Source organism: Cibotium barometz, chromosome 39 (genome assembly GCF_041138505.1).
Source record: "Cibotium barometz isolate CiBa-2024 chromosome 39, ASM4113850v1, whole genome shotgun sequence".
Lineage (NCBI taxonomy): Eukaryota > Viridiplantae > Streptophyta > Polypodiopsida > Cyatheales > Cibotiaceae > Cibotium > Cibotium barometz.
This window is the reverse complement of record NC_141084.1, coordinates 41,435,982-41,508,070: the sequence shown is the minus strand read 5'-3', so window position 1 is coordinate 41,508,070 and position 72,089 is coordinate 41,435,982. Positions and strand designations below refer to the sequence as shown.

Here is a 72,089-nt window from a genome sequence, read left to right as displayed (position 1 = left end):
GAATGCTTATATATGCTTAGAGGTATAGGTCGATTAGCTATCGTAAAGATTAAAACCTTTTTAAAAACTAAAAAGAGAAGAGCTTTTATTATTAAAAAGATGCTTTTTGGACTCACAAATGCTCTGGCTGCCTTCAACCGGATTGGATCTTTAGACCACATCGGAAGTATGCAGGCACTTTCTTTGATGACATCATTGTGTTCTCCAAGACCGAAGAGGAACACAGAAAGCATTTAGCTGAGGTATTTCAAGAGTTGCAGGAGCACAAGTTATTCATCAATGGAAAGAAGAGTGAGCTTTTCTTATTAGAAATGCATTATTTTGGACATATAGTGTCTAAGGAAGGAGTGTGGTTGGATTCAACAAAGCTTGAGGCCATCAAGAATTGGCCAGAATTGAAACCCATACATGAGGTGCACAGTGTCTTGGGGTTATGCTCCTATTATAGGAGGTTCATTAGAAACTTTGCCACCATTGCATGATCTAACCAAGAAAGTAGTATTGAGATGTGGTGAGCGTTAGAGACATGCCTTCAACTTATTGAAAGAGAAGCTTACTACTAGATGGGTACTGGTCATTCTAGACCTAGTGAAACCTTTTGTGGTGGAATGTGTTGCAAGTGGGGATTGTATAGGGGCAGTTTCGCAACAAGAAGGGCATGTGGTTGCCTTTGAGAGCCGAAGATTGCAACATGCCGAGAAACACTTGCAGGTTTATGAGAGAACTTCTAGCCGTGATTCATGCTCTTACTTCATAGAGGCATTATTTGCTTGGGGCTAATTTCATGGTGAAGACGGATCATAAATGTTTGAGATATTTTCTGACCCAGACTAAGCTTTCCGAGAAGCATATGAGGTGGACGAACTTTTTGTTCATGTTTTATTTCTAGATTATTCATACATCTAGAAAGAAGAACGTGGTTGCAAATGCTCTATCTAGGAGACCAAAAGTACATTTAGTGACCATTGCCTATCATAGAGAGTTGGATTCCATGAGAGATCACTATGTGCATGATGAAGACTTTGGTGGGATTATGCAAAAGCTAGAGGATGTACAGACACTTAATCACTATTCCTTGAAAGAAGGATGTTTGATGATGGAAACACGGTTATGCGTAACCAAGGATTTGAGACAAAAAGTGATTGAAGAGTCACATGCACCACCTTATGCAAGGCATAGATGTATTTCTTCTACTATGCAGGCATTGGAACGGTACTTCTATTGGCCTAGCATGAGAAAGAATATTGACAAGTATGTATCCGAGTGTTTTGACTTGTCAAAGGTTAAGTATAACCATCAAAAGATTCCAGGACTGCTTATGCCTCTACCCGTGTTCGAGAGACCATGGGAAAGTATAGTGGACTTGATTTGCGGAAATCAAAGTTTGGGAATGATGGTATTTGGACCATTGTGGACAGGTTCAATAAGCAAACTCATTTCATTCTAGTAAACTTCTTTGTGGAGTATCCACAGGTTTTACAGGCATATCAGGAAACTTTTCAATTGACGACAATTAATTAGAAGCCGAGGGGATGTCACCGGCCTTTGTATTTTGACATCCAATGAACCAAGAACAAAGGAGAATGCTCAAGGTTTATATTCCACTGCAGGGAATTGAGTATTCTAGAACTCGAGGATTGTTGTTCAAGTTATTTCAAAATGAGTAACTTTTGGATTGAACAACACTAAATCTTTCATGCAAGAGTCATGGGACTAGCCGTCTCATGGAGGCATTGTTTATCAGTGAAGGAAATCAGAATTGAGTACATGGATATGAATACTGTTAATCTACCATAGTCAGACACTGACATGGGTAGTTGGACTACAGTAGGAACTGGTGTAAAAACCAAGAAATTGGTATCAAAACCAAGGAATTGTTTGTGCATTCATTTGTTTTTTTGATTTATGCTTGTGAACATATTTGTGTATGTGTGCCAAGGGTTGGGGATGCCCGGCTAAACCCAAGGATGAGCATGTGTGCACGTGTTTGTGTGGGTGCGTGTTGATCTTGACAGGAAGAGAATCATGGTGGGAAACTCCTGCTTAATAAGGGGGGGATGTCACCGAAGCATCAAAATACAGGTTGCTGATATGAAAAACACAACGCACGTTCCCTCCCAAAAAAAAGAGTTTAAAAAATATTATTTTTTAATAAAAAAAGAGGTAGTGTGGCGGCGATAGTGATGTGGTACTGACACGTGGCATGAAAGCATCGCAAGGGCACCTTATAGGCTTGGAATGATGCGACTAGCTTTTGGAAATTAAAAGATTAAAAACTTTTTGAAAACTAAAAAGAGAAGAGCTTTTATTATCAAAAAGATGCTTTTTGGACTATAAGTTAGTTTTAAAGCGCTTTTCTCAAGTGCTTTTGGGCAAGAACTATAAATTCAGCTATTCTCTCATTTTTGAGACATGTAAAAAGACAAGAGAGCTCTCTAGCTCTAAGAACATGTACTCAAGACTCCTCCAAGGAGTTTTATCTAATATAACTCGAAAAGTGGGAGGGGGGGGGGGGTTCGGCCCAAGGCTATTGCGACTCCTAGTGTGGTGTATTTTCTTTCTACTCTCTCTGTTTTGTTTATTTTCAGATTTTCTCAAGGTTTTATGCGTGAAATTGTTTTCTTGAAGATGGGCTAAGTACCCGTCCCATAGCCCTTACGAGGGTCTGTTTCTGGTTCTTTTCCTTCCTCGGGTTCATCGCATATCATGGTCCAGGATTCCCCAAAGGCCTAAGTGTGCTCCATAGTAGACCTTGTTCTGGATCTCAAGAGACCGTCAAAGTAATGCAGAGAACCATGCGCCAGATTTTGTAGGGGTTGTTGAAGTTTCTAGCGAGGCATATGAGGACCACTTTTCATAGACATTAAAGAAGTTGAGTGAAGTAACTCCAGGATTAGTGGTAGTTTTTCCAGTTTTTGTGCCATTATGAGAGGACATGTTAGTGAATGTGTCTTCATCTCAGGAGGGCATGTAAATGGATGTCTTCACCACGTGAGATTAGATACTCGCTAGAATTTTTAGCTTCGGTGTATCACAAGATGTATTTCTTGGAGTCTGTTTCACATAGAAAGGTGTTGGTAGGGAAGACCGAGCATTCAAGATGGTGAATGTTTGTCTGAACATAAAAGGGCAATGCGGTACATGTGCATACATGAGTGCATTGGATCTGGTCTGATCACACAAAGGCAAGGCCGTACATGTGCATACATGAGTGCGTTTGATCTGGTTTAAAAGGGTTTGGTGATCCATGTGAGCAGATGCAGCACTGGTGGATGGAGTTTCTGTGACTCTTGGAAGGGAGCTTGTTAAAGGTGTGCACCACCAAAAGGCTAGAGCTTATACAAGAGAATGCTCAGGAGTGGCTAGTACGACTCCAGGAGGAGATTGGTGAGTGGCATTATCAAGGGTTTTGTTTGTGCTTGTTAGTGCTGACCAGACTAGGACAGGCCCTGCTTTTTTTTTTTCCAGCCAGTTCCTTGGGGGCGATTGGATTAGCTTTTTGTGCGTCACACTCTTTGGACATTGTACAGCTGAGGACACCTGTTTTTTTTTTTTTTTTTTTTGGGGGGGGGGGGGGGGGGAGGAGAGGAATGTGACCCATATTCAAGTACAAGTCGGATATAGCCAAGGCTGAGTGGGAAGTAGCATGGGGAGCCCAAAGGGTCAGACTACAAGGTGCCAAGGGTTGGGCACTTTTTTAGCCCAATGTGAATACGTTTAATGAGATTTATGGCACTTCTGTAGGTTTTGTAACAGGCCGGCCGACCAGACATAATTTGTCTATAACTAGGCACCCCATTCTCCACTTCAATCATCAAATATTCTGCATCTGAGGGAGCTCCTTAGCGCACTTGCACTCATGCATTTGGAGAGCAAGGAGATGATCTGGGCTCGGCAGCAGCTTGGACTGTGATGAGCAGGGGATTGATCACCTTTTGTACTTTGAACATTTAATTCATTGTACATAATACAAGGATTGCCAGCATTCGCTTGAAGATGTGGGATTGGTAGCAACTTGGGCTGAGATCAGCAGAGGATTGATCACCTTTTATACTCTGAACATTCAGTTGTATTTCCATTTATCCTACATAATAGAATGATTAGCGTTGGGATTATTAGTGTGTTTGTGTTTTCGTCTTTTGCTCTATCTCTGTTAAAGCAATCATAACACTAGTAGTCTTACACCTGTGCATGATGCACTGTTGTTGTCTACAGGCTCCTGGCGTTGTGCTAGAATGCATATAATCCCTCCTCGGTTAGAAGCCCACTCATCAAAGTAGAAATTATAAGTTTGACAAGGTTAGGGGAGGGATGCTGGAGAATTAGAGGTGTCGAGGGGCTCGACGAAGTTTGAGGTGCAAGGCATCATGCCTGCAAATGACGAAGAGAAGCTCCTCTCAAGGTCCGTTCTCACCTTGTGAGATAGAAATTTCATTGTCACCACCTAGTGTATGCTCGCATGACTCTTACCATGTTGCTGCCACATGCACTAGGGATCAGCTTGATGTACACATGTATTCAAAAGGAATCCGGTCCTTGATTGAGTTCACAACATAGATGGTGAGGAGACCGTGTGTCACGAGGATGTGCCATAACTCTCAGGAGATGTCACAAGGCAGTGACATAACTCCCACATTTATCTTCAGTTGTGTAAACTCCTATGCCTAAGTTGGAGCAGGAGAGGCCTGTTCCTAAGTAGGGACAAGAGAGGCTTGTTCCTGAGTTGGAACAAGAGAATTCCCAAGAGAATTCCCAAGTGCATCCAGCATGGAAAGAATATATAAAGCTCTACAAGGTATGATATTTCTATGATGCTCCCTTTACATGATTTATGTTGTGTTATGCATGCTTTGTGGGATGTGACTTGTTTTTGGACATGACATAGCATGGTTAATTAGATGTTTGTGGGTTTCATGGATGACGGAAATCCCAGAAATGTGAGTGGCTAATAGTATGTTGGCTGGGTTTAGGAGGCACTGCACGTGGTAGTTGAAGAAAAGGTAATGGCATGCTCTTGGATCCTGAGTAGGGTTAGCAGGGAGTTGCACCCGGGGTCTCGTGTAGTTGCTCGTGAGTTGGGGTCACGATATCGTTCACGAGAGCTTTGTGGAACGTGGCATCGTCATTGAGCTGTTGTGCACAAGTTGTTTTCACATTGTTTATCCGGAAATCTGGGACACTGGATGACAGGCTCATGGAGTGCCCATAGAGCTTTGTAGAGGAATTTCCCCTCTGGAATAAAGAAACTACAAAACGAGAAGAAGGGGGGGCGGGGGGCATCTTTAGCCCCTAGTGTGGAGTACAGAGCATGCACACCTCGCACATACAGAGAATCTGCATCTTTACACAACCGAAATGCGAAGGACTGCATGCTTCAGCCTCGCTATGTTTGGTTCTTTTATGATGCTTGACATGAACATTATCCAAGCTTAAATCTCCTTACTTAGGGTTCTTTTACGATGCTTGACATGAAAATTGTCCTACAAAATCTCGATGACTTTGGCAAGGCTGGCTCAGAGAGTTGTTGGGTTGAGGGTTTCTCCATTACTATAATAACAGAAGGGTCAAGCTGTACCTCTTTTGAGATGGTCACCTTGAATGAAAGAACAAAGTCGATATACTTTTGTAAGTAGTTGGTTGTCAAGGATTTTAGGAGTTGCTCAATCGTTTTGGGTTTTCGGTAATCAGATTTGTTCTGGATGGCCAGGTATTCGATGTGTTTGATGTTAAAAGAGATGGTGTGCTAGAATTTGGGGAATTCGTCAGGGGCCTGAGTGTTTTCCATCCGAATGCTTCTGAAGAGGAAAAAATCGATTGTAAGGTCTCTGTGGCATCTCACATATTCAAGTTGATAGTTGATAGTATTTTCTCATCAATGATGTATTCCCGTGATTTTTAATGAAAGTTTTTGTTGTGCTGGAAGCAGTTGCATTTAAGCTTTATGACTTGAGACACACTGGGCACATTGGAAGGGAAGAGGTGATCGTTGGCATGAAAGCGTAACCTATTCCTTACTCGTTTTCTCTTCTTGTGTGCCAGAGGATGTCTGGGTAATAATGATTTGTGTGGTGACAGGTGAAGCTTATGTTGGTTGCACTATTGGCGGAGTCCGATATGAAGCTGGCGGATGAAGTGATTGACAACATTCTAGATAAGGTATCCTTGATTGGTGTCTAAGTAAGACCTTGTACAAACAGGATTCTCTATTACAAACAGGATTCTCTATAACTAGCATGCCTTTGCTGGAGAGAGAGAGAGAGAGAGAGAGAGAGAGAGAGAGAGAGAGAGAGAGAGAGAGAGAGAGAAAGAAAGTCATATTAACGTCCACGGAATGCCTTGAAGGCATATGGGACCAAAAACCGGTACCTCACAGTCATTACAATCCACTTCAGGGTGCACCTAGGCACAAGCAAAAGATTAATGAAAACCCTAGGATGATAAACAACTATCTGTGATACAAAAAATGCCGATGGCACATTAGAATGCTAGTCAATTGGGTTTAGGCTTACGGAAGTCCTCGATTACTGCCCTTCCGTCATGGTAGACTGCCCACTTTCCAGCTTGGCGGGCTGCTTGGACTTTGGTGAGTTCTGCACTTTTGTTTTTAAGCTGTAGGGGAGTGAGTTCATCAGCTAACCAGAGCCTGGTGCCCTGTAATGATTTGGACTGTCAGAGAACTTGGATCTTGTCCTGTTTATTGTTATATTTCGCAATGGCATGCTTCCCTTTCTTGACAATGGTGACATGGTCCATGGGTTGCCTATATCAATGAGGGGGAGGGCCTTACTGAGTCGCCTCCTCATAATCTCCGTGTCTGAGATGCATTCATCTTCATCAATTTCCGTTTGCTCTCTGACTTCTTGCTCGTCCCAACCCTCCGGGAGTCCACCTACTCGGAGATGCTCAGCAATGCTTTCTCGGAGTTCTTCTTCCTTGATGGTTGACATGATTTCTGCGGTAAGATGCTGCTCCATACCTTCTGTAGCTTCAATGAACTCTGCTTTGGCTGCATGAATCTGCTCCTGAACTGCCTGAACTGGGTCGGGCTTGCCCTCAAGGGAGGCCAGCCGGGGTTTCAATTTCAGTGAGCTGATCCTTCAGCTTGCCATTCTCCTCTTGCAGCTTATCGATTTTTGTTAGGAGGAACACCTCCCATGAGCTCGAGCTTTGACTGGTTAGGGTTTTGGTCGGTGTTGCCAGGGCACGAGCGTACGACTTCTTTGGCATCGTGGATCGCTGGTAGGGCTAGGTCGTCTGTACCGCCTGCATCTTGCATCTGTATCATCAGCTATGACAAGGCGGGCCGCCTATTTGAGGTAACCGCCATGGCCTAGCGGTGCCCTGCACCAGGCCTGGCGTGAATGAGCAGAGGCGAGAGGCAAGGGCGAGGAGGGTGGGCGAGAGGCGAGGAGCGAGGAGGTGAGGCGAGAAGCGAGAGGGGGAGAGAGAGAGAGAGAGAGAGAGAGAGTGACGAGGAGGGTAGGCGAGAGGCGAGGGCCAGGAGGGTAGGCGAGAGGCGAGAGGCGAGAAGCGAGAGAGAGGGAGGGAGATCTATTAACGTCTACAAAAGACCTGAAGGGCCGATGAGACCATGAATAGTACGAGAGAAAGAAAGAAAGAAAGAAATATTAAGCGTCCACTAAAGACCCAATGGGCCTATGAGACCAAAGTGATACAATAATGTCCATGGCATATCTCATCATGGAATGGAAAATAAAACAGAAAGAAAACATAAACATAGCTATCTCACTGGGGTGATTCAAAACTGTCCATGGAAACTCATCATGGAATACTAAGAACATAGAAACATGAGAGCAACATCAGCTCCGAGTAGATGGTATACCACTCTCCAAAATATCAAGCATGGGGCTAATGAGTATGGTCGAGAGGTCTCCCTCAGCTATGTCACATGGAAAGGTAGCTCAATGGCGGTGGAGCATGTCCTGGATCTAGAGCTGATGAGGTGATCGTGGCCGACGGGGGGGCCGAGGGCGTCGGCACGCTGGAGTGTAGAGGCTCAGTCGGAGGTAGTGAGGTAGGTCCAGAGCAGCTCGTGGAGAGAGAGAGAGAGAGAGAGAGAGAGAGAGAGATCTATTAAGGTCAAGACCGAAAGGGGCGATGAGACAATGAATAGTACAATGATACCATGGGTATACAGTGCCATGAAAAGGATGTGAAAACTGAAAACTGATACATGACTCTATAAGCCTTCCTGATGGCAGATGTGGCTACGGTGAGGGCATGTCATGTGGTTGGAGAATCTTATCGATCTATCTCTCTGTGTTCAGTGCTCTGGGTTGGGGGCACTTGGCACATAGGATGGAGTAGGCCTCCCAACTTAGGACTCCTCTGGGATGTGAATATGCCCTCGGTGTATGGCTGGTATGAGCGAATGTCGATGCGATGGTGTTGGCATGGGTGGCTGATGTGGATGCTCGTGCTGTGAAGAAATCAGTGATGGGTCTCTCAGCAAGGTGAGAAAGAAAGAAAGAAAGAGAGCTGTATTAATGTCTAGTAGAGGCCGAGAGAGAGAGAGAGAGAGAGAGAGAGAGAGAGAGAATGGAAATCGCAGGGTTGGCCTCTACGTGTTAGACTGAAGGTGGCCCAGGACATTATGATTAGTATGGTTTCTTATTTCTTTCCATTGTTACCGTGGGGCTTGCAAGCTCTCAGAGAGATAATGCAGCCGTCCAGTTCATGCTATGGAAGAAACAAAGGGATAAAAGAGGTCAGACATGGGTGTCTTGGGCCCACATCACTACTCCTAAATGTATTGGAGGCGCCGCGTTACTGGATGTGCGGTTGCATATGGTTGCACGTCGTTTTGCATTGCTACAGGAAATGTTTTTGATAGACCAGCCTTGGGTGAGGATGGCCAGGAGTTTCATTGAGGATGTCGGAATTTTGCACGGTAACACTCGAATCGTGGATACATGGTGGGATATAGTTAATGGATCTCAAAAGGTTAGAGTGGCAGCCTCAGATGGCCTCTTGGCAAGAGGTGCTCGCACAAACGAAATGGAAACCGCCTGTTGCTCGAGAAAGAGTGAATTCGTTTCAGGAAGAGATCTTGGTTCAATCTAGGCTCTTGGAGTGGCCAGGGAAAGATAATTATCGGCGGCATTTCAATAGGATGTCCAGACTAGGGATGACACGGGTGAAAAACATCATCCTCCCTCATCTAGGGAGGTTAATCTCTTTTCGAAAGGCACGTCAATACTTCCGTATTCCCCGTGGATATAGACTGCTCTGGAATAAGCTGGAATAAAGGATTGGACAAATGGGTGTTACACTGTTATGCCTTCCTTGGATGCACAGTCACCGTGGATGGATTGGGCGTTCCAAAAACCCAATGATTTGGTTGACCGCACTGCTAATGAAGTATATCATAAGATGGTACAGGATAAGAGATGGGTTACAGAAAAAGCCAATAAGATGTGGAAATTGTGTAGACATACCAAATGGTGGAAAGAAACTTTGATGACTGGGTGGAGGTCTAAGCTGCCATTTCAAGGAAAGGTATTTATATGGCGAGTTCTGGTGGGCGGTTTGCTGATTGGGGATCAACTGCGTGAGAGGAAGATTGCTAGGTGTAATTGTTTCTTTTGCACCACTTGTGAGGAGACAACTTTCCACTTGTTTATCTCGTGCCCTTTGGCCAGGAAAGAATGGGATTACATTGGCCGAGTATGGACAGCTATTACTAATACGAGATCACAAATTCGGGGTTGGGTTTTTGGAAGAACAACTCTTGGGATTACTCAACCGGAGATGGGTCTTTTATTCCACTTTTTTCGATCGATTGGACTCCGGCATATATGGCTGACTAGAAATGCTTTTGTTTTCGATGGGGCGATGGGTTTTTTTGCTCGCATAGCTAGGATGAGAGGACTGCTCTTATGGCAGCTATCCTCAACTGAGTCAGCTGGATTGTTTGAAAAGGATCAGATTTCTGCTCATCATGCTTCATAAACTGAGGGAGGATATATTGCTGTAATTTCAGAGTGGCCATCCGGGAAGTCACATGAAACCAGGTGGTCGACTGTATATTAACTTGAATAATGTAATAACTCTTACGGAAGAGAGAGAGAGAGAGAGAGACTGATAACCCCCTAAATCAAGCCTATGTTGTTGTACAATTTCTCTTTTTAGACCTTTGCAGATGCGGATATTAACAGAGATGGCAAGATCGATAGAGATGAATGGAGAAATTTTGTATGTCGCAATCCTGCTCTCATAAAGATGATGACATTACCCTATCTCAAGTACAGCCGCACCATCCTTTTTCTTTGCATGTACCTTTGATTCAAGCTCATGGTCTAGCTCCCCAGATAGGCGTAGTGCTTGTTTCATTGGATGTTGTGGTAATGGAGGGGAGCAAAGTGTTTGGATGAGACCAAATGGTTTGCCTTAAATCTTGTTCCTTTTGTTGCAGGGATATTACAACTACTTTCCCAAGCTTCATTTTCCATTCCGAAGTCGATGATTTATCTGCCTAGGATGCGTAAGGGTGCCAAATTTCTCTTGGCTACCTGCACAAGGGTGCCAGATTTCCCTCGGCTACCTGCCCACTCCCTTGGGTTTTTTGACTCAATTTGTCAACATGTAAGATGCCCCCTTCCTATCTGCATAATAATCTGGTCTGTGCTACAATAGTGGCATTGATGGTTTTCTTGCCACAAATTATTGTGGCTTTCCACCATGCAAGAGTCGGCATTCCCATGTTGTATGCAAAATTTCTCATACAGCTTCAACATTTATGTGTATGGGCTTCACCATTTTGTTTGAGAGCTTTTTTTTAAAGGGGAGGGTAGGAACGTAAGATGTTTTAAATACAGATAGGTTAATGACTATGGAAACCTTGGGGGAATAGCAAGATTCTCCCATGTACTTGAAACTCAGGCATCTTTAGGAATATCTACAGTCTTTCTTATGATGATAAATGGGTTGTTGACAAAGGAGAGCATACTGTTGTGGTTTTCTAGAACCTCCTCTAGTTTGACAGTGAGGGAGAGTGTCACGATTTGGCTCTAGCTTGAAATGCTACATTGGTGTGTTAATTAAAGGTTGATTATTCAAAGGTTTATGGTTTGCAAGGTAGATTCCAAATGATGTAAGCATCGATGCAAGTTGTGTAATGTCATTAGGCCACATGGGTCATAAGAGATTCATGGAGATGATTGAAAGAATCAAGGGTAAAGAAATCAGGAGAGCTGGAGTGAATCATGGAGTGATTAATGGATCTAGAGAAACTATAAACTGATGTATCTTGATTTCATTGATGTGTTAGGATTCTTGAATAGGTCATTATGATTTCGAGTTTATTATCTTGTTAATCTGTTTCTTAATTACGTGTGAATCAATCTCATTTTTCACTTGTGACTTTTGTCATTTGCTATCAGCCACCCTAGCCTACGTGAGTGTCATGGTCACCATGCCCTAGATGGTTCTTTGTTATGATTAAAAAAAAATCTACACTAAACATTGGAGCTTCTTCTTAGAAAGAGCACATGGAGATGCCAAAACATTAAAATCCACTTAACATATAGAAGGAGATAGCGAGATGCCTTAATTTGTTAAGTGAATCAGTGGGTGTTTGGAATGAATGGAATGAAGGCGTTATAGAGAAAAGCCTTTACTGAGGATGATCTCTCCTCCTCAAACTATGTCTCACCTATTATTGTTTGGTAGTTTCTTTTCATGCTTCATCATCTATGCTTTTGTACCGATGGTGGGTGTGACGGACAATTTTACCAACTCCTTTTACTCGATATGAGGAGTTGTTTGCATATGTGGTCGTGTCTCCTTGATGACTGCAAGGCACTAACCCAATACCATTCCCTCATTTATGTGCATGTGTAAGTTGTGCACCTTACAAGAGATCACACCAACGTGTGGTTCCTTTTAAACAAGAACACGGAATAATACATGGTCTTGACTCAGGGAGGTTTGTTCTCTCTCACTATATGTGACCCACAAAAGAGTGTGTGTGTGTTTTACCAAGGCAACCTAACAAACAAGGCCCAGACACGAGACAAATAAATAGTGCCAAAGTAATAGCCATCATCCTCTTGCCAAAGACTCATCACTCTACAAAATTAGAAGAAATCAGGCACTCAATTTTTTGTGGATAGTATCATAGACCACCTTCTAAACTATTTTCCCACTATCCACAAGCAATTTATGCCACTTATTACCCTAATCTTAAAGGTAAGTGGGCATTATAAACAAAAAAAAACACATGCATCCCTTGTCAAAACAATCATAAATATTAGTACTAGAGATAAGATGCAAAGCTTATCCATAGAGTTGACATTTCATGCAAAATATAAATGGTAGTTTCGAGTTTAATGGTTTTTAAAGTTCCAAACCAGAAATTTTCTCTAATTGGTAGTTGAACCTAAATAATTGCCTCAAAAGCATGCAAGAAAGTTTAGCATAATGACAATGAGGAAAAGAACTTCAAAGTAAATCCAAGTGTTGCAATGTTTTTGAGGTGCTTGTCTAATAGGTTTGGTTTTAAAGAATATGGTAGGAGTTGAGTATCAAGGAACTATAGTATGTTATTGTCAAGGGTTTTGTTTATAAGAGATTCCCATGTCAATATTAATATTAATGTTAAACCAATTATCAATCTTACTTTACACTTTAAGTAACATATACTTCATGCTTAAGTATATAATCTACACATAGTAGGAAGATTATCTGTAAACGACAAGCTGCTAGGTAGCTGTCCCAAAATCGCTATACCCAACACAACCCAGTATGAAACCATGGAGATCCGAAAAATGGCATGGTTAGGAGGTGGAAGAGGGTTCTAGGTGATAGACTGGCACTCTTGATCTTGATAGCTTGATTGTAATAGAAGCTTTGGGGTCTTACATCTAGAGAAAGAGGGGGGAGAGAGATACTATGAGGTTCTTATGTTAACGCCTTGTGGCATAGCTTTATTCTGGATAATGAAAAGTAATACAACTTTACGGCATGATGCTCAAGCTTTGGCACTGATTGCCTTATCAGTTAAAAGTCTATTATTCCACACATTTGCTCTTATAAAACATCTATGCTTACTTGGAACACTCTAAAAACTATGTATCAAGCTAAAAATGATGCATACATTGCTTTTCACAAAAACAACTTAATAATAAGAAAATGCAGGAGAAGGGGTCCATGAATGAAGACTTAACCAAGTTGTAGGACTTAAGAGTAACTTTTGAGATTATTCCTGACAACAAGGATATGGTTGACATGACCTTGCATGAATCTTATCAAGGTTTCAATACTTCTCTAGCTTTCCTTGAGAGTTAATGCAGCACTCTTACCTATCAGGAGCTTGTTAGCTTATTATTGCAGGAGGAACAGTCTAGAAAGAACACCTTTAAGAGTTCTAGCAGTGATTGGGCTCTAGCAGCCAAGAATAAGAGAAAGACATTTCAAAAGAAGACCAATTCAAAAAAAACTTTTGAGGCCAAGGGTAATAGAGTAATTCTGAAAAGCCAATGAAGGGGACTTGTTGGTATTGCAAAAAGCCTGACCATGTAATTAAAAATTGCTTCAAAATAAGAAAAAGAAGGAAAAGGAATCCAACAAAGATTTCAATAGTTCTATCTCTGACAATCTGAGATTAAAGAAAGAGGACTTTGCTAATGTCGTTGTCTATGAAGACTTCTCACTAATGCCTATTTGCCATTATAATCTTGAACATGATACATGTCTCATAGCAATTGTCTCTAATAGTTGGTTTCTTGATAGGTGGTTTTTCCAAGTACATAAACGTTTGGTCAAATATATGGAGACTGTGTAAGGTGGTCACACTGTTACATGTGGCAACAATACCTCTCACCCAATTAAAGGTATTGGTGAGATAGTTCTCACCACTAGTGGTGAGGATCTTTGCCTTCATAATGTACTTTTTATTGCAAGAATTCAAAAGAATGTGCTTTTTGTGTCTTCTACCCTAGCAAGGGGGGAGTCTTAATGTTGAATTTGCACATGATAAATGCATTGTCCCCATGATATGAACAAGACAAACAAATTGTACTTATTGTATCTTTAACCACAAGTGGTTTATATAAATTGGACATGTATTACAAGTGTGATGTGGCTTGTCTGGCAGACACTTCTAATGCAATGAGGAAAGGTGCTTTGTCGTGGCATGCTAGGCTTGGCCACACTTCTATTGGTGGCTTAATACTTTTTTAGAAACATGGGATGTTAGAGGATCTTCCTCAACTTGATTCATCACTAAGATATGTTTGTGAAGGGAAAATTTCTCGCCAACCTTTCCCAAAGAATGCAATAGATAGAGATCAATTATACACAGTGATGTGTGTGGTCCAATGAGGAGTACTTCTATGGGAGGAAACTTATACTTTATTAAATTCATTGATGACTACAGCAAGTACGACTAGTCTTACTTTTCAACACCTTGTTGCTATGGTTGAAAAGGAAATTGGCTTAAAAGTTCAAACTCTCCATTTAGATAGAGAGGGGGAATATATGTCTAATGCATTCAAAGATTTTTTGGCACAAAAAAACATTAAGCGTTAGTGTACAACTCCTTATACACCACAACAAAATGGTATTACATGAGAAGAGAAACAGAACTCTCATGGAGATGGTTAGATTCATGGTTAAAGGTTGGTAACTTCCACACAAGTTTTGGATGGAAGTAGTTCTTTGTGCTATCTATGTGTTGAACACGTGCCCAATTAAAGCTTTGAAGACCATTTCTCCTTATAGAACTTGGTTCAATAAAAAACCTAGGGTTGAACACGTGTGTTTTTGGTTATTTGGCATATGCACATATGCCAGCATAAAGTAGAACTAAGCTTGTGGAATGCATTTTTATTGGTTATAGTGCTGAAAGCAAAGGTTATCATCTCTACAATCCTCTCACAAAGGAGAACTAAGCTTGATAACAAAGTAGTGGAATAACGTATTTTTATTGGTTATAGCCTTGAAAGCAAAGGTTATCATCTCTACAATTCTCTCACAAAGTAGTGGAATAATGTATTTTTATTGGTTATAGCGCTGAAAGTAAAGGTTATCATCTCTACAATCCTCTCACAAAGAAGATTATTGTTAGTAGGGATGTTTTTGTAGAGGATCCTGTCTATTCTATCATGGAAATCAATAAGCATGTCTATGCCAATTCTCTGGATATATTTGATGGGTTATTACCTACGTTAGTATATGTTAATTCTCAACAACAGAATTTTTCTACTCATCCTTGTTTGTTGCAAGGGGAGAATGTTCAAGCACCAACTTTAAATCAGTTGTTGGAAGATGCAATAAATGCTCAAAGATTAGCAATCAATGAATTTAGGCTTATGCCTCAATGGGTTAGAAACAATTTGTATGATAACGAATTGTCTGCTCCTTAGCAGAGTAGAACTGATCCAATGCTAGAACCACTTCTTCAATAGAAATTACTGAGTTTACATTTCTTAGTTCTCTACATGATGATGTAGATGAACTTGAGTCCCTTGAAGAGGCTCAAGAAAATCTAAATTGGGTAAAAGCCTGCAGGATGAAATTCATGCCATTCAAAAAAATGGTACTTGGATCTACCATGGCAAGAAAGCTATTGGTACTAAGTGGGTTTTAAAAGGTAGATGGATCCGTTGGATATATTTAAGGCTAAACTTGTTTGCAAAAGGTTATGCCCAATAGAAAGGAATTGATTATGATGAAACATTTACTCCCACTTCTCGTATGACCACTATTCGATTTGTTATTGCTTTGGTAGCCCATCATGGATGGAAAATTCAACAATTAGACATTAAAACAACATTCTTGATGAATGGTGACTTCCAAGAAGAAGTTTATGTGAGTCAAAAGCAACTGGTTTTGCCCAACCAATTGGCAGCCCATCATGGATGTAAAGTGCACCAATTGGACATCAAAACAACGTTCTTGATGAATGGTGACTTCCAAGAAGAAGTTTATGTAAGTCAACCAGCTAGTTTTGCCTAACCTGGTCGAGAACACATAGTATGCATATGGTTTAAAACAAGCTTCTAGAGCTTTGCACCAGAAGATTCATGTCTGCTTAGCTGGACATGGATTTCAAAATAGTCCTACAAATAGAAAGAACTTTATATGTAAAAAAGGACAAGCAAGATTTGCTTGTTATCATTCTCTATGTAGATGACATGCTAGTGACAGTACCAATGAGGATTTGATTAGAGCTTTCAAGGTTGATCTTGCCTTAAATTTTGAGATGTCAGATCTTGGTCTTTTGCACTACTACTTATGTATGTAGTTTATATAGCAAGAAGATGGTATAATCATTAATAAGCAATCAAAGTACATCAAGGCACTGCTCAAGAGGTTCAATATGAAAAGTTGTAAACCAATCTCTACACTAATGGAACATGGTGTAAAGCTTAGTCTGCAAGATATGGCGGTTAACCATTTGACCTAACCGATTATGATCAAGCTATTGGATGCCTAATCTACTTGTACAACTCACGGCTAGACATCCAGTTTGGTGTGTTACAACTTTCAAAGTTCATACATTGCCCATGCACTAAGCATTGGTAGACAGTTAAGCGTATCTTTCGATACTTGCAAGGCACTCAAGATCTTAGATTGTTTTATGCCAAGGGCGGTGATTTAGAACTGCAAGCCTTCAGTGATTTAGAATTGCTGACCTTCAGTGATTCTAATTGGGTAGGCGATTATGATACACACATCTAGGAACTACTTCTTTCTTGTAATTCGTGCATATCTTGGCTAAGCAAGAAAAAACCAACTGTTGCAACATCGTCCTATGAAGCTGAATACAGAGCAGTACTGTGATAGTTGAATGTGTATGGTTGAGAAGATTGATGGAGGATCTTTGTGTCCCTCTAGACACCCCTACTCCTATTCTCATTGACAATCAGAGTACAATGGCAATTGCAAAGAACCTTATCTTTCATGCTAGGACCAAGCACATTGAATTGCATTACCACTATGTTAGAGAGAGGCTCTATGTAGAAGAGATTAGTCTAATCTATTGCAATACACATAACAATGTGGCAGATCTTTTCACTAAAGCCTTATTACGTGAAAAGTTTGAGGCCTTCCACTCGCAAAGCTTTGGGCCTCTTCCCTTTTAGAGACTCATGATCCTCATGATCCTCCCAATGTGTCAATGAACTTTGAAATCTCATCAACATATAGTTAGAATAGAGTGGAGAGAATGGACATCCTTATATAATTCTAATAGTGATAATGATGTAACCTGATATATGTATTGGTGCTCATACCCATCTAGCCACACAATCATATAGTACCATTAGCCACACATTGATATAGTACCATTAGCTCCATATCATCTCCTATGGTGGAACGAAGCTCTTACATGTGTTTCAAAAGGATCTCGGCTCAATCAAAAGCCTCAACAAAAATCCTCGAAACAAGTAAACTTGTTGCTTGTGTGCTCTCACCTACTTCGTGATAGTTTTGAGAATAAAGGTGTGATAAGTGTTGACTAGTTTCACAAAAACCCTACCTACCCTATGGCTCTTTTTTATGTTCATCTACTTCATGATAGTCTTGAAAATAAAGGTATGATAAGTGTTGAATAGTTTCACATAAACCCTACCTACCCTATGGCCCTTTTCCCTTGGCTCTTTGCTTCTACATACACCTTGGCCAAAGTACTAAATCAAAAGCCTTATAATAATCCTCAAAACAATGGTGAGCTTGTTGCCTGTGTGCTCTCGCCTCCTTAACACTATGGCCCTATTCCTTTTACTCTTAGTTTCCATCATTGTCTCATACATCTTGGCCAAAGTAAGAGAGAGAGAGAGAGAGAGAGAGAGAGAGAGAGAGAGTCTTACTTTTCTAGGAGTAAAGAAGAGAGTTTGAAGGAGTCCTTCATGCATGCCATGCAAAATCAATCAAAATCCCCAAAATCTAGCAATGGATCTACAAACTTCAATAGTGTCTTTTTTGAATTTAAATGAAAATTTAATTATCTAGCCTTTGATTACAATAAGCAAATGAGAACAAAATGAGAATCGGGAGGAGCATATAGCATGCCTTTTACAACAATCTTTGCAAAAAAACGTCCTTTACCATATGACAATAAAATTTTGGAATTTGGGTGGAAAACTTACTAATTTTTAAACTCAAATAAAACTAAAATGCATTGAAATTTGCAATTTTGAAATAAAAATAGTCAAGGAGGAAGCTAAGACACCCTCAAATTTAAATGAGGCTAAAATGCTGAAGAATGTTACTTGAATGATTTAAATGAAAGCTAAAATGCTGAAGAGAATGTTACTTGAATGAGCCATGGCTGCTTTGTATTTCCGTGGTGCGCCGTGCTGCTCAGAGATTTCAAGCTCGTGTTGTGGTGACTTGAGAGGGTTTTCGCAGAGCGTCTCTCTCACGCCCATTCCTCACACAGCCGCCCCTCGCCATCTCTTCGTCTCCGCCTTCTCCCGCCATCGCAGCCTCCCTCTCAAATGCCCCCGCAGCTTCTTTCAGGAAGGAAATGGTAAGTATTATATATTTATTTATTTCTTGTAATATATTCGATGGCTGGTTTCTGAACACAATATATATATATATATATATATATAAATTTCAGGCAAAACAGATGGCCCTTACGCAACTGATGATCCCAAAGCAGAGTTCAGAAGAAAGCTCTCTGAGAGCTCCCAAGCATCACATGGGCATCAAGGAGAGGCCATTTCGCTGCCTTCGGGAAGGCTTAATATTGAAGGTAGACATGGCGAAGACGAGAACAAAACTTCATTTTATCAGAGAAAAGAATTTGGTACAAAACACGATGATGGTGATGATGATCATGAGCTTGGGAAAGGCGACAATGACGATGGCCATGAGCTTGAGGATGGCTACAGGATGACTAGAGTATGTGACAGGCTTATTGAGGTCTTTCTCATAGAGAAGACCACACCAGAAGACTGGAGAAAGCTCCTGGCTTTCTCCAAAGAGTGGTGCAACATCCGAACTCACTTCTTCAAGCGATGCAAGGCCAGGGCAGGACAAGAACCTGATCCCAAAAGAAAGGGTGACCTTCTGAAGTTGTCGAGGAAACTGAAGGAGGTATGCCCATCCCCTACACTTTACCATCTTCTACACATAACACATCCAATAGAAGCATGACAGACTCACATACCCTATGGTTTTTGAATCCATGTTGTGTGTGTTCCGGTTTCAACTTGTGATTTGGAAAATACCTTTCAACATTCAAGAAAAAAATCCTTTTTCTAAAGTCTTATCAAGAGTCCTTTTCCAATGTGTGACACACCTCACCTGTAAAGTCCTTCCCAAAATCTTCCCTAAACACAGCTGAAAGCCAAGGTTAGTTCTAAACCAAATCATGAGGTAGCGAGCTAGCTCACCTCCCAACCGCAACCGGCATCAGATCTCTCCCGAGCCAAGGCTAGGGCTTCTTGCACAATCCCATAGGCCCGTCTCTAACTCCGACGCTCCACACCACTGAAGCCTGACATAGGCTTTCGACACGCCAACCTACGTACTCGTCATGTGCGTGGCATGGGCATGTCTGCTCTCTTGGAGATTTTTCTGCAAGAATCTCCATCCCCAGCTCCCCCTATCCAGACCAGAGGACCACACGCCCAACCTCTTGACAAACGCCCCAGCCACATTCAATCGCATGATGATGTGGGTGTTCTGGGAATTGATTGGAAAGTGTGTGCTCATATTTCTGGACGACATATTGGTATTTTTAGCTACTGTTGAGCAGCATGACATTGATATGGAGAAAGTTCTGAAGTTGTTGGAAAGCAATGAGCTCTACGTCAATGAGAAGAAGTCGGAATTTTATTTGTTTGAGGTTCATTACCTTGGATATATAATTAGTGCAGAAGGCATTCGACTTGATCCGGCCAAGGTGGTCCAGATTGTCAATTGGGAAGTACCATAGACTGCTTATGACATCATATCCTTTGTGGGTATATGCTAGGTATACTCCACCCACATAGACAAGTTTTCTGGTCTCTTAGTAGATCTCACCAATCTGCTAAAGGGTGTTGAGACAAGAAGGCAACGGATTCGAATGACTCCACGAGCATTGGAGGCATTCAAGAATCTCAAGGTGACTTTATCAGAAGCGCCTTGTTTACACTTGCCTCGTGGGACGAGTCATTTCAGGTGATCACCAATGCGAGTAACATCGCAATTGGAGGTGTATTATAACAGAATGGTTATCCAGTAGCTTACATGTCTTGTAAGTTACTGCCTGCAGAGAAGAATTACTCAGTCTACGATCGTGAACTCCTTGCAGTTATGCAGGTCTTGAAACATTGGAAACATTTTCTTAATGGCCGTGACTTTGAGGTTCGCACTGACCATCAGGCATTACGTTGGATTCAGGCAATGCCAAGTGCACAGTGGAGTGACCGACAACACTGCTGGAGCCAGATATTCCAGCAATTTGGTGTTATGATTGAGTGCCTTCCAATCCAGTGGTTGATGCTTTGAGCAGGAAGGGACAGGTAACTTTGATTCAGACCACTAGACTCGACCTTGTTGGTACGTGACTAAACGACATGAAGCACACGTACGTGGATTTCGAGGAATTCGGTACACAGTGGGAACAGGCATTGGATGCCACAGGACCATGCCACTCTTGATACGCGATGGTTGGCTTTTCTACAAAGGCTGACTATGTGTCATGAAGTCGTTCATGGCAGCTCTTCTCCATGACGCCCATGAGGCCATTACTGGTGGTCATAGGAGCATGAATTCGACTTTGGAGAAATTGGAACGGCAATATTATTGGCCAAAGATGAGGCGAGATGTGTTTTCATATGTACGACCTGTGATAGTTGTCAAAAGGTGAAAGCTCCTCGTGGGAAGAAAATAGGGATGTTACAACCTTTACCCGTTCCTGAGGGACTTTTTCAAGATGTATCGATGGACTGTCACGAATTTGCTTCCCAGTCCGGGTAAGCATAATACTCGGTGCTCGACTATAGTTGATAGATTTAGCAAATTTGTTATGCTTATTCCATGCAAGGCCAATGTGATCGTTGAAGATGTTGTCCCATTTGTTCATTCGGCATCGGTACTTGATTGGCGGGATCCCTAGGACCATAGTGTCAGACCAAGATGCCAAGTTTACCAGTCATTTTTTGAGAGCATTGTTTGATAACTTTGGTACTAAATTGAATTTTTCCAGTGTATTTCACCCACATACGGATGGCCAGACAGAAATCTACAATTAATTGGTCTTTGATGTGCTAAAGTGTTATGTCCACGATCAGCAAGGTAAGTGGGAATCATATTTGCCTTTAGATCAAGCTGTTTTGAATGATTCTTTTTCTTCAGCTATTGGCAGGACTCCATATGAGGCAGCGTTTGGAAGACCATTCTAGTCGCTATTGATTAGAACCTCGTCTTCAGTACTTGAAGCGAATAGATTGACGGAGTCTTATCAGGAGATTTTGGATTCAATAAAAGACAGGTTGGCTAAAGCGCAAGAGGCCTACACTCGACAGGCCAATAAAGACCGAAGGGATATGAAGTTTTCGGAAGGTAATTGGGTGTATCTTTGGATTATGAAGCAAAGGTTGAAATAGGTTATCAAGCGATGCCCAAAGTTGTCATTCAGGAGCTTCGAATCTTTTTCCATCCAAAGAAAGATTAATGAGGTTTTAATGAAGTTGAAACTTTTTCCGAGTTGGACTATGCACGATGTGTTTCACGTCAGTTGGTTAAAGCCACATGCAGGTCCGATCCCTTCAGAAGTTAAAGACGAGACGGAACCAGATATTATTGATGAAGCTGAAGTGATGGTTCCAAAATAGATCCTTTTGCATCGCTTCAAGCATGGCTCAAGCTGAAGACAAAGACCCGTCCTCACAAAGTTTCAGGACCGAGGGACCTACGAAGTAGTATGGCTTGACAAAGAGTTCTTCGACGACTATCCGGCTTTATTGATGGACTATTTGGAGGCTATGCATCTTCCATCGAGTTAAGCAGAAGGGGATGTCACGTGCATCCCGCACTTGGATGCCACGTGGACATATCTGAACAAGAAGGTGCAGGACCTGGAGTGGAAAACTTGTTCCATGTGAGCCCTGTCTGGGACGAGTTAGCCAGGGTTCTACTCCTGCACATGAAACAGTGCCAGTCCGCGTTGTGCATTGTCCTGCGCATGAAACAGTGCTAGTCCGCGCTATGAGTCTTCCTCTAAAATGGTGTTAGTTGCTCTGTGTGTTTGTTTTGCGACCAGATCTCAAATGACTGTGTGGATGTAGGTTTGCATTAAGTATGGGCATGGGGAAGGCTATGAGTCACCCCAAGGGGGCCACGAAGGCCCTAGGCCTTGCCCACCAGCCCTAGTATGGGCTGGGCAGGCTGTCAGCTAGCCCAAGGGGCCTAGCCAAGCAGTCGATAGGGCCTATGGGCCAGCCCAGCCAGGCGGCTAGGCTAAAGGGGCTGCCCAGCAGCCATTTGGCCAGTCCCTAGGGGCTGCCCAGCAGCCTGCGCAGGCCTGGACAACAGCCCACAAGGCGGCCAGGCTAGATCAGAAGGGCCAACCTTTTTAAGGTGTGAAAAGATAACTTTATTAGCATAAAATTGTAGCAAGCCGTGGAGAGAAAAAGCAACCAGCCGACCAGGTCTAGGAAGGGGTATATAAACCCAAGGCATAAATTCAGTCCATCTATCTCATAATTCACAAGGTACTGAAGCTACTCAAGGGCCAGGACAGCCAAGGGAGAAGCTAACGCAAGGGTGAAGGATTGAAGGTCAAGGGCAGAGATCATTGCCATTGCATGATCCATATAAGATTAAGCTTTCTTGGTCTTCAAACGATCATGTACCAATGGATCCTCGCGGCGGTAGAGCTTCAATTCTTCTTGTTGTGCATAAAGAAGAGGCTGCATACGAGTAAGTTCAGTCTTGAAGACTATGGACTCTTCTTCTTGCATTTTCTCTCTGCCCACGGGACGGCTGTCCCACATATTCTTGTTCCCTAATGTGCACCACATGAGTTTGCTCATCCTGTAAAGCATTGCAAGCATGCATGTCATTGTCCCCGCCTCTTGTGTTAGCATCACCAACATTCACCGTATGGCTGTCCATAGTGTTCTAAGTGTAGAGATAGCTAGTGTTCGCGGTGATTGTCTTTCACGATAGAAGTGAAAGACAACCGTATGCTCTGATACCAATGTGACTTGGTTGAACACAATGCTAATCAAAACACTTAAATACACCAAGATTTAATGGACAACATGCTCAATACAAGAAGTAATTTGCTAAATTGACAAGAGACGCACAATTAATCGGAACGGTTGGCCCCTCCCTCAAATAAAGTATATTGATCTTGGGAGAATCAAGTCTATAGTGTCATGGGCATTTTTGACCAGATTTCCATACCAATGCATATGAATACAGTATTGCAAACAATGTGGTTGTCAATGTAGACTTGCAACTCACACTACCCTCTCAAGTGCCCATGTTCTCTACCATCTGCCCTCTATTGTTCCACCAACACATGGTAGCAACAATCTGCAAGAGTGCACGTAGGACAAGAGAACACTACACAGGGTATGTGACCATGGAGTCCGGTTCCTCCCTCCTGCTACTTGCTTCCATATTTAACCATCAAAGCTTACCAATTGTAAGTAAAGAGCGGAAGTCTTTGTGATGGAAGCGTTTGGAGTGTTGAAATCTTCGATTGTCGCGATCCTTTGCGACAAAAGTCTTCAAGAGGATGAAGGATCCCTGGGAAAGCTTCCCCTATGGTTCAACTTGAGAAAGGAAGGCTGAAATTAGGGTTTTCAGCAAAAAGACCAGAAATTACAACAAAAATAGGAGCTGTTTTGTTGAATTTCAGTCATCAGGAGTGTGTGGGAGAGTGTGCACCACTTGGAAACACTCTTGGAAGCTTGGAAAACACACTAGCAAGCTTGGATATGGAGTTGGGAAGGAGAAAGTGCAGAAAATACAACCAAAGAGGCCTCATGAAGGGGGCGCCTACTTCTAGAGAGAGAGAGAAGAGAGATGGTGAGTTGTCCACTCTAGGTGTCAAGTAGAGAGGACAAGTGCCTTGTGGTGCAATCTAGAACGAACAAGTGCCTTGTGGTGCAATCTAGAGGACAAGTGCCTTGTGGTGCTGGAGGGAAGACCCAAAACAAAGTGATGTTTCACGTGGTGGTAAGAAGAACCTGATTTGCCACCACCACTCTACCAGCGAGAGAGAGCCTCGTAGAGCTCCAGTACAAAAGCTTCTTCCGAATACTCAGAATAAGTGGGGCAAGTTGCTCCTTTGGAGAGATGTGAATGCCCACCTGGCATCTAAGATAGCGAACTGAAGTGCCTCTTGGGATCCACTGGAAAGCCTCAACTTGGCGCCAAGTCGGGGCGGGTGTAGAGCCTACCCAAAAACCACATGACTTGTGCCAGTTGATCTGTGCTCTTGATGTGCGACAAAAGATCTCGAACACCTCCGCGAATCTTTGGAGATTCTCCACATCTCTTGAAAGGTAAGTTGTGCCATTTGCAAACTCTGAGTCTAGCAGCTCCTCCTGAGTACGGAGGGGGAGACGCAATCCCCGAAGCCCAGTCTCTTGGGCCGAGAGTCTAGCAGACCCTCTTGAGTATGGAGGGAAAGCGCAATCCTTGAAGCCTGGTCTCCTGGGTTGAGAGAAAACTACTCATGGCCTCAGCGACGAATAGGAAAATCCTGAAGATAAGGTGCCAGAGGACAGCCTGCCGTACCGAGCGAGAAAGGGGGAATCTGTCGCCTCGGGCTTCCTAAATGAGATCATGGGTGTGAGAGGCCGAGTGAAGTCCTGAAACCCCATGAATCCTCTCCATGGGGAACTCCATTCGGCTCATCATGCCCTCCAAAAAGCTCCAATCCACCCTATCATAAGCTTTCTCAAAGTCTAGGAGTAGCACTTTGAGGTCCTGCCGCCGCATCTTGGCCGAAGTAGTTGCCTCCCAAAAGGTGAAGATGTTGTCCAGAATGCTCCGATCTTGAACAATATTTGTCTGAGTGTCATGGATCAAGTGAGGGAGGAAAGGCTGAAGTCTTCGGCTGATGGCCTTGGCCAAGATTTTGTAGGTGGTCCCCAGAAGGGTGATGGGTCTCCACTGTCAGATCTCTAATCTATCACCACCCTCCTTAGGAATCAAGTGTATCAAACCCTTTGAAAGCCTCTCTGGCATGGCTCCTCTGATCATAATTTCAGTGAAGGCTACTCGAAGGCTGCCTTCCATGAGATCCCAATGTTGAAGGAAGAAAGAAACTGGGAGCGTGTCCGCCCGTAGGTATTTGCCCCTAGGAAGAGTAGTCAATGTCTCTGCTGCTGGGGTAAAGGCGTTATGCCCACCCTTATAGTGTGTACAAGCCCATAAGTTATAGTACATAGTACACTTAGTACTTTTAATGTACTAAGTGCACTATGTGTACTAGTGCAATATACATGTGTGATAGGGGAGTCACACACTCATCTTGGTGAGTTGACTTATCCCCACAACTCTCTCTCTCTCTCTCTCTCCCTTGTTTCTCTGTGTATGTCTCCCACATGAACTCTAACCCTGATTAACTCTCCCATTCAACTGGTATCAGAGCCTTAAGCTTAACTCAGCAGTGGAGCAGTCGTACTGTTATGCTGAATTCTGATCTGTGCTGAATTTTGATCTGAGGGTCGCCTTGCCTTTTCTTTTGGTCGCCTTTCTCTGCCCAGCCAACAGGCGTGGGCTTCTCAACTGCTGCCCAGCAGCTGGGCGTAGGCAGCCCAGCCAGTGTGGGCTGCCCATTCAACCCCAGCCAGTAGCGTAACAAAGGGCACCGGCTCAGAACAGGCAGCGCAGCATGTAGCGTTGGTGGCCACAAGGCGTTGGTCGACCGCTGGCCACTAGGCGAAGGCTTTCATGCGTTGGGCGTTCAACTGGCCACTAGGCGAAGGCTTTCAAGCGTTGGGCGTTCAACTGGCTACTAGGCGGATAGGCGAAGGCAGCAAGCAGGCGTGAGCGAGGGAGCTCACCTTCAGTCAGCCAAAGAGAGCAGCCCGTGACTGGGCAGCTGGGAGCGATGGTGCGGTGAGCGTGGATCGAACACGCGTCCTTCAGAAGCTGGGAGCGTAAGCACTGTAGTAACCTGCAGAAGCTGGGAGCGATGGCGCGGAAGCTGGAGGAGTGCAGCGGCGTACCTATTCGCACGTAGCAAGGCGTGTTATCGTTGAGCGCTAGACGGCAGCTTTGCCCGTTGTTTTTCGTGCGCCTACCTCCAAGCGCTTGCATCTTAGGCGCCTACAGCAGCAGCCACGCTGCCCAACCAGGCAGCGCAGAGGGCTGCCCAGCCATCCGTACATCTGCAGCTACAACAGCATCATCGTGCAGCACCAAATTCATCAACCCTTTTTTTTCTGCAACAAAAAATCAGAAATTACAAGGTATTTTGCTTCAATTTTTCTTGGGATTTGCAATTGAGCAGGTACAGGTGCCAATTGCTCAATTTTTGAGCAAAATTGGCAAAATTGGGTGACATTGGTCACAATCAGGATCAATTTGTAGGAAATTGGATTTCAAAATTTGGGGCTTTTGATGTAATTGTGCAATTAAGCAGTCATACATGCTGTATGATGTGAGAAATCACACATTCGGGCAAAATTGCAGCAAATTGCAGTGCAAATCAAGGGGCTTTTGTGCCGATTGGATTGATTTGCATGCAGGCACTCGCATTTGATGCTTTGGGCAACGTGTTGATGCCTGACAAGCACTCAATGTGCCTGTAAATCAAGGGGCTTTCATGTATTGGATGTATATGTGGCCAGGGGGAAGCACCGTGAAGACTTTGGATGCCTTCATGTGCGTCAATGTACCATGTATGATCAGAAATTGATCTTAAATCAAGGGGCTTTTCAAGACTTTATGCTTGTTGAGCTTGGCAAAGCAGCAGGCAAGACTTTTATGCCTTGAATCCTCAGAAATCAGCTTGCAGTCAAGGGTCTTTTGCCCAATTTCTGTTCGGAACTGCTGTATGCAGTGTTCGGGACTGTAAAAGTCTGATTTTCACTCATTTGGACAGCCAGGAGAGCATTTATTGCTACTGTACCTACTGGTACAGATTTGGCACAGCTTTGTGCAAGTTTTGGCATGGCTGTACACTGATTTGAGTGAGGAAAAGGTTCGATTTCAGCTGCTGTACTTGCCGGTACAGGTTTGGTACATCATTGGTGAGCACTTAGTACTGATGTACAGTACTTTGGAAGGCAACAGAGCACATTTAAGGTGCTGTCCTAAATCTGCAGCAACCAGATTTTGGTGATTTCATCACATACAATGGGAGAAAAGTTGCATTCTTGCTTCCACAGTGGGAGATAAAACTTTGGGAGAACAACTGTGAGCACTTTGTGTGCTTTTGGTGCAGTGTTTGCACACTTGCAGGGAGTCAGGCATTGACAGGTTGCATATTGCTATGGCAACCACAGGTGAGAGCTCTTCATTGCTTCACATCAAGAAGCTTGAAGGCTCACATAACTATGATATTTGGCAAACCCAGTGCTATAATGTGTTGCTCCAGAAGAAGCAGCACAAGCCTATCAAAGAAAGGGGTGTAAAGCCCGCTTCTCTTATTGCTGAAGAGTGGGAAGATATGGATGAGCTGGCAAGATCTACTATCATGTTGTCTGTGTCAGACTCTTTACTTTTCAGCATTCGTGAAGAGAAGACAGCTTGGGGAATGTGGCAGAGATTGCAGGACTTGTATGCCCAACAAAGTGCCTTAAGCAAAGTGTATTGGTTGAAAAAACTCATAGGTCTTCAGATGAAGGAAGGGGCGTCTATGACAGCCCATCTAAATGAGTTTAATGGTATTGTCAGCCAAGTTATAAATCAAAAGTTGGCAATGGACGATGAGTTCAAAGCCACTTTTCTCTTATGCACTTTGCCAGAGAGTTGGGACACATTCAGGACAGCCACTAGCAATTCGAATGCTATGCTGTCATATGCAGATGTTGAGGGTGCTCTTCTTCAAGAAGAGATGAACAGGAAAAACAACTCTGTTGGAAAGTCCACTGCAATGAATGCACGTGGGAGATCCCAGCAAAGGGGTAAAAGCCAAGAATGGGGAAGGAGCAAGTCTCGCTCCAAAAAGGACTTGGAATGCCATTATTGTGGCAAGAAGGGACACATCAAAAAGCAATGCTACAAATGGAAAAATGATCAAAAGGAAAAGGGAAAAGGCAAAGACAAAGACAAAGATGAAGCCAAAGATGTAAAGCCAAAGGGCAAAAGTGAAGTCAAGATTGAAGAAATCAATGTGTCACATGCAGGTGACAGTGAGGATGAGGTCCTATTCACGTCTTCACTTGATGCCTGTTCACTTCTTGTAGGAGATGGTCATGGTATGCACTCATGGATCATTGATTCAGGTGCCTCTTTTCATGTCACAGGTTGCAGAGACTTGTTTGTCAGGTATACTGCTGGCAATGAAGGAGTAGTTTATTTGGGTGACAACCATGCATGCAAGATTCTTGGCAGAGGTGATGTGAGGCTTGTGTTTTCAGATGGCTCACAGCTTATGCTCCATGATGTCAGGCATGTGCCTGAGATCAAGAAGAATCTGCTTTCTACTGGACAGCTTGATGATGTTGATTATGTTACCACATTTGGTCGTGGAAAGTGGAAAATTAGTAAGGGCTCAGTAAGGGCTCACTGGTTGTTGCCAGAGGCTCTAAGGTGGACACTCTTTACTTCATGCATGCAGGTGTATGTCACCATGCTAATGTAAATGCAACCGAGCTGCCGGAAATTTCTATGTGGCATAGCCGGTTGGGACACATGAGTGTCAAGGGAATGGAGCAATTGTCTCGTTTGGGTTACTTGCCTTCTCTAAAGTTTTCAAGTTTTTAGTTTTGTGAGCATTGTATATATGGTAGGCAACTACAGTGCCCCCACAAGACAGCTCTTGGACAGAAAGATGCTCAGTTAGAGCTTGTGCATACAGATGTATGTGAGATGCCTCAGCTTTCTTTGGGAGGGGCAAAATATTTTGTGTCTTTTATTGATGATGCCACACGTAAGGTGTGGGTCTATCCTCTTCGTTTGAAGAGTGATACATTCTCAGTGTTTCAGAAGTTTGTTGCTCTTGTTGAGAATCAAACTGGCAAAACACTGAAGGCTTTGCGTTCCGACAATGGTGGAGAGTATATGTCCAAACAGTTTCAGGACTTTTGTGATGCTAAAGGCATCAAGAGGGAGCTCTCTACTCCTTATGATCCTCCACAAAACGGGACAGCAGAGAGGATGAACAGGACCATTCAGGAGAAGGTCCGTTCTATGTTGTCACATGCTGCGTTACCTCATGGTTTTTGGGCTGACGCTGTTATGACAGCCGTTCATCTTATAAACAGGTCACCTAATACGAGGCTTGGTGGGAAAGTGCCAGAAGAAGTATGGACAGGGAAGCCTCCGTCATACAAGCACTTGAGAGTGTTTGGTTGCGTTGCGTACGTGCACATACGCAGGGAAATGCGCACCAAACTTGATCCTAAGTCTCACAAATGCATATTCCTAGGATATGGTGACAGAGGTGAAATGGGGTATAGACTTTGGGATCCCGTGAATAGAAAGATTATACGTAGCAATGATGTCATTTTTTATGAAACATGCATGTATAAGGAGCCTGCAAGGCAACAGGAGCTTGGCAGAGTCATCTTTGATGATGATGGACATCATGGACAACAACCAAGGGCTGTAAATCAGCCATTACAGCAGCAAAACCAGCCCTTAAATGGTGCTGAAAATGGTCCAAATGGACAGCCAGAGATGGCAGAAGATATCCCTATGGATATACCACAGTTAGAGGAGATACCGGGCATGATCTTTCAACCATATGGCATGGAACAGGAGCCACCAATAGGTGATATGCAGGCTGGACAGCAACCTGCAAATGATGGTCATTGGGTACGGAGGTCCACAAGACCCTCCAGAGCCCCTGACAGGTTTGTTCCAGGGGTTGACTACTTGATGCTCACTGACTGTGGGGAGCCCTCATGTTATAAGGAGGCTTTACAGAGGGCAGACAAGGCTCTTTGGGAGCGTGCCATGAAGTCAGAGATGGATTCTCTGCACAAAAATGGAACATGGAAGTTGGTGCATTTGTCTGCAAGCAAGAAGGTTTTGCCATGCAAGTGGGTTTACAGGCTCAAAGTTGCACCTGATGCAAAGCCAAGATACAAAGCCAGGCTAGTGGCTAAGGGCTTCAAGCAGGAATATGGTGTGGACTTTGATGAGATCTTCTCTCCAGTGGTCAAAATGACCACACTTAGAGCTGTGTTGGCTTTGGTTGCACATGATGATCTGGACTTGATTCAGATGAATCTGAAGACTGCTTTTCTTCACGGTGATCTCCATGAGGAGATATATATGCAACAACCAGAGGGTTATGCAGTGAGTGGAAAGGAGAAGCTTGTATGCAAAGTTGAAAAAGAGTCTTTATGGGCTCAAACAGGCACCAAGAGAATGGTATCATAAATTTGATACATTCATGAAATCCCAGAAATTCAGGAGGAGTGACATAGATCACTGCTTATACACCAAGAAAGCTTTGGATGGCAGTCTATTGATCCTCATCTTGTATGTTGATGATATGTTGATTGCCGGGAAATCTCGTAAGGAGATGGATGCCTTGAAGCAGAGGTTGCATCAAACCTTTGATATGAAGGATTTGGGTGATGCAAATCACATTTTGGGTATGCGGATACTTTGGGACAGAAATCAGCATGTGTTGTATTTGTCTCAGAAGGAATACATTGGCAAAGTTTTGCAGAGGTTCAATATGGACGGGGGGAAGAAGACTAGTACTCCTTTGCCTCCATATGTGAAACTCAGTGCTATGGACAGCCCACAGTCAGATAGTGGCAGGGCTGATATGGCCAAAATTCCGTATGCTTCAGCTTGTGGCAGTCTCATGTATGCCATGGTTGCTACTAGGCCGGACATTGCATTTGCAGTGGGAGTGGTTTCTAGATACATGGCCAAACCTGGCAAGAAGCATTGGGAAGCAGTGAAAGGTGTCATGAGATACCTGAAGGGCACACAGGATATGTGCATTTGCTTTGGCAAACAGGATGCATTAGTGCATGGTTACACGGATTCGGATTATGCCGGTCATCCAGATAACCGAAAGTCTACTACTGGTTATGTGTTTACATTCACAGGAGGTGCTGTGTCATGGATATCCAGGATGCAAAAGTGCACTGCCTTATCTACTACAGAGGCCGAGTATATTGCAGCCACAGAGGCTTGCAAGGAGGCATTATGGCTATCTCAGTTAGTGGTTGATTTGGGATATACAGGGGATATTCCATTGTTGCATTGTGACAGTCAGAGTGCCATCCAGTTGGCAAAGAACCCTGTCTTTCATGCAAAGACGAAGCATGTGGATGTGAAGTATCACTTCATCAGAGAGGTGATAGAGAACAAGCAAATTCAGCTTGTTAAGATTCACACGGATGACAACCCGGCTGATCTGTTGACAAAGAGTTTGCCTCCGGAGCGGTTTGCTCATTGCAGACACTTGATGGGCATTTGATGAGGCCAGTTTCAGCCTTGATATGGCCTTGTATATTATCATGTACAGTTGGAGGTTGGTCAACAAATTCAGCTTGTTAAGATTCACACGGATGACAACCCGGCTGATTTGTTGACAAAGAGTTTGCCTCTGGAGCGGTTTGCTCATTGCAGACACTTGATGGGCATTCGATGAGGTCAGTTTCAGCCTTGATATGGCCTTGTATATTATCATGTACAGTTGGAGGTTGGTCAGCAGCTTGCCCGCGGTGCGGCCACCCCCAGGAGTGTCAGCAACATTGCCTTTGAGATTGCTTGAAGGCTTAGCAGATTTGGCAGCAGATTCTCTGCATCTTTGCTATGGACAGGGCATCGACCCGGATCATCACTTGGGGTACTGTCGCCTAGGCCACCGAGGCTGGAGTGGTTAGGACTTATGAGGAGGATGGGGGAGGACTAGCCCTTAGGTCTCCCACGATCGTATTGTAGCAGTACTGGTCACAGCCCCACCTATAGGTGACTGGCGATTAGGCTCATGCTAGAGATGGGAGATTTGTAGTAGCATAGCAGCCTGCCACATTTGACATGCTAGATGCAGCGACGCCATCGAGGGTACCCACACTCCACCGGCTGAGACCATTAGGAGCATATGGCTTGATATCATTCACACCCTCCGTGGTCAGTGGGGGTTCTGACCGGATGCGGAAGCGGTGGGAAGCCTTCTTGAGACTTTGGAGGGTTGGCCCTTTCCTCACAGATAGAGGCGGTGAGCCCATTTGGTAATACAGACCACCTGTGTGGCTGCCCCCCCGCCCCCCCCCCCCCCCCTCTCTTTCCCCCTGTATGAGATAGCCTTCTCCTCACAATGCGGCCAACTGGAGGAGAAACATCTCTTCCCCTTTGATCACTTGTTTCCCGCCCTTATATGAGTCGAGTGTGTATCTAGCCCGTTGTGGTTGTACTTAGCCCTTTGTGGCTGTTTTTTCTTTAACTAATTGAAGGATCTTTTTCCCGGAAAAAAAGAAAAAAGAAAAAAGAAATAGCACTACTAAAAGAGATTAATGAGTGGATTAGGGGAAATATACAAGAGTTGTGGATGTATTATAACGTTTGGAGTGTTTTGTGGGGTGAAGCCGTGGACCTAAGTGGAGCCTAGAGCAAGGATTGAGAAGGGAGCACCAGGGGACGGCTGGATTACATAAGGAAGATCCCTTTTGCTGATCTACACGACAAACCACTTGTTTGTGATATTGTTCTCATTTTGTAAATGTATTTGGAAATTTGGCACTAAATGCCTTCAAAGCTTGTATATGATGAACTCCTTGGTAATACATCATAAACAAGAAGGCGGCGTGGTGGTGGTGTATTTCTTGGTTTATTCTGGCCCTAACAGGTGTAAAATTTTGATGTCCATCTTTATGGTGCTGTGAATGTTGTTGTGATTCTGTTAATCTTCATTGTATTAATAGTGGTTTGGTTCCGAGATCCCCGCTCCCCCTCATGTCTGGTTGTCCGGTTGGCTGGTTGGCCGGCTGGTTGCCCAACCTGGACTTGCTATGCCTTCTGCTTGCTTGACTTGCCCATCTGCCTCCTGTCCAGACCGGTATCCAAACACAGCTGTCCGCCAGTGGCCTGATTTCGTGCTGCCCTGCCCTGGCCTGTGTCTCTTCTCTGTAGCCTGTCCTTGACAGAGGGCTCTGCTATTTGTGGTTCTACTGTGCTTTCATTAAGGTCAATGTTGAATACTTTATTTAAGGCATAATTGGTGATGCATGAAGAGGCACTCTTTTCTACGCCATCTAACATTGAACAATCTCGTTAAAACTATATATAACTGCATGATGAGGCTTTTTTTTGGTAATACGTGTTCATTCGTGTGAAGTCTACTTTATAGTAATAAATATTCTACTTTATAGTAATAAAATTTATTATTGGAAGTGCAGGTTGATGATGACATGGAGAGGCACAATGAATTGCTTGCCCATGTCAAAGAACATGAGCAAGACTTAGATACAGTAGTTGCTAGGCGGCGGAAGGACTTTACAAATGACTTTTTTCGTCATCTTGAATTGCTCTATCAAGCTGGCTACAATCAGGCTGATCAGCAACATGGTAAGGTCCCAGAATGCTAGGCTAAACCAAACGGATAAATGAAATTTTTAACAGTTGTTCTAGAAAGCATGTGAATGTGGAGCTTGACATGCCTTTTTTACATGGAACTAATGTGTACTTTAGGTAGTGGCTGCATGGGTAGGGATAATGCACTATGATTCAAGCATATCAGCTGCATTTCCATGTAGTTATTGTAACAGAAAGTACAGCTTTTATGCTTTGATTAAAGGGCAGTGAGGCTTAATTGAGTTTCTCCCTAAGGTGCTAGTGTTGCTAGAGGCAAACTGCATGGCTTGAAGTAGAAGGAGTGGAATGAATTGTAAGATCTTTTGCATTTTCTTTCAGCTTCTGTCAGTATGTTGTTCATGTTTGATTCAGTTCTTATCAAAACCTAAGGAAGTGTCCAACTCTTGCCTTGCTAAACTTGTCCCCTGCTTGGTGGCTGGCATGTGTGCATGGGTTGAACCCTCAATCTTTGAATATTGCTTCAGCATTTTCCACCCTTAGTCTCATTTCGTCTCATTTCATGTGCAAGTGCAAGCCTTGAGCTTTTTTACTTCATTTACTGGACCAGGCCACATCCTCATGACATATCATCCAGTTCTTTGCTTTGCTAGGTTTTTTGTCACACGTGTGTATCTGGAGGGTTGGTCGGGTTCATGCATCTTCCATTTCAAAGGCAGAATCAATGTTGAGGAGCTGGGAATCCACATCCCGAACATCCTCTCCACTGGGAAATTTACAAGAGATTGGCTGCTGCCTGGGGGACAGGCAGCAGTGCAGCATTCAGGGTAATAGATAATCAGAACTGCTAGAGGGCTGCCATGATCAGGACAGCAATTGCAAGCAGGCAGCAAGTGGGATCCGATGTGCATTACCGGAGAGTTCATACATGTCTTGAATGTTTAGAGGCATTGTTACATCCGCAGCAGTGTGTTTTGGGATGCATAAACAGTATGGCGTAAGATTTCATTGCTTATGTCTCGTACCAGGAGAGGACCTTTCTGTATTACCTGGGGTGCAGTTGCCTGGCTCTCTGATTGAGGGCCCATATATTCTATGATTGCAAGCTGAATAGAACGATTTTGGATCACCGACCCCTCCATTCAGAGCTGCGTCCTATTGGGCAAGTTGATTGTTCAAGGTCTTCTTCCGAAGGTGAGCCGCCTTGGAAAGCCTTCCTTCTGGCTAGGATCTTTGCCTGCACTCTGACCCTAGGTGGCCCCAAACAAGCAAGTTTGACCTTTCCGTGAAAGAGTCCAACGTTGATGAACACTGAACCTGACAAATACATGCGCGGGAGAAAGACCAGCAGGAGGTAATGTACCACATGGTGGCAAGAAGAACTTGGTTCGCCACCACTTCTCGGCAAACTAGGGAAAGCCTGGTTGAGCTCGAGTATAATAGCTTCTTCCGAATGCTCAAAAGAAGGGGGGGCGAGGTGCTGCTTAGGGGTGGACGTTGAGTCGGGGTAGGTGATGAGCCAACCCAAAATCCACATGACTTGTGCCAGTTGATTTGGGCCCCGGATGCACGACAAAAAATCTCAATCGCCTGGGCGAATCTCTAGAGGTTCCCCTCAGGCCCCAACAGGCATGTTGTTGTGTTGGCAATGAACTCGGAATCAAGAAGCTCCTTCTGCACTCGGATGGGGAGACACAGTCCTTGGAGTCTGGTCTCTTGGGCGGAGAGAAAACTGCTGCTGGCCTCAGCGAGACGAACAGGAAGAGATAAGGTGCTAGAGGGCACCCCTACCGGACTGAGCATGAAAGTGGAAATGTGTCACCTCTAGCACCTTGAATAAGAACCTAGCTATGAGGAGCCAATTACAATCCTGATACACTTCGGATCCACCCCTATGGGAAACCCATCCTGCACATTGTCTCCTCTAGAAAGTCCCAATCTACTCTATCATAGGCTTTCTCGAAATCGAGAAGCACGATTAGGCCATGTTGCCAATCCACGTGGCTGCCCACATATTGCACCCTCTCTAGCATAGTGAGGCGCAGTATGTTAATGAAGAGTTGGAAGATGGATGGCAAGATTACATTCAGAAATGGATAGGAGGAGATATGGAGCTCATGAGACATTTGGAGGATGAGCGGCTAGTGTATCGGAATGCCAGCCACGCATTTGGTGGACAAACTGCATGCATGCGAGAGAGACAGCTTCAACTAGTCTCATGGTGGGAGAAGTATGAGATCAATAGCCCTCACTTTGTGAGTACCACTCTAAAAGACCTTAGACAAGTCTGTTATTTACATAATACATTCATCAATGATGATTATACTTAGTACTTACAAAGTTTATGTATTTTAATGGCAGAAACACCTCACCATTCAAGTCCTCTCACAGGATTGCAGTTCGGGTCTTGCTGAGAGGAACTGGAGCACATGGGCTCTCTGCCATACAAAGAAGAGGAACATGTTGTCTACTGCTCAGTTGGAGCGGTTGGTGTATAGCCATTGCAATCTCCGCCTAATTTAGCAGTCGGGCAATCCAATAGAGCCTCGGCAAGTGAATGTCGATAAAATTGACATTGAAAAGATGAAAGATGATCTCGTGGCTCGTGCAGCAGGCACTCATAGACAAAACTTAAAAAGGATCAAGGAGAATCATGGAGATATCATAAAAGATTCCTCAGGAGGAGTGTGACATATATGCCATGTTGTATGAGGAGTTGATGGCACCTTCTCATGGCACACGAGCATCTACATCATCATTATCAGGAGGTGCTAGTACCAGTGCAACAGTTGAGATGACTGCGGCAGCCGAGGCTGCTTCGTTGTCTTCTGGGAGTGACGTTGATTCTACCGAGGAGACTACTGATGAGGACATCGAGGATGTTGAGGATTAAGCCCAGACTCCAGATTGAGGACTCTAGTCTTTGGGGCTATCAAGGTCCTCTAGTTTACTATTTGTCATGCATTATTGCATCTATTAGCATGCTTTACTTTGTGTATTTTAGACTTCAGTTTTCTTTCTTTGTATCAGCTCAGAATTCAGGCTTTTTGTGATCACTTTGAGTGCCATTATTGATGATGGAATCCAGATCTTGATTCTTGATGTTGTGAGTTTATTTATGCCAATTGGTCAGTTGGGTGCCCATTGTAACTTGATCACCCAGATTCTTTAGTTTTAGCTTGTAAACAAATTTTAATGTGTAAATGATGCATGTTTAATATTGTTTTGGAGGGAAGGCAACATATTTTTAACATATTATAAACTTGTATATAAATTTTGGGGCCTGTACCCCCGCTTTTTGTATGAAACTTTTTTGAAACTCTTGGGAAATGAAAGAAACGTTTATGAAACACGTTTCATGAAACGCCTGGCAACTATGCGTACACCTATCACCTACCCGGACACATGGCACTCCTATACACGCTCCCTCTATCATATCCCCCATCAGCCACTCTATCCCCACCACCAGATCCTTGCCCCACCAGCTCCGCCTTCTTCACAAAGGACATGGTCCTCATGGCCATTCGTAGTTTACTTAATGGGCAAGCCCAGGATCATGAGGGACTCATTGTCGAGTACACCTCACATGCCGATGATACCCTGGCTCCCCTACTAGCCTACGTGTTCAATAGAGCCCTTTGTCCATCCTCTTGGCCCACTAACACCATCACCCCCATCCTCAAAGCCGGAGATCCACTTGATCCTAATAATTATAGGACGATTATGATTGGCCACACATCGGCCAAACTCTGCTAGAGGCAGAGCTCAATTCATTTGTAGAGAGACAGGGATGCAGAGCCTCAAAATAGGCAGACTTTCAGAGGAGCTACTCTACCCTTGACCACATTTTCATCCTCCGTGCCATCATTGAGGAGGGTAGAGCACGACATTAGAAGAGTTACTGTTGCTTTGTGGATTTCTGCAAAGCTTTTGATATTATACCCCGAGCCCGCCTCCTACACCGTCTACAAGAGATGGGAGTCCCATTTGACATGGTTTGGAGCATCATCGCCCTCTATAAGTTCGTCACTGGACGAGTGAGAGCCCCAGGAGGTACATCGTAGGAGATTTCCAGCACTACTGGGGTGAAATAGAGCTACCCACTATCACCCACTCTTTTTGACCTCTACATTGATGAGATCTCGAGCTTCATTGATGGATTAGGCGGGGCTGGTCCCACACTGGCAGGCATATTGATCCCCATACTACATTATGCATATACATCCTCCTCCTCTTAGATTCAGGAGAGTGTCTTTAGAGACAGTTGGATGCCTTACAAGACTTCTGCACTCAGTGGGACCTCTCTGTTAACCTTGGTAAAACCAAGGTAATGGTCTTCAATACTTCCTGCCACTTCACATCCAGATTGAGCTTCACATACAGAGGGAATCCTGTGGAGATTGTCTCATCCTATGTCTACCTTGTTGTCACTTTCAGGGGACCATGCTTCCCCATGCTTCCTGCAGCACATACCAGAGTGACATGGGGATATGCAACCTTGAGCGTACTTGAGCAGCGGTTCTAGGCACATTTCCTAGAGCAGATCTAGATCAGTTGTACTTGCTCGAGGACCAGTACAGAGAGCTCTCACCGACTTCTTCCATACCAGCTTTCTGAGGGCCAATCCACCCATCATACCTAGACCACAGGCTAGTGTAGGAGCTCGGCCGAGAGGTGCGACACTCGATAGAGCCACTGAGTTATGCAGAGCTCGACGCCCCAGACCCCATAGCCCTCGCCCACGGCCACGGCCACGCCACCACAGGAGGATCCGGGCCATCATCTCCCATCATGGCAGGACCTTCTCGCGCCAACTCAGTTTTACCACCTTGAGCACCATGTCACAGCGCCCATGAGGGATGTATTAGGGTGATATGAGAGCTCTCTACTCATGTACCTACATCAGATTTTATATTTCTAGATTTTTGTTGTCTTTCTTTATTACTATTTTGTACCTAGGATGATGTACCTCATGGATATGATGTAATCTTTTGGTCTCATAGGTCATTTTGGCCTTTTGAAGACGTTAATACAACTTTCTTTCTCTCTCTCTCTCTTTCCTGAGAGGGGTTAACCATTCATTGCCGGGTATGAGTGGGAGTCAGCTTTCTGAGGCGAGACCCGCACATCAAGATGAGTAGGTGGCTGTCCTTTTTAGATCTCATCTCCGATAGATTCTCAGCATCGTCCGGAAGGACGACCTATGCATGGTATCTTTGGGTGCGGCTACAACTTTCCGTGAAAGAGTCATCCACATTGTTGTGTTATTTTGCACCGAGTCACTCCCCTTACACCGCACAACATGGCTAGTCACTATACATACCATTATAGGGGGGTATTATGGAGTTTTCACAGCTAGGGGAAGTCGTCCTGCTCCGGGACTTCAACGTCAGGACAGGGAGTCAGCACGTCCCACTACTTGCACTTGACAACCCTATGAGACTACAGGAGCTAGACATCACTAACATGGGGCTACAAAGATCATCATAGGACCGTGAGGAGGTAATGGTGTATAGGAGACATTTCTTAGAGCTGGGAGCTGCACATGGTCTTGTTATCTATAACGGGATGTCCCGATGGCCCTCCTCGGACATACCGTGGACTACCCGATGGGATCTCTGGCTTTGGCCTTGCTGTACTGATCCACAGCCCTAAGCTTGATTAAGAACAGATGTTGAAATAAACATGATTAAGACAGAGGAGAGTGAAGAAGAGAGATTGGTGTCAGGGTTTTTCTTGTAATTTTATATGGTACAAAAAGGTGACTTGATGTATGTACATGGTCAGGCCCTTGGTCAGCCGCGGAGGGGTGACCTCGCCTCTACATAACTTCTACGGACCTATGACATTGATGAATGAATTGATTTATGTTCTTATGCTTATATGCTTTGCTGGAGGGCTGGTTGGGCAGCTTAGTTGTTGTCCAATATTTGGACATGAAAAATATCGTAAAAATCAGCGCTTTCTTCTGATGGTGGATCCACCTAGCTGGCCTTCAACAGGGTATTGCCGATAGTTGCTAGGGCCCTAGAACTGGCTGCTGACTGTTGCCCAAGGGCTTGTAAGGCTTCCGACTGGTACCCTACACCCTCAATGCTGATGATGGTGCTTTTGATGAAGATGATGATGATCTGAATGTTGACTTAACTGCTTATTAACCAAGGATTAATGATGTTCATGCAGAGGATTAGTCATGGCACGGGTGTGCACGTGACATTCCCTTCTGCTAAACTTGATGACGGGGTGGACCATAGTAGTTAGGAAACGTGTTTCCTAAAGGAGGGAAGAAAACTTGGAAACGTTTCCTTGTAGGAAACGCGTTTTTTTTCAAGTATTTTTTTTTTTTTTGTTGTTGTCCCAAATCTTATATCGAAATCTGTGCGACTCTTTTGTTATTTGTGATTCAAAGACTGTAGGCTTCAAATTGATGTTTCCATGTATTCTATGCATTTAGTGTTATTTTTACATATTTTATACAGTATATATCTGAAATTTTGTACATGCAAAAACCTGTAGGTAGGAAACTTGCAGGAAACTTTGGGTTGATTTTACGAAACGCGTTTGAAACGCATTTGAAACTTTTAGGAAACCCGTTTCAAACAACCCCCTAACTACTATGGGGCGGACACTCTGTTATCCTTCCTCCGTGGACTGCTTGCTAACTTTAAATTGCTAGTGACTTTAACTTTAAACTACTATTTAACTGACTTTGACTTTGACTGATCCTTTTTTCTGAACACCTTCACTCCCGATCTCGACTTCCAAGTTTTGCTGAAGAATTAAGCATCTGTTCAACTGCTGTCCCCATGCCTGCTTTTCCCTTACCCTTAACACGGCGGTGGGTACCCTTAACATGGCGGTGGCTCATGTGCCGGAATTGATCATGCTTGTTGCTAGGCCTCTGGAACTGATGTGAGAGCTTAATGATATACTGGTTATGCGTACATACCCTCAGGGAATGCTTCCTCTAGCTTAATGATATACTGGTTATGCGTACATTGCTTCCTCTAGCTTTGCTTGTTGCATACCACTCCATTTGCTACCTTGCTGCATTCTTCTGTTGGAATTGTGCCCCTTCCTTGGGACTATGCTTAGTGGGTTGAGCCTAAATGCTCTGATATCAATGTTGCAAGCGCGGAAACTTTGTTGTATTGTTCCATAGCCCTAAGCCTGATGAAGAACAAGATGTTGAAATAAACATGATTTAAGACAGAGGAGAGAAGAAAGAGATTGTTGTCAGGGTTTTTCTTGTATTTTTATATGGTACAAAAAGGTGACTTAATGTATGTACATGGTCAGGCCCTTGGTCAGTCCCGGAGGGGTGACCTCTGGCCTCTACATAACTTCTACTGACTTATGAATGAATGCATGAATGGATGAATGAATTGATTTATGCTCTTATGCTTATATACCTTGCTGAAGAGCTGGTCGGCGAGTATTGGGACATGAAAAATATCATAGAAACCAGTGCTTTCTTTTGATGCTGGATCCACCTAGCTGGCCTTCAACAGGGTACTGCCGACTACTCCTAGGGCCCCAGAACTACTTGCCGACTGTTGCCCAAGGGCCTGTAAGGTTGCCGATTGGTACCCTACACCCTCAATGCTGATGATGGTGCTTCTGATGAAGATGATGATCTGAGTACTGACTGAACTAATTATTAACTAGGGATTAATGATGTTCATGCAGAGGATTTGCCATGGCACGGGCGTGCACGTGAGTCGTGATACGACGCCTGGTTGGCAGGGGACTTATGTCTATGCCAAGGGTCATGTGGACATGACGCCTCGTTGCCTGGGGACTTGTGTCTATGCCAACTATGGAAGTCACCATCTTCTAGAGTTAAGACATGTGGAAGGAAAGACTCACTCATGGAAGGGTGGTAACCTTGGTGAGTGATTATGTGAACTCATGGAAGGGTGGTACCCTGGTGAGTGATTATGTGAACTCATGGAAGGGTGGTAACCTTGGAGAGTGTTATCTGAACTCATGGAAGGGTAGTTGCTTTGGTGAGAATGGACAAAGAGACATGATTATGATATTTGGACTCATGGGACTGTTTTCTCTCACCCATTTATTTGGGACATGGATTTTTTCACTTATATTGGATTTTTCTTGACTTTGTCTTCTGGAATTCCTTGATATCTATCTTGATGAATACATTTATGATAGTCTGCGAATGTATATGGATCATATGGGTGGTGCTAATATGGAGTCCAAGAACATACCAGAATGGTATGTGCATGCATATGGATCATATGGGCAGTGCTCATATACAGTTCAATGTCATGGCAGAAGAGTTGAAAGACTCATGAGTAGAGTGGTACCCTGATGAACAACGGTTGGAATGACTGGTGGTCATTGCAATTCGTGGATTTATGGATTTCTTGCCATAAGGTTGGCTTTTATTTTTGGTAGTTGATCTCTTATTCTATGGAACAGCACAATTGTTGGCTCTTATGTATGTGCTTGACAAGAACTTGGATTTGGATGGATCTAACGTTATGAGATATGCTACTCAAAACTGAAATTTTCTATGAACTACTTCTATATTACAATTGCGGACAAATGCTTATGACAAGGGGGGAATGTCGCCATTTGGTCCACCCGTCATTTGCACAATGATTTTACAAAGGATGTGAACGGGGAATTTCCAAGGTATGATGGGTTGCTAGACAATTTGGAACTCTATGTATTGTGATTTCACACATACATGGTATGCTGTGCACAACTTTAGGCTCATATTTATGAGATATGGACATTTCACATGGAAGAGGACACCTCTGGAGGTCATGATTTGATGTGCAGACATTTCACATGGAAGAGGACACCTCTGGAGGTCATGATTTGATGTGCAATCTTTATAGAGGTTTAACTGGCACGAAAATGCTTGACAGATGGCCACAAAACATAAGTTTCATGGGATTTTATTCATTTATATGGTTTGTAAGGCTTATAAGTGTATGTGTACACACTCACTGAAGTTGGGCAGCCAACAATTAATAACTTATAAGTGAATACCCACCAGAGATGGACTATTTTAATAAATTATGGACTAAACGCAAGATTGGGTGCCTAGAAGCTACAAATAGCTCCACGAGTTGCTAAAAAAGGCTGGGGGAGTTATTTTGAGCTAGTTGACTTGCAAAAGAAGGCAAGGGATGTTATTTTCAGCTTGCTGACTTGCAAATGTGCATATAACTGGCTTGGGCATGTGGTTTTCAACCTCTCCTTCTGTCATACAAGGTGGTGGTTTGCTGTTTTTCTGTTTTGGACAGTCCCATAGCAGCCCCTATGGTACTCTTTCTCTGTCATGTGCATAAGCAGAGCTTCTCTCACTCATATCATATAGGCAAAAGCTCTTCTGTGAAGCGTTTATTAGTGTTTTATGTTCTCTTGGGTGCCAGAGATGTTTTTGTGGTGACCTGAGCATAGATAGTACCTCTCGGAGTGATTATGGAGAGTTTCATTGTGACGAAAAGCTGCTTGCTTTTTGAGAAATCTTGAAGACTCTGGGTACAAGTGCAAAATTTCGTGGGTTTGTGGGACTGTTCTCGCAAATTCAATTTCTCTCTTTGATTGGAAATCATATGTACTTGGAAAATTCCGGTGTTGAGCACCCACATCCTTTGTTTGAAAGATGACTCCTGAAGAATAGAGAATTCGGTTGAAGGGGGACAATCCATTCTGGTCCCATTGTGGTGTCCTGTGCATGTGATTATTTTTTTCAGCATGTGTGATGATATTTAATGGTTGTGGTCAGTGTTTAATTGCTTAAGTACAAATTAATGGTCAAGCAAAAGTGTCTCGAAAACCTTAGTCCCCTGGGCTTGGCCTGGTCATGACGTGTATCCATGGTGACAGCCGCCCAACGCGCAGCCAGCTGTGTGACTTGCTTCAAGCTAGCCTCTTGGGCGAGCTGGGCAAGATCATGACATCCATACCCACGGGCGCGGCTACGACCAGGTGGAGTTGGACACCCCAACAGCTTTGAACTATGTGCTTCAGTTGAGCCCCGTTGCATTACGCATGGCCCATACATTTTTCACATGCTGGCAGCACGGTTTTGATCACACACTCGGAAAGAGGATGAGTTATACCGACTCTTCTTAGGTTAGAACTCCAAAGAGGCGTGGAGGAAACTCTGAGAATATCTCCCTCCACACCTATCACCTGCATGGCACTGCTATGCACACTCCATCTATCATATCCCCCATCAACCACCTCTACCCTCACCATCAGATCCCCACCCCACCACCTCCATCTTCTTCACAAAGGACATGGTCCTCAAGGCCATCCATAAACTAGGAATTGAAGGGCCTAGGATCACGAGGGACTCACTGTCGAGTACATCTCACATGCCGATGATACTCTAGCACCCCTACTAGCCTGCATGTTCAATAGAGCCCTTTGTTAAGGATTTCCACCCTCTTGGTCCGCTAACACCATCACCCCCATCCTCAAAGCTAGAGATGCACTTGATCCTAATAATTACAGGATGATCATGATTGGCCACACATCGGTCAAACTCTATGGATCGGTGCTAGAGACGGAGCTCAGTTCATTTGCAAAGAAGAGACTGGGATACTGGCAGGCTTTTGGAGGAGCCACTCTACCCTTGACCACATCTTCACCCTCCATGCCATCATCGAGGATACTAGAGCATGTGGATTTCCGCAAAGTTTTTGATATTTTACAAACCTGCAAGTGGCTGTCCAGCAAATCAGCCCGCCTTCCTCTTGCTTCTCCTCTTCCCGAACAGTCCAAAACAGTCCACCAATCAGCCACAAAACAGTCCCCCTCTTGCTCACACAAATCCCAAGACCTATCTAGAGCCTAGGGCTCTGATACCATGTCAGAATACGCAGCGGAGACGATGACCAGATCTGGGAACACGAGCACAAAAAACGCAGGCAGAAAAACAGCACAAGAGAGAGAGAGATGTAGGCGTGTAACTCTGCTCTGATATACACAAGAAGATCCCGAATATGATACAAGTGTAGTATGGGGGCTGGGGGCCTATTTATATGCCCCCACATGTGCAGTCGGCTGCCTACAGCAGGCCGACTGGCCCTGAGAACTCCACGACCAGACACATCTCCAGTCGGCCAGATCAACAGCAGTTGGGCACCTCCCAGATGCAGTCGTGGACCAGTTCATCAGCAGTCGGCCAGCACATGGGCTGCCTCCCAAGCCACAGAAAAATGGGGAAAAATAGGGGAAAAATGCGGGGAGTGAGGAAAAATGATAAAACACCTGATAAGGGCGGGCACACCCACAACAAAGGCCCTGGTGTATAAATCTAGACAGGAGATGACTTCTAACAGAATTCAGTCTTTAATTAGTGTAAGCACACTTCGTCTTGTGACACTAGTGTTGAAGCTGGGAGCTGGAGGTCTGCTTTTGGAGAAGAGGCACGGAGCGGCAGTGGCCTCGGTCAAGGATGATGGAGCGGATGCCGTGGACTCCTAGAGGGGTGAAGGCCAAAGGAAGCCGACACCTGCCGAAATGAGACAGTCCAAATGCTAAAAACCTGATGCAAAAACGCAGGAGGGGGTAAGCGAGGAGGAGGCTCGAAGAGGAGGCAAAGAAAAAAAAGGGGGGAGGGGGGGGGTGTGGGGTGGCGCACAAGGAGGGAGAGGGAGGCGACAATGAGACGGGAGAAGGTGGAGAGAAAAGGAGTGAAGGGTCGGCGAAGGAGGTGGTGGGATGAAGAGAGGCTTGGGCGCTCAAGACCAGGGGCAGTAGGTGGAAACAGGCGAGGCGTAGGCAGAGAGCAGGAGGGTAGTGATAATAGGAGGCAGGAGGGTGGGGCTAAAACAGGAGGGAGACACTTAACATGACGGAGTTGACTTTTTGAAGTTTTGTGTGTAGACTCTCATGGATTCAAGATGCATTTTGTTTTTATTTAAGTTTGGGAATAAGGTAAACTTTTCATTGGTATAACCTTGTGAAGAGATTGGGTGAGGTGGTCAGCGTTAGCACTTAGAGTGAGTAGGGTTTCAATGTCTGACAAGCCTGTAGAAAGAGAAGTGTTATTTGTAGGATTTAGGTCGTGGCCAAAGTGGGAATGGTGGTAAGTGAGAACTGAGCGTGGAGAGGTAAGGAATGTTGTGGACTGTTTAGGTGGAATGATAAGTAGGAGTGATTGGCTTTGGGCATAGGCGTTGGAATTTGAAAATTTTAGGAGACCCAATGCTTGCTTTCTCCCTTATCCTTGCAGTAAAGTCTCCTAACAGCAAAATCTATCCTTTGCAAGAAAGGGAACTCTGGTTGTTGTTACTGCACAATTTCTTTGGAGAAAAATAGCATACAACAATGTGTAGGATGGAGGCACTATCTCACATGGTCCTCATAAACATGGCATGCACACCTCTTGATAATATTAATCATGCTTTGAAGGTGTGACTGAAAAGCATGGCTACTTCACCAAATCAACTCACTCCTCCACATGCTTGACTCTCAGCTGTGTGCTTATTCCGAAGTGTAGCTGTGTTACTGTTGGCAAACCTCTTTTGGGGCTTTGATGTGTCTCTATAGAAAAGATAACATCTCTTAGTGTTCGTCTCTCTGAAGTTACTTGGGGTTGACCAAAGTGTGCCATTGCAATTCCATAGTGCCATGCATGGTTTATCTTTGGCCCACAGGCTGCATGTCCCTATTTGGGAGTTGGGGTCTGCATAGTCATTGGTCTGTCTCTGTAGACAGCCCATTTATCCTTATTTTACTAGCTTTCTACACCTTTTTTGAGACCTCTTCTCAGCTCCATTTGTATATATCCTATGCCTTTGTACATGAAAGCTTCTTTAAAAGTGGCCCTTTTTTAAAGAACCATGAGCCTTGATTGTGCATCTTTAAAGGACGCGACGATGACCTTTTGTTTATGTCATCTTTCACAATTCACCATTTATTCAATATATGAATGACACATGACTACAGGAATAAGGTTGTGTTCACTTGTGCCATCTTTTTTTCATGCATATTATAGCACCTGAAACTTAGAAGTGAAGGATTTTTTCTGCCGTTATGTTTAATTAAAATACTGAAGCCCAAAGGGAGTTTCAACATGTCAATTCAAAACTTGGTAGGTGCTCATGTTATTTTTTTCAAGCAACCTGGGAATTTAGAAATCTGCGATGTTTCAAAGTACTTAAGCACAGAGCATGTTGTTTGATGTGCACAGATCTTGCAACTGTTGCGGAAAAATGCATTGCAGCAGTTGAGGCTCATGATAGGGCAGTAGAGGAGGTGGCAGTGGTCGGTGCTGCACAGATGAAGTTTGATGAAATTCTCAACTCTCCATCCCTGGACATAGCATGCAATAAGATAGATGAGCTTGCAAAAAGAAATGAGCTTGATTCCACTCTGATGCTTCTGATAACAAAGGCATGGGCAGCTTCAAAGGAATCAAACATGATGAAGGAAGAGGTTTGGAAATATCCTCATGAACTTAAACTATTTACTTAACTAGAAGATCTCTCTAATGTTTGTTGGAAAAGGGCGCAAAAGAAGGGGGGGAATCTGGGGTGGAGCTAGGAAGTAGTTGTTCACTTGAGCTTTAGTTTAACGTGTGTTTTATGTCTTGGTTGTCATGGACGGGCAGTCAATTCTAGCACCTGCCTCACATAAGCCTATAATTTTGGATAACTTTGCTGTAGTTTTTTAAAATTTTATAAGAAAGTGTGCTTTTAGAAAGATACCATATACAAAGAGGCAAATCATGGAGTGGGGAATGGCCATGTGGAACCGGAAGGCTTACATTTTTGTGGAACCTTTCGACTGGGGGAAGGTTTCACATGACCATTGCCTACCCCTTCCAGGGCCTGACAAATGCATCAAGAGGGCCAGAAATGTGCGCCTGCGATAATTTCATATGTTTTTTCCCCCAAAGATAATTTCATATGATTATGTTCATTCTTGCTTGATTTGAACCCTTGGAATACTCAGGAAGTAAGTTTGTTTTAGCATGAATGCCTGTTTGCTTGAAATATATCTTAATTGCATCTGTGGAGGATGGAATCTTTTATAATCAACATATCGTTTATGCTAGAATGCCTATTTGCTTATTATATCTGCTGGATATTTAGGTCAAGGATATACTGCATCACCTTTATATGGTAGCTCGAGGAAACATGCAGAGACTGGTGCCGAAAGAGGTCCGCATCATGCGGCATGTCTTGTCCTTCGAGGATCCAAAGGAGCAATTTGCAGCTCTTACTGAGGCATTTTCTCCTGGAGCTGAGCTGGAAGGAAAGGATATTGATCTCTTATACACGTAAGATGAAACATGTCAATACTTTCAACAATACAGAGCTTTTTCTGATAAGATAATGAGACCAATGAGTGCTCACTTAGTGTTTGTTACATAATTGTCTGACAGGACACCTGAAAAGCTGCATAACTGGATCGTGATTGTGCTAGATGCCTACTACCACAACAAACGAAGTACCTTGATGCAATCGGCTCAACAATTGATGAATCCCGTGCTTATTAGTCGGTTAGAGATTCTTAAGAAGACCTTAGAAGACCAGTTTTTATAATGCCATGTTTACAATCATGATTTCAGGTAGTTTTTCCGTTCTTACGGATTGGTGCTGCATGTATGCCTACTTAGTTATGAGAACAATATTTTGGTTGACCGAAAGGTCAGAAAGCTAACGATTCCATGACAACATATGTACAGTGGAAGAAAATGCCATGGGAGTAGGGGTTTCACGGTTCCCTTCTTTGCCATCAGAGGAAAAAGCACGGGATTGGAAGTAGGAAATCATTGATGCTGAAACAACTGTTTTTTTGGTAGTGTCCTTATATACCTTACATAATGCAGGCCTACATATGCACAATAGTTACTTGGCAAGAAACACCTCGGTTTTCTGAAAAATGTTAGTCTTCACATAAAAATGTTTGTCATTTACTCCTGCTCATAAATCTTTTTCCAATCAAAGCTCAAATAGTTGGATTGATCTACATGGCTCTCATTATTAGACTAGCGCAGTGAAGCTTGTAGTGTCATGCAGTAGAGTTAGTGGACAATGAATAGCCACTCCCTTGAAGCGGAATAACAGAGAACAAGACTACAACTTAAAGCTCATGGGTGATGCACTCATGAAGTGGAGATGCGAAAGGTGATCCGTAATCATTGTCCTTTCTTCAAACATGCATAGCTTTGTATTTTGACTTAAAATTCTAACCATACATGAATGCAGTGGTATTCATCAGTGAATGTGCGACATGGCCTTGTGTAATTCCCTTTTGCTCACCTCAAGCATTGGTTGACTCCCATTTGCACACACCCATCTCTTGGGAAATCCCATCGATGCAGGACATGTAACACACTCTCTCCCCTGAAAATGTTCATGTCGGTGGAAACAGTATTAGGGAATCTGTACGTCAAACTATTCATATGGATCCTCCCTATTGCCTATCCCTACTAGTACATGTCGTTCTTACACCAAGAATATTTTTAGGTTTTATGTGGAAGATGATGTACTTCTGTGATGTAAATAAGGGTTTCATTATCGATCAAATTTAGGTAACTTACCCAAAACATTGGATGTACTCTACGTCCTTGTGGTAACTTTAGTTCGTAAGCATCCTCACCACTGTAAATGAGATGAACCTTAGTCTCTAGGAGAGCTTGGGGCATTTGTTTCTATGGTTTGCGAAGAATCGGATCTCTATTTAAAAAATAATAATTCTTACTTCTTGGTTTTTTTTAAAATAAAGAAAGTAAACCTTATTCTTCGGTGTGACTTTATATATAACTTCTTGTCCTAACTTGATTCTTTTTTTAATGATGTCTTGAGTCACCTTAATCATTTGGTTCCTATCCTCAAGAAAGTCTTTGCCCGTATGGAAATGTTCAGCAATGCTCACATGTAACCTCAATATAACAACACTTCAAAAATGGCGGTCAAAAGCACTATGTTTGTCGTTTACAATACTGATGTGTAAGTGAAACAAGCCCTCTATAAATGATCTTACATTTTTCACTTGTTGCTAGCCCTAAAAATCATCATGAAAAGCTTTTTTATTTGCACTCTGCACTGCAACTTCTTTAGGATTGGCATCTATTGTCCACGCTTCACGTAAAGGGCTATTGAATTTAATTGCTTTTTCGATCTCAAGCGTAGAGGGCTTAGGGGTGGTTGTATGATAGGTTGTTCTGGTTGGCCACCATACCTTGATTTTAACTAGACCCAATTGAACACATCTGATGGATGCTTGTTTGGATTGGTGTGTTTATAGGTTTTCTTCTTTCATTAGTTTCTTATTTGAGAAAGAACCATCTCTTCTTGCCTCCATCCAGACATTTAGAGCTCTCCCTTCACTCCTTTGGCAAAGGAGCATTCCGGTGTGACAATGTGACAGACGAGCTAGTGCACCCACTCAGGAAGTTATATATTGTGGCTCTAAGGTAAGACCTAATGACACGTGCTTTAAGACTAAGGTAAGACTAAGGTAAGCTCTTTACTTGAACATATTTGGCGTCGCTTCTGAGGACTCGAGTAGGGTTTAGCTCCATTTCTATTCTAAGCTATTAGGATCACCCAATATTGCTTGGTGATGATTAGGTTGTTATGCTCCAAAAAACATATAGTTTTGGAGGATTGGATGTGTTTGTTTGTTGTGTTGGATTTTGATTTAAAGTTTACTTTGCATTAGGGTATTGCATTTCATCTATTGGTAGGTAAAAACCTTGATTTTTTTGTGATTTACGTGGAGCTTGAGAGGTTTAGATTTCATTGCTTTGATCAAAAAATTAGCTCAGAAATTATGATTAAGAGTGAAATCCACTCCGAATTAAAGTGAAGTTGTTAATTTATGTTCATGCATTTCATAATTTGTTCATGCATTGTTGAATTGGTAGAGTAGAGGCATGTAAAATCATCTAAAAATCACTTAATTAGTTGCATCACAACTATTAATTAATATTTAAAATAGTAATCACTCAATCATGTTTAAAAAAACATAAAAATTATCACAAATCAAGTCAAACCAGCTCTCAAGTAAGAGATGTGAACCTACAGTCCCATATAAAAAGATGTGAATTTGGATATGTGAGACGTGAGGTGTGATTTATGAGCCTGGAAACGTGAGTCATGAGCCGTGAGTCAAGACATGTGAACTTGCAGACATGTGCCTAGAGGTAGATATACCTAATATGGCATGAATCAATTATTATACCCACAAAGACCCGTATGTGGACACACCTACCCATATCCTTGGAAGATTTTCTCGTCATACAATTTGTACCACCTACAAGTTCTAAGAAAAAATATTGTTATTAGAATGAAGTACCCACACCAACCCTTTCATAGACCTTGTTCCTCATGTCCCTATCCACTAGTCACATAGGTAGAGTGCAGTGCACAGTGAATAAGCGGGACACGTAACCCACGTAGGTAGCACTAATATTTTATCTACATTTTGTATTGCATATAAAAGGTTTAAAAAATACTCGAGTAAAGGATAACTCACAATTCCATTGCTCACAAAAACAATTTCTCCTTCCTCTCTTGCACAAATGTTGTGCGTGTGCATGCACATGATTCTTGTCGATCTTTTGACAAGGTATCAAAGCAAGGTTGAATCCTCAGAGAGAAGCAAGCTACAAGCTATGAAGTCAGAGAGTACAACACATATCTAATCCAAATAAGCAAGAATTTGCAAAGCCGGAGTGTGAGATTAGGGTTATAGATCTACTTGCTATGGAGCATGTTATTGGGTACATTGCACACTATTGGTGATGAGTGGTATGTTAACTTAGGTGCTTCAAATCACATGACACCACATGTAGAATGGTTCAAACCAGTTAATCATGCTTCATTTGTGTACATGAGAGATGATACAACGCATGAGATTACACATATAATCGATGTGCCGATCAAATCAGTCAATGGTAAAGACCAAACACTTGGAGATGTTATGTATGTTTCAAGCATTACAAAGAATTTTGTGTCAATGGGCCAAATGATCAAGTGTGACTATGAGGTGTGCATGAATAAATTTGGATGTCAGATACTTGATATGAGCAACAATATGTGTTGTGGCTTGGGGAAAGAAAGTGGGTTCTGCATGTTTAAGCTAGATGCAAGTCACGAGACTACACCATAGAGTGTTATGCCATACAAGTCTACTCGAGTGAAGTACCCGGTCAATAGGTTGACATATGATGGCTTTGTGGAAGTGCATCATGCTTACATGAAGAGAGTTTTGCATGAGAAAGAGCTAGAAACATTTGAGGATGCGATTGAGAACTCGCAATGGGTACATGCCATGGATGATGAGTTGGATGCCTTGGAAAAGAAGGGTACATGGACACTTGCTGATTTACTTAAGAGTAATGCAAGTGTGTGTAAGTATAAGATAAAACACAATGCTGATGGAAGTGTGATTGAGTACATACAAAGGCCGATTAGATTATGAGGAAACCTTTAGTCCGGTGGCCAAGATGGCTACAATCAGTATGGTGGTTGCATTAGCTACGGCTAAGCATTGGAAAATGCATCACATGGATGTCGAATGCATTCTTGAATGGAGACTTAATAGAAGAAGTGTACATGCACCAGTCACCTAGATATGAAGATGAGAGATATCCACACAAAGTATGTAATTTGCAACAAAAAGCAATATATGGGCCAAAGCAAGCACCACGAGCATAGTATGGTCAGATTACATTGTATTTGTACCAATTAGGATTTCATACATGTCTGGAAAACCCCTCATTGTTTGCATTGATGTGGGGGAGTGACAAGGTGTTGATCATTCTTTATGTTGATGATTTGATTGTTGTCATGGGAAGTAATTAGTTGCACAAGTGAAAGCACAACAGTAAGATGAATTTGAGATGAAAGATATTCAAGAACTACGGTTCTTTATTGGCATTGGGGTTATCAGGGAAGGTGATGACACATGGATGTTGCAGAGCAGCAGTACGCGTTAGACATGTTGGGCAAGTATTGTATGACGACGTGTAAGCCTATATCTACATCTTCGGATCTGAGTGTGAAGATGACGACAATCTTGGATGATGAGATCGAGGACGTTAACATGTACAGGAAGATGGTGGGATCTCTCATTGACCTCACCATTACTAGAACGGATCTCAGCTATGTAGTCAATTTTATGCATACACCCATGAAGCCAGACCATGAAGCCAGACCATGGGATATGTGAAGCATACATTGGATTACAGATTGTACTACATGGCTAATGTAGAGCCCGAGCTTTATGCATACATGGATGATGATTGGGCAGGTAGTGTAGATGATAGAAGATCGACATCAGGATATGTATTTAACCTAGCAGGTGCTGTAGTTTCGTGGTCATCTAAGAAGTAGCTTGACAGTTGCACTATCTTCTAGAGAGGCTGAGTACATAGGGGCAACAGTTTACGGCATGTGAGGCCATGTGGATATGTAACTTGCTTGGATAGCTAGGGTATGATGTGGTGGACCCGATACTACTGCGACAATATTAGGAGCATCATGTTGGCTCTAATAACGCGGTGTTCCATGCTCGTACGAAACAAATAGAGGTTCACTATCATTTCATTCGAGAGTGGAGAAGATCCTAAGTGGAGAGGTGGATCTACATGTGTCGACAAAGGAGCAAGTTGTAGACATATTTACTAAGGCATTGCCCCGGGAGAATTTAGAGTACTTCTGCCAGTGTATGGGAGTACTTTGTTTGAGTGGTGCAAGCTCAAGTACTCATCCTCTTGAGCTCGAGGGGGAGTGTTGAGATGTATGGAGACACACCTCTCTATCCGTCAGTGTATGGGAGTACTTTTCTTGAGTGGTGCAAGCTCAAGTACTCATCCTCCTCGTGACTTGAGATTGAGGGTGAGTGTTGAGATGTATGGAGAAACATGTCTCTATCCACTAGCCACATAGGCAGAGCGCAATGCACAGGACACATAACCCACGTAGATAGTACTTGTATTGTATCCACATTTTGTACCACATATATAAGGCTTCAAAAATGAGTAATGGATAACTCACAATTACATTGCTCACAAAAATAATTTCTCCTTCATCTCTTGCACAAGTTCTATGTGTGTGTGTGTGCACGTGATTCTTGTCAATCTTTTGACAAAGTGTGTTATTACTTATCTGCATGTAGTCACTTCTAATGCAAATGAAAATTGTTAGGTTTGGCCACACTTCTATATGTTAGGTTTGGCCATATTTCTATTGGTGGTTTGATGCTTTGCAGTAACATGGGATGTTAGACGATCTTCCTCAACACTTCTATTGGTGGGTGCTAGTTGTGGCATGCTAGGTTTGGCCATACTTCTATTGGTGGTTTGATGTATTTGCAATAACATGGCATGTTGGAGAATCTTCCTCAACTTGATCCACCACTAAGATATGTTTGTGAAGGATGCACAAACTTGCTCGCTAACCTTTCCCAAAGAATGAAGCAGAGATAGAGCCGATCACAAATTATAGCTCATACACAGTCATGTGTATCCATTAATGAGAGGACTACTTCCTTGGGAGGAAACTTATAATTTGTTGCATTCATTAATGATTACAACAAGTGCGGCTGGTCTTACCCTATGAAGGAAAAATCATAGGTATGTTCTCATTTTCAACACTTTGTTGCTATGGTTGAAAATGAAATTGGCTTAAAAATTCAAACTCTCCGTTCAGAAAAAGGGAGAGAATACATGTCCAATGCATTCAAAGACTTTTTGGCACAAAAAGGCATTAAGCATCAGTGTACAACTCCATATACACCACAACAAAATATGTCCAATGCATTCAAAGATTTTTTGGCAGCACAAAGAGGCATTAAGCGTTAGTGTACAACTCCTTATGCACCACAACAAAATGGTTTGCTGAGAGACAAAATAGGACTCTCATCGAGATGGTTGGATGCGCGCTTAAAGATTAGTAGCTTTCACACAAGTTTTGGATGGTAACAATTCTTTGTGCTACATATGTTGTTGTGAATAGGTGCCCCACTAAAGCGTGCTTAAAGGTTAGAAGCTTCCACATAGGTTTGGATGGAAGCAGTTCTTTATGCTGCATATGTGTTGAATAAGTGCCCCACTAAACCTTTGAAGACTATCACTCCTTATAAGGCCTAGTTCAATAGAAAACCTAAGGTTAAACACATGCGTGTTTTTTGTTTTTTTGGCATATGCACATGTGCCAGCACAAAGTAAAACTAAGCTTGATGACAAGGTAGTGAAATATAGTGTTATTGATTATAGTTCTAAAAAGAAAGGTTATCGTCTCTACAATCTTCTCACTAAGAAGATTACTATCAATAGTAGGGATATTGTTTTTACAGAGGATTATGTCTATCCAATAATGGAATTCAATTAGCATGCATATGCCAATCGTCCGGCATGTTTGATAGAATTCAATAAGCATGTCTATGCCAATTCTTTGGACATGTTTGATGGGTTATTATGTATGCCAGCTTTTGTTAATTCTCAAAAGATTTTACCTATTGATCCTTGTTTGTTACAAGGTGGGAATGCTCAAGGAATTGATACACCAACTTCAAATAGGTTAGAAGATGCAATAAATGTTGAAAGATCAACAATCAATGAATCTAGGGTTATCCCTAGGTGAACCATTCGACATAACCACTTATGATCAAGCTATTGCATGCCTAATCTATTTTTATAACTCACGGCCAGACATCGAATATGGCATGTCACAACTTTCAAAACTCATGATCAAGCTGTTGTGGATGCCTAATCTATTTGTGTAACTCACAACCAAACCTCTATGGCATGTCACAACTTTCAAAATTCATGCATTGCCTAGGCACTAAGCATTAGTATAGGTAGTTAAATATATCTTCACATACTTATAACGTACTCAAGATCTTGAATTGTTATACACCCAATTTAGAACTGAAGACCTTTAATGAGATTCCGACTAGGTAGAGATGATTATGATACATGATAGTCTACATCTAGAAACTATTTCTTTCTTGGCAATTCATGCATATCTTGGCTAAGCAAGAAACAACCAACTGTGGTAACATCATCCTATGAAGCTGAATACAGAGTAGCATTCGCTGTGATAGTTCCCTTCAGACATCCTACTCCTATTCTCACTAACAGTCAGAGTGCTATGGAAGTTATAAATAATCATGTGTTTCATGCCAAGAACAAGCACGTTGAAGTGCATTATCACTATGTCAAAGATAGGCCTCCATGCATGAGAGATCAATTTGATCTACTTCAGTACACACAACAATGTGGCAGATCTTTTCACTAAAGTCTTATCATGTGAAATGTTTGAGGCCTTCCACACCAAGGCTAGTAGGTTTATTTCCTTGACCTTAGGGGGACCATCATATGAGGCATATGTCTCTTTTCCTGGGCTCCTTTGAGCCTTCTCACCATGTACAACTTTTCCCCACAATATTGTAGGACTTGAAGTAGTCAGGCACTTGTTTCCTCTTGATGCTCTACAAGCTCTTTGAGTTTTCCTTCCTTCTCTACATCCTCATCATTAACCTTATTAAGCTTGTGTCTAGCAGCTTGGTAGATCTTGGCTTTTTTAGAGCTCATGGGCTCCTCATCACTTTTATTGATCACTATCTCGGTCTGAATAGTGACCTTGTTTAAGTCAACTTCCTCTTGATGCTCTGCAAGCTCTTTGAGTTTTGCTTCCTTCTCTACCTCCTCATCACTCATTAACCTTATTAAGATTATGTCTAGCAGCTTGGTAGATCTTCGCTTGTTTAGAGCTCATGGGATCCTCATCACTTTTATTGATCACTATCTCGGTCTGAATAGTGACCTTGTTTAAGTCAACTTTCCACTATTTGGGTGTACGTTTCATGTGAATCCACAACCTCAAGATAGCGAAGCCATTGAAGTATTGTCTCCACAAGGAAGAGATACTTCTTAGGCTTTCTATGTGGTTTGCATTTTCTTGGCTGTGTGGGTAATATAAGCATTTGTCTTTTTAATTGGTTAGATACGGATAGCCTATGTGGTTTGCATTTTCTTGACTGTGTGGGTAATATAGGCATTTGTCTTTTTAATTGGTTAGATATGGATAGCCAACTAGACACTGCTATTGCCATTGGACACTTGCTATTGTCATTGGTTATATATGGACAACCATTGGACACTTGTTGTTTTGCCATTGGGCATGAAATTAAGATATTGGGTACTTGCTATTGCCATGGGGTATTGTATCTTAGCCATATGGGCTTATGGACATCTTTATGGAGTTATTAGTGCAAAACCTCAACTATCTCAGCCATATGGGCTTATGGACATCTTTATGGAGTTATCGAAGACAGGGAAAAAGCCCAATGGTTGGAATGCTGAACTCTACCCTTGCGGCTTGGATTTCGAACCCCAACCACTCCTCCCAAATGATTTTTGTCACAAGCGCTCTCTATCAGCTATGGATGTGGTTGGTTTTCCTCTTGACACCATGAGACCGTAGGATTAGGTAATCCACTATGAAATAAGACATGAGAAACTTGTTGATGGCACCAATTCCAAGAAGCCAAGACGAGGATCCTGCCACACATTTTCTTTCAGATGTGCTGCATCATGATTTTTTAGGGCATGAAGTGGGAGAAGCCCAAATTGCAGGTTTACATGTAGAAGGTGTTTAATATGCACCATGTGGCTTTTATGAACTAGTGCTCAACTTAGTGACCTGCAAGTTTGCATCGTAGAAGGTATCTACTATGGAGCATGTGGCTTTTATATGAACTGGTGCTCAAGCACCAATCGTTTCAAAAGTCTCCTTTGTTTTATGGACAATAGATGGTCCATGTACTACCATGGACCCCTACTACTACTGACTATCAGGCAATTGTGCGAAATCGTTCTCTAGTTTGGTGGAAGTTGTTGGCTTTCCTGTTATTCTCTATGATGATCTTCTGTACTTGGCACAAACCATTTTCCCCTCCCAATGTCATGGGTAATCCTAATAATTTTCGTGTTCTATGGGACACGAATAAACCAATCTCTGGATTAATTAGTATGGAAGTGGATGATATGCTTATGGGAGAAAAATGTTTTGAGCTTAAATGGGGCACATTTGAAGGAGCTTGTTTTTGCTATCATAAATTTGGACACTTTGCAAATGACTATCCTACCCTCAAATTTCACATGCATGTGGTCCTTCTATTGAGGAGTCCTTGCTAGATGAATCACTAGCTACTCTAGGCCCAATTTTTTTGTTGGCTCTCCAAGAGGGATGCTACACTAAGCATAAACAAGGAGGTGATTTTTGTTCCATCCAATTGTGCAAACCTTATTCCAAGCTTTTCTGGAAGAGTGTCCATGGTCGCCAAGACATGGACCCAATCCTCAGAGTTTTTAGGCTCTCTAGGAGAGATTCCTAATCCTGGTTCTCATCTTCACTATCCAATAACTTATACAATTTACAAGTGTTGAGCGAAGCGATTTGGACAGTTGTGTTAGACTCATTGGCGAGAATACCTTAGCCCATGGGATGAAGCTTCCATGGTTTTAGGTTTATCTTCAAGGAGTGGTTGTGTCTTTGCATATATAGATGTGATTTCTTTCCTAACCACCATGAATGAGCCTTGTTTCTCTCATGTAAGGCCTTCCAAGGATCATTTTTTATGACCCTCTTCACTGAAATTACATCACCATAAATGTGATGTAATTGCTTTCCCAATCATGAACCAACCTTTCTTGTGTCATGTAAGGTATTCTAGAATCATTGTATATTACTCTCTTCTCTAAAAATCCATCACCATAAAATATACAAGAATCAAGCCCACAAGTACTTTCTAGGCTATATATATATATATATATATATATATATATATATATATATATATATATATATATATATATATATATATGTTAAGCAAGTTGATACCCATACTTCAAAAGTTCAATCATCTAATTTCGTACCATAGCAAACCAAAAGAAAATTGGATAAAGTCAAAGTAGTCTAACACTTTGTTGGATAAAGTCAAACAAAACAATCATGTACAAACCATACAATCAAACATGCCTTCAATAATCCAAACTTTGTTGGAGCAATCAAATCCCTAGAAAAAATTTTGCACTCAAAACAACAGTGACATAGTGCATGTGGGTACAAAAAGGTCCACCAATCACATAGTGACAGTGTGCATGTGGGTACAAAAAAAGTCCACCAATAGTCATCAATGCCAAAAAAAACTATCAAAATCAAGCACATCGGCACCCTGGCTCATGTTAGTCCCAATTTGTGTCATCCTCTGCTACTATAATAGGTCCTGCTAAAGGAGATAACTCTATATCCCCAAACTGCCTAAGATGGTGCTCATAAACTTGTGTATCATTGTTAATACACAAGTAGTGCCAATGTAGCTCAGCACATATGACTCCAAGTCCACCGCAGCCTACTCACCATGCATTAGGGAGAGAGATTAGTAAGAGGATTAGCAAGAGAAAGACTCAATTGAACAATGGGAGATTATGTTGTATTATGAGAGAAATTTACTTATATACATGGCCATAAGTGTTCACACTCACTTAAATTGTGGCCGGCCGGGCACTTTAGGCTCATAAGAGGCCTAATGCTATTACAATGACTACTCTCATAATATATCCATGAAGTACATCACTTAGGACTTCATCCTAACTTACGACCACATGCTCTTGAAGCGGGAATTGCCATGAATACTCCGTCACACCATTATGGGCACCCGTCCATGTTGTAGCTTTGGACACTATTGCTTCATATCTTGAATGTATGACCCTTTGGTGTATCTACCGTGACTCCTTGATGTAAGATAATGGCGGTGGCTCTTGTTAATTCTAGAATTGGATTAACAAGGAGAAGAAGAAGCAAGCCAAGAAACCATCACTTACATGGACACACCGACAATAACGCAAGCAAGCATAAACATACATAAGCTTACCACACCATAGCCACAAGAGAGTGAGAGAGAGTGAGAAGGAAAACTCAAATGTGATAATGGGATTGTCCCTTTTCATCTTTCATAAGTCACTTATATACATGAGCTCTCTTTTTATAATGTCTAGCCGCCCATTTAATATCGAGGGCCCAAAACTAATTCTCTAGCTCTATGTACACCTAGGCTTATTCTTGTGGTCGACATTACACAAGTCATAATCTCGGTCATCCCATAGATCTTTTACATGAAGCGCTTGTTGGCACGGTTTACATTAAAATTAGGTACATGAAGTGTAACCACGCTTAAGAATAAACGTTAATTAGTTTTAGTTAACATCTTGTAATTAATCTTAGGCTATTTGGTTTAATTAAGCATTCTAGGCATCATTAGATAGCTTGGGGTTAACCTAAGCCATCCACTTGTAAAAACAAAATCATAAGAAAACATCAAGGAAGGGCCAAAATCACAAAGAATCCAGAGAGGAGAAACTGGGCGCATTCAGCTTCGGCTAGTTTCTCTGAGAAGTGATTGGCCATTCACTTCTCAAACGTATGGTTGTACACTTCTTAGCCATGGTTGTTGGCTTCTCCTGGCCAAATCCTCCCAAATCTGGCTCATCAATGAGAGCAGTGAGCATTAAAAAGGAATAAAGTGCATTAAATGGAGCATAAGGAGCATTAAAAAGGAGTAGAAAGAGGGTACAAATGTATTGTTAGGGGAATATCAGAGGGCAGTTGTTAGGAGACATGTAATTCTGATGTATTTAGGAGACTTGCCAGTCCTTGAAAGTGTATGTCCGTACCTTTACAGACGTACAACCATACTGTAAAAAGTGAACGTACATTCCCTTACAAGCGTGTGCCCATTCCTTCACTAAGCCACACCCCCATACCTACTCAAGCATATGCCTGTTTCCCCCATAAGCGAACGGAAGTACCTTTACAAGCATAGGCCCATTCCTTCTCTAAGCCATGCTCATACCTACTCAAGTGTATGCCCACACCTTCCACACTAAGCCATGTCTGTACATTTATATACGTATGGTTGTACCCTTATTTTTAAAAAGAAGAAGAAAAAGGAAAGAAAGAGAGGGTCCCTTGTTCATAGGGTGACCCGGCACTATCATTCGCCACATTCATGCACCTACATTCAAGAAAATTGGTGTGAAACAACCCTCTATTTGACAACACTAAACCTTCCTACGTGTAATTATTTGTGAGATCATAGACCCTTCGGTCAATAGAGCATGGAGTCAAATGGTGTTAGTCCTTAACAACACCAGTGTGAGAGTGAAGAACATCCTAGCACGGGACACACTACCCCTGACCTAGACTTAGGAGGATTGACTACCCAATGCATGGAAAGACCACCGATCCTCGAGCAAGACCTTGAATCCCCTACACATTTGCAAAGAATTCTTGTCGTGAGACTCAAGAACTTTCTCTTGGGAAATGCACAACCAGATGATCCTCATCCCAAGTGAGCTAGTAAGTGAAAATGGTACACAATTCATTAATGAATTCATAAAAAATTTACTACAGGAATTCTTGGTAACACACCAAAATTCCTCACCCTACCATCCCCAAGACAATGGCCAACAAGCCGAGAGAACAAATAAGACCATATGTGCTATCCTGACCAAAACAGTAGAGGCGAGCCACAATGACTAGGAACAAAAGTTGCCACTAGGCTTATCGCGCATAGCATATAAAGTGGCCATTAATGCGACACCCTTCAGCTTAACCTATGGCACTGATGCGGTCATGACTATGGAGTTCTTGGTGCCAATTTTGAGAGTGGCCCATAGAAGAGAAACTCACTGGGAATACCCTAAGCGCCCAGCTCTAGGAGCTTGCAAATCTTAATGAACCATGTTTCACCACTATTCACCCAGCTCTGGGAGCTTGAAAAGCTTGATGAAACACGTCTCACGGGCTATTTATGGAATGTTGGTAGAAAAACTTTGACTCAAGAAGTAATGGTTTGATGACCAACTTAAAGACAAGGAAATGAATGAGGGGATATGATCCTCCTTTACAGCACTAAAAATCACAAAAAGAAACTCAAATACAGAGGACTAGGACCTTTCTTAGTGATTGAAATAACCCCACAAGGCGCACTGCGCATTGAAACCCTTGACAATGTCGAAATGGTAGGTTATTTCAATGGTATCAAATTAAAGCGCTACTCGGCCCCCTCACCCAAAACACCTTGTTGACCATTCACCTCAAGAAACAAAAAAAAAACATTAACATGAAGAAATGAAAGAAACGGCACAATGCAAAGCCAAGGAATGGCAATCTAAGCTTAGGGGCAAACAAATCATAGTAAACATGGCACAAGTAACTGACCTGGAAGAAGAAGACTGGGAAGTAAAACCTACACATTTTAGCTAGGAATGATCACATAGATGAGTTTCACACAAAAACTCGCACTTGTTGATATAGGTGCTAGTCACAACTTAATGTCCTATGATACATGGCACTCTCTCAAGAGGCCATCATTATTGAACACCCCAACCACTGTCACTACTATCGCTTCTTCGTATTCGGTCCAATGTTTAGGTGTTATTACAATTCTGTTTCATGTCGGGAATAACCCCTTGGAAGGCAAGTACCATGTTATGCCTGCAAGAATAATGTGCGAAGAGATCCTTCTAGGATGTGGATGGATGGGATACAACCAATGTCAAATCAATTAGGGCTCAAGAACGGTAACACTACAACTAGTCTGAGGGGCAAGTTACAATCCTCACCCAATTCCCCTACACAAGGTGACCACTTTCCATGACCAACCACAATCACCCTACTTCCCGACTAACATCAAACTATGCCACCCAAAAAGAGGCCTCTACTTCGCCACTATACCCCATCTACTCCAAACGCCCCTCCCCACCAAGCTTCGTAGCACCTCAAAGCTTGGTAACCGAGCTCACTAATAGTACTCCCTCTACTAACACCACTTCCCCTACACAAGGTGACCACTTTCCATGACCAACCACAATCACCCTACTTCCCGACTAACATCAAACTATGCCACCCAAAAAGAGGCCTCTACTTCGCCCCACTATACCCCATCTACTCCAAACGCCCCTCCCCACCAAGCTCCGTAGCACCTCAAAGCTTGGTAACCGAGCCCACTAATAGTACTCCCTCAACTAACACCACTAATAGTAGCACCTCAAAGCTTGGTAACCGAGCCCACTAATAGTACTCCCTCTACTAACACCAAACGCCCCTCCCCACCAAGCTCCGTAGCACCTCAAAGCTTGGTAACCGAGCCCACTAATAGTACTCCCTCTACTAACACCACTACATCAAACTATGCCACCCAAAAAGAGGCCTCTACTTCGCCCCACTATACCCCATCTACTCCAAACGCCCCTCCCCACCAAGCTCCGTAGCACCTCAAAGCTTGGTAACCGAGCCCACTAATAGTACTCCCTCTACTAACACCACTAACTGCCAGCAGAGCAGCAGCAGGCACCCGCTCACTCCTGTTGCCCCCAACACACTCATCCTCCTCACTGTTGGAATCCCAAGAAAATCCTCATTTCCCAAGGTATTTATGAGGATGTGACAACTCTATGGATCCCTCGAAGATCCAATATCACTAACTGCCAGCAGAGCAGCAGCAGGCACCCGCTCACTCCTGTTGCCCCCAACACACTCATCCTCCTCACTGTTGGAATCCCAAGAAAATCCTCATTTCCCAAGGTATTTATGAGGATGTGACAACTCTATGGATCCCTCGAAGATCCAATATCTCCTCTAAAACCTTGGCAAACCCCAAAGTTCCTATTCCCCGTCACATAGGGGCCAACCCTCACAGTAGCCTTAAATAAGGTAGCCACAAGCCAACAAAAACAGGGAGAACATCCATCAAAGACCCTCGTAGCCGCAATAGAGTCATCCCCACCCACCTTATCTTCAACCTTCACTACTTATAGGTGGGTGCTGAAACCTCTTCTCACTGCCCAGAAATTTTATGAGGGCAACCGACAAATCTGGTTACCATCACTACTAATGCCCAAACCCCCTCTTTTTCAAACCCCCTGCATCACCAAGAGTTCAATGGCGGCCAAAGCAAACCCCAACCGTTTTGCCACCACTACCCCTCTGCAAGATAAAGGGAAGCAAAAATTCAACCGAAAGCCATGGTTACACAACCCCTATCCATTGTGTCCACCAGTGATATCACATCAGCCTCGGCTACCCTACCTGCCCTTATCATTCGACTCCCTCGTCACCCCCCTACTCAACCTCTTACTTCTCCTACCCCTTAACCTCCATAGGTTCCCTCTTGTGAAGCACCACAGACTCATGACGATGAGTTGTCGACCTTGTCCAACCCTCATTGGACTCATCTTCTTGCTATCGCTAATTGGGCAAGGTGTCAGTACAAAACTCAGAAATGGGGTGCTAACAATGTAGTCTTAGGGTGAAAAACCTGTTCAAGGTGCCAAAAAAAACCCAAGTTCAAACAACCACCATGGCCGTTCACTTCAAAAGCCACGGCCATTACGTGATCCAGCCCCCCATGACCATTCACTTCAAGGAGCCACAGATGCTACTTGATCCATCCACGAGTGTTCACTTCACAGAGCCACATCCGTTCACTTATCCATCTAAACTTGCTCATTCAATTGTAGCCATGGTCGTACCCTTTCAGTAGCCATGGCCGTACCCTTTTTGTAGCCACAATTGTACCTCTATGAAGCCAAGCCCGTACCTCTATGAAGCCATGCCCGTACCTTCCTAATACATCTATAAAAGGGCCCACCACCCACCTTCATTTCACTCACTTTTCTTCTTGCCCTCTAGTTGAACTCTTGCCATTTTTCCTCCCGAATTCTCTAAGCTTTGTACCTCATTTCTCACCCTTTACACTCATGGCTACCCCTGCACAATCGGACTCATCTTATGAGGTCCTCACTCACACCCCCCAGAAGAAGTGCAAGCATGTTGGCCATCGCTTCGAAGAATATGGGAAGCATTCGACAGCTTTCCCACTTGGGTGAGGCGCTGATGAAGCAGTTTGATGGCCACACCATACATAGCTTCATGAAGAATACCCCATAAGGTTTTCTCTATTATACATAACCTTGCTATTGGCTGACCCCGCCTTTATCCACCACCTGCAGGTAGCTGGCTTACCCACACTGCAACCCTAGGGGCCCGACTTACTCAACTAACTATATTTCCTCGAGATTTATGATGCCAACCAAGCCACGGGGCAAGTACTGGATAACAATGGCAATCTCCAAACATTCCATCTCTCCCTCCATCTCCCTTGAGTTGAGAAAACTTATGTCACGTACAACAATGTGATGTGCCACGTACACGATGCTTTCCAGGGGCCAACTACAAAAGATGGGGTTGAATGGCATAGCATTACCCACCCAGAACTAGTCTCATGACTTCCCAGGCATTAACTTTCCTCCTCACCACCCGGTGGATAGACAGATTCAACAAATGCAACCTCTCCACTTTAGCCTGCATCCACCGAGGAGTACATGTTAACTGGGCCAATAGGAACTCCATGCAATATGCTCCAACCCCCAAGACAAGCTTGCAACCTCATCCTCCTCACCAAATTTATATATTACGCATCGGGCTAGGAGGACGTATCGCAGCCCATTAGTCTTTAGGGCGCACCTCCTCCATTCCACCCCTATTCCAGACCCCAAACCCTCCCTAACCTCTCAACCCTCCAAGCAACACCAAGTGGATCCCCACCAATAGGAGGATGCATGTCGTCAAGCTCAAGCAGTGGAGGAAGCCTAACCCAAAGCAGAGAAGGAGGAAGACGTTCGCCGAACTACACAATTTTTTGAGGAGAACCTAATGCACCAAGCCCAAGGAGCCATCTACCCTTGCCACCTCCCATGTTCCCTAATGAAGGGCCCTCCTTCTCACCCTCTTCTTCCCAATGCCACACCATGGACACCTTGATATGGGTCCATGCCGGGCGCTTCCACTCCCCAGCAGAGGAGGCCTACACTTAGGGCATTCGGTCCCATGGCACCATCCCCAATTTTGTGAAAGGTTTTTCAAACCTTTCCCGAGAGCTCGTCACATCAATGACCATGATTATATGGAGTGACAACATGAGCAAGTGACTGCCACCCAAATAGCCATGCTCGTGGCTAAACAGACCAACAGAAGACCTAGGAGCACCTCTCTAGGAAGCTACCCTTGCCAAACGAACGCCTGCAAATGGCCCTAGAGCATCATGAGGAAGCTACCCTTGCCAAACGAACACCTAATGGCCCTGGAGCATCATGAGGCTACCCTCGCCATCACCCTAGCCATTGTCACCAACTCCGCATAGCTCAAGAAGAGGCCCACCATGTACAACATGCCCTCGTTGTCGCACATAAGGAAGCACAGGCGCTCAACCACCCATATAGCTCACACGACTGAAGCTTCTTGTTGCAACCGCCTCCACCTCCAATTTGATAATTGCAAATAGGTGGCAGAGCAGGCCGTATCTCACAAGGATGCCCAACAGAGCAAGCAACCAAAGTAAGGGCTCTTCAACCCCCACCTGTACCCTTGATACCAGTACCAAGCACCATGGAGCGAAAGGTGGATGCCCTCATGGACACGACAATAGAGTTTCCCACCCTCTCCACTCCACCACAAATCCTCGACCTCCAATACCGAGCCATCTGCCTCAACCTCCTTTAGCACAATATCCTCGACGAACCCATATCCCCTTCCACACTTCCCTACATCCTTAACAAGCTCCCCCTCCTTTCCATCAGCCTCCTCATCACCCTTTTCTTCCATAACCAAATCTCCTTTCCATCAGCCTCCTCATCACCCTTTTCTTCTAGAACCAAATCTCCTTTCCATCAGCCTCCTCATCACCCTTTTCTTCTAGAACCAAATCTCCTTTCCTGACCCCATGCTCCTCTTCACATTCCTCGTCCACTCCCTTATGCAGCCAACCTCATCAATTGGGCGACACTTCTTTGAGTATGGGCACACCACTGAAGAGGATTCCACGATCGATATTTCCATTCCACATGGCCTCTTCCCATTACACATGGCCTCTGCCCATACCCATGTGACTCCACCAAATCTGTCATGGCTCTTGGCTTCCTCGAGAATCTCAGCTAGTCAATGATCTACTACGCATATAGATACCTTCACCGCCGACCTCCCCCTATAACCATGATGGTCTTTTGATCCTATATCATTGTTGCTACCTTCAATTGCATGTTATAGCTACCACCACAGGCATCATGTAGTTCGATTATTCACACATTACATTTCTATATGACCTTACCATCGGCGGGGAGACACGAGAGGCCAGTCATTTCTTCTTCTCCAAACGACCAACCCAACACCCCCAACATGACAACCACAACGATGGCATGGATGACAACATTGCCCCCTATCCCAAAGCACCCGATCACTTTGCCTCCCACTCAAATCCTCCTCCACCTCCACCCCCACCACATTCCCCTTTGCAACCTAGTCCCTCGTCTCAACCCCCACCTGCCACACTGGAGTGGTGGCCACCACCACCCCTTGGAACCTCCCACCCTCCACACCAAAATTCTCTCAAGCACCAGTTTTTCTCCTTCCTCCCCTCCAACCACCACCTTGCCCCTTTTCCCCTCGCCTTCTACAACACCACCCCAACTACCCTCCCCACCCCCTCACCTATTCCCCTATCATCCCCTTCATCCCTCCATCTAGGATTGGGGCTACCTATCCCTCCCAAAGATATATGCTCTTCATCCGACACATCCCCCTTCTTCCTTCATTGCCTCTCCACACGCTAGCCTCGTCCTCAGCTACTCCACCTCCAACTGACCTTCCCTCACCCCCAACAAGAGCACAAAGAAGTAGATCCGCCCCTTAACCCACTCAATTCATGTGACCCTTTGGATCAAACGGAGTTCGAGTAGGCCATCAGCATCCTACTTGGCCGACAACTCCAGCAGAGCAGGCACCCATCACCAGGCTCACTGACCAATTTTAGTAGCAAGCACCCATCAGCAGGCTCACCGACCAACTGGACATCCATGTCCTTTGGCCCTACCTCAACGCCAAACATGACGCCTAGAAGTGCCAGCACCCACACCAACAACGCAGTGGGTACCAACAACCATCATTAGATGCTCGGCCCATTACATTCGAGCTCATGGGCAAAAGCCAGTATGGAGAAGACCCTTCCTCCTCAAACCATACATATGGGAGGAGTATTGCAAGTCCCCTCGCGTGCTTCGAAGAATCAACCCCACCTACCTTCTCATTCACAGACGCTAGACCTGGGACCTGCTCTAGACCAAACAAAAGGAGAACCCCCAAGTTGCAATTCAACTTCCCATGGTTCGTGCCATGGTTCATGCCACCTACGTGCGAGAACCCCTACATGGAGGCCAGCATGCTCATGAAGATGCATGCCTTCATCACATACTATATGATCAAGTTCCCGATCCTACAATCATGGCCACCATTAGATTTTTTAACCTGATCATCACACTCTTGGAAGCCTTTGTACAATGGGAACACTACCAGGAGGGACCTGAAGGCCTCACCTTCAATCTCAACAAAGGGCCCACCTTGAAGCAGCTCTTTAGGTACTACAAACGCATCCAATGGATGCCCGCCTGGCATTTCTAGACCCTCAAAGATATTATGGAGATGACCTTTTGGATGAGCTACAATGCCTTCCAGAGATCCCCCCATATCTTAAATCGCAATATGACTTCATCCGAACCTACACCCTCTACTACCACTGATTCCACTTGCCAAACTCTGAGGAACGAACCACACTAGTTAACATTGTTTTTAAGCGTGGTTAAACTTCATGTAACTCATTTTGATGTAACTATGGTTAAACTTCATGTAACTGTGCTAAGCACTTCATGTAAAAAATATATGGGATGACCGACCTTACAACTTGTGTAATGCTGAACACATGAGAATGAGCCTACGTGTACATAGAGCTAGAAGAATCAATTTTGGGCCCCTAATTATAGAATGGGCAGCTAGCCATTGTAAAAAGAGAGCTCATGTATATAAGTAACTTTTGAAATATGAAAAGGGATAATCCTATTATCACAGTTGAGTTCTTCTTCTCTCTCTCTCTCACTGTTTCGTGGCTATGGTGGTAAGCTTGTGTAGATCTATGCTTTCTTGCTTGATTGTGGTGTGTGCATGAGGGTGGTGTTCTTGTTGCTTGCCTCTTCTTCTCCTTGTTCTTTCTCTCCCTCCCTCTTTCACTCTTGCACACATAAAGGCATTGAGTAGGAATTGAGCTCTCCATAGCTCCTGCTCTCTTTGCCTCTCACCTAGCTTGTGGAAGCTCCACTTCAATGACACAAGTGGTCTAGTAGCCTCACAAAGGGGAGTTAACCCTCATTATGGCTGGCTAATTGCCAGTTCCCAAATCGACCCTTTCATAGCCTTCTTTCTCTTCTCTTCACCCTCAAACCAGACCTGGCAGGAAAGTTAGCCAAATGGATGCTGCTATTATTACAAGAGTTTGAGTTCACCATCAAGCACACCCCAGGAAACAAACATGCAGTGGTGGGGTAGATTTTCTATCTAGACTAGAGTTAAGAGAAAATCCATATGGGGTGGAAGATGACTTCCCAGATGCTCAACTCTTCATAGATGGAGAAAGACTCAGGTGGTATGATGAGATGCTATAGTTCCTCTCCGACTTATCCTTTCTGAAGTATATGTCCAGAGATCAGAGGAAAAAGTTGACCCTCCAGAGCAAGTCATTCATGACGGTGGTGGTGGCAGGACAACTATACAAGATAGGCAGCATTGACCATATTCTAAGAAGGTGTGTCCCTGAGCATGAACAACAACCTGTGTTGGCCAAAGTACATCAAGGGATAAGTGGAGGCCAAAGTACATCAAGGGATAAGTGGAGGCCACTTTTTCAAGATGTCACAGGATGAAAAGTGTTTTAGGCAGGATTGTGGTGGCCCTGAGCATTGAAAGATGCACACAAGTTTACAAAGGGAGTGCAACATGTGCCAGAGGCTAGGCAAACCAAGCAATGTAGACAGAATGCCTCACACCCCAATACTGCCACTTAAGCCGTTCCAAAAACAGGGTTCAGACTTTGTAGGCCTATTCAAGCTAGTAGCTTAGAGAACAGGGTTCAGACTTTGTAGGCCTATTCAAGCCAGTAGCTTAGAGAACAGGGAACAAATACATACTAGTAGCTACATATTACTGTACGAAATGGGTAGAAGCTAAGGCTTTGAAAGATTGTAAGGCATCGTTAGTGGCAAAGTTTCTATACAAAACTATCATGACAAGATTCGAATGCCTGACAGAGAGTTAGCGAGAGCCACTTCCTCAACAAGGAAGTGATTAAGAAGCTCACAGACCAACATATGATCATACATAAAAAATCAATAGTCTACTATCCATAGGCAAATAGTCAAGCAAAATCCACCTAACAAAATCTTGAAAAGAATTCTGGTCAAGACGATGAATGAAAATAGGACAGAATGGGACACGAAGCTGCATTCAGCATTATGGGCATTCAAAACAACTTACAAAAATGAAACGGGTCTTATGCCAATCAACATGGTGTATGGATTGGAAGCAGTAGTGCCCACGAAGTTCCTCAGACAAAGCCTCATGCTAGCCGTGGTAGAAAGACTCACTCTGAAAGAGTCAAAAGTGCACAGACTCGAGCAACTCCTTCAACTGGATGAAAAGAGATTGCATAGTGCATGGACAACCAAGATTGTGCAGAAAAGAAGAAAGATCCAAGTGGAAAGAAATACAAAGTTAAAAATCTTTGAGGAAGGAGACGAAGTCTTGCTATTCTCATCAAGAATGGGACCTCACCCAAGAAAGTTGAAGATGAGATGGACAGGCCCATTTAGAATTGTCAAGAAAATGGAAATGGGAACCTTCAAACTGGCGAGCCCGCCTGGATGGTGTGAAAGGCTAAAGAAACTGGTAAACAGATATAGGCTGAAGCCTTATCATGGAAAGATGCCAAAATAGGAAGGGACCCAAGTAAAAGAAGCGCGTCCAAATCTGGAGAATCTCTAAGAAGCAGAATCTAAGTCCAGTCAGGATCATGAATTGGAAGTGGGACAAGATTTTGGAGAAAGCAAAAATGGAAAAGAACATAATTTAAAAATAAAAATTGTCTATGTAAATATGATCTTAGTGTGCACAGAGAGCAAGGAGCTAGCTGGCAACAACATGGAGGTGGCGGGAAAATTGATGTTGCCGCCTCAAAAAAGGATGCATGGATGGAAAGAGAAAGGTGTCACGTCACTTTTTTCCCACCACAACGCGGCCCTTAATGACCTCACGACTCATGCAGTAGGCACTCATAGATAAAATTTTAAAAGGATTAGGGAGAATCATCGAGATATCAGGCAGTTATGGCATCCAAGGGGAGGCATGCGCCTCGACAATGACTGGAAATCGTGGCACTTTTGAATACCTAATTTGCATGTCTCTATTGTGCAAAATCTCTCTGCTTTGCTGCACTTCCTACACTCTCTTTGCTAATCTTTGCTATCATCCTTGCCTTCGTTCTCTCAACCCTAGCTCTCTCTTGTCTGAAAAGATCGTAAAATTCGAATATCTATCATCCACTCTATATAAGGAGGCAGATAAGCATGCATAATAGTTGGAGAAGATGGGCCTGAAGCAGTTCGCGGAGCTACCTTGGGAGGAGCTCTAGCACAATCTCAGAGCTAGGAAACAGTTGGAGCAGCTCTAGAAATCCAACATTATTACATTGCCCTTGGGAGAGAAGAGGGAATTTAGTCCTTTGTATGTAGCCGAGGTATTCCAATTTCTAGTAGAGGATGAAGTGGAGATCAAGCCTGCAGAGGATGACGACTTGATCAAAGAATTTGGCCTCCTAGAGGGGAGAACCAACGAGTACAAAATAACAGGCACAACAGACGAAGATAAGTAGAAGCAGATACGGTTTGTGGTGTAGATGATAAATCTCACCCACCACAAGCCTTATTGCATGTCCAAGAAAACGTTCGAAATGGTGAAGGTTGTTGAAGCTAGCAAAAGAGTTGCGCAGGCAAAAGTAGTTTATCACAACCTCAAGGAATAGATTGGAAAGCTCACCAAGCCCAACACAAAGACAAAGATCAGGCCATATCTGGATGCATTATTTAAAGGAAAGGCCTAACTAGGAACTGAGAAGAATAAGGAGGAGGGCTCAAACCAGGGAAACCGGAAAGCTCAAATCTCTCTGGAAAGCCTCAGGATCATGCCACCTTAGGACAGGGAAAGAAGAGAGTGTTTGAATTATGAGAAGCCTCAGGATCATGCCACCTCAGGACAGGGAAAGAAGAGAGTGTTTGAATTATGAGAGAAGAAGGCCGGTAGCAAAAAGGGGAAGACTTCTAAGGAGGGTGCTAGCAGAGCGATGAAAGTACCAAGCGGTTGAAAACTAAAGGAGGACCTGGCTGACCTAGGCAAGTCGGTGTTGTCCTAGAGGCTGGAACAGCAGCAGGAGGAGGCCACCTCCACTGCCAACCTATAGTTGGAGACATAGCCTCCATAGCCAGGACTCTCTGTACCCATGTTGGCAAGCTCAGGCAAGCTTTCCAGACGACATGATTGAGA

General features: G+C 43.4%; 2 protein-coding genes across 5 annotated transcripts in view; both read left to right on the top strand.

Moving 5' to 3' along the window:
* Window positions 1–10,958, top strand: part of LOC147616103 (calcineurin B-like protein 1) — a 64,013-nt gene extending 53,055 nt beyond the window's left edge. For all 3 annotated transcript variants that reach the window (XM_086778745.1, XM_086778743.1, XM_086778742.1), the window contains 5 exons: window positions 5,708–5,816; window positions 5,927–5,979; window positions 6,076–6,156; window positions 10,153–10,265; window positions 10,436–10,958. In XM_086778745.1, coding sequence (XP_086634871.1) covers window positions 5,708–5,816; window positions 5,927–5,979; window positions 6,076–6,156; window positions 10,153–10,265; window positions 10,436–10,499 — 420 coding nt within the window. In that variant the 3' untranslated portion in view covers window positions 10,500–10,958. The remainder of the gene's footprint in view (window positions 1–5,707; window positions 5,817–5,926; window positions 5,980–6,075; window positions 6,157–10,152; window positions 10,266–10,435) is intronic.
* A 7,261-nt stretch (window positions 10,959–18,219) lies between these two features.
* On the top strand, window positions 18,220–48,509 carry LOC147616102 (uncharacterized protein At4g37920-like). 2 transcript variants are annotated; one of them, XM_086778741.1, is made up of 7 exons: window positions 18,220–18,496; window positions 18,590–19,068; window positions 33,465–33,633; window positions 46,781–47,025; window positions 47,685–47,872; window positions 47,978–48,163; window positions 48,281–48,509. In XM_086778741.1, exons 1-6 carry the CDS (start codon window positions 18,292–18,294, stop codon window positions 48,135–48,137), a joined length of 1,446 nt encoding a protein of 481 aa, XP_086634867.1. In that variant the 5' UTR covers window positions 18,220–18,291; the 3' UTR covers window positions 48,138–48,163; window positions 48,281–48,509. The 2 variants fall into 2 exon arrangements, with proteins under 2 accessions (XP_086634867.1, XP_086634866.1); XM_086778740.1 differs by having other exon boundaries at window positions 47,978–48,509.
* The last annotated feature ends 23,580 nt before the right edge of the window (window positions 48,510–72,089 follow it).

What these genes read in the sequence shown, in the direction of transcription:
- LOC147616102 (XM_086778741.1), top strand. Translation starts at nt 18,292, where the DNA reads ATGGCTGCTTTGTATTTCCGTGGTGCGCCGTGCTGCTCAGAGATTTCA. An exon ending in CTTCTTTCAGGAAGGAAATG is followed by an intron (nt 18,497 to 18,589) that starts GTAAGTATTATA and finishes TATAAATTTCAG; the next exon opens with GCAAAACAGATGGCCCTTAC. An exon ending in TGTCGAGGAAACTGAAGGAG is followed by an intron (nt 19,069 to 33,464) that starts GTATGCCCATCC and finishes TTGGAAGTGCAG; the next exon opens with GTTGATGATGACATGGAGAG.